Genomic DNA, 72,089 nt, shown 5'->3' on the forward strand with positions numbered 1-72,089 from the left:
CCCAGCCCCAGCCCCAGCCCCAGCCCCAGCCCCAGCCCCAGCCCCAGCCCCAGCCCCAGCCCCAGCCCCAGCCCCAGCCCCAGCCCCAGCCAGCCCAGCCCCAGCCCCAGCCCCAGCCCCAGCCCCAGCCCCAGCCCCAGCCCCAGCCCCAGCCCCAGCCCCAGCCCCAGCCCCAGCCCCAGCCCCAGCCCCAGCCCCAGCCCCAGCCCCAGCCCCAGCCCCAGCCCCAGCCCCAGCCCCAGCCCCAGCCCCAGCCCCAGCCCCAGCCCCAGCCCCAGCCCCAGCCCCAGCCCCAGCCCCAGCCCCAGCCCAGCCCCAGCCCCAGCCCCAGCCCCAGCCCCAGCCCCAGCCCCAGCCCCAGCCCCAGCCCCAGCCCCAGCCCCAGCCCCAGCCCCAGCCCCAGCCCCAGCCCCAGCCCCAGCCCCAGCCCCAGCCCCAGCCCCAGCCCCAGCCCCAGCCCCAGCCCCAGCCCCAGCCCCAGCCCCAGCCCCAGCCCCAGCCCCAGCCCCAGCCCCAGCCCCAGCCCCAGCCCCAGCCCCAGCCCCAGCCCCAGCCCCAGCCCCAGCCCCAGCCCCAGCCCCAGCCCCAGCCCCAGCCCCAGCCCCAGCCCCAGCCCCAGCCCCAGCCCCAGCCCCAGCCCCAGCCCCAGCCCCAGCCCCAGCCCCAGCCCCAGCCCCAGCCCCAGCCCCAGCCCCAGCCCCAGCCCCAGCCCCAGCCCCAGCCCCAGCCCCAGCCCCAGCCCCAGCCCCAGCCCCAGCCCCAGCCCCAGCCCCAGCCCCAGCCCCAGCCCCAGCCCCAGCCCCAGCCCCAGCCCCAGCCCCAGCCCCAGCCCCAGCCCAGCCCCAGCCCCAGCCCCAGCCCCAGCCCAGCCCCAGCCCCAGCCCCAGCCCCAGCCCCAGCCCCAGCCCCAGCCCCAGCCCCAGCCCCAGCCCCAGCCCCAGCCCCAGCCCCAGCCCCAGCCCCAGCCCCAGCCCCAGCCCCAGCCCCAGCCCCAGCCCCAGCCCCAGCCCCAGCCCCAGCCCCAGCCCCAGCCCCAGCCCCAGCCCCAGCCCCAGCCCCAGCCCCAGCCCCAGCCCCAGCCCCAGCCCCAGCCCCAGCCCCAGCCCCAGCCCCAGCCCCAGCCCCAGCCCCAGCCCCAGCCCCAGCCCCAGCCCCAGCCCCAGCCCCAGCCCCAGCCCCAGCCCCAGCCCCAGCCCCAGCCCCAGCCCCAGCCCCAGCCCCAGCCCCAGCCCCAGCCCCAGCCCCAGCCCCAGCCCCAGCCCCAGCCCCAGCCCCAGCCCCAGCCCCAGCCCCAGCCCCAGCCCCAGCCCCAGCCCCAGCCCCAGCCCCAGCCCCAGCCCCAGCCCCAGCCCCAGCCCCAGCCCCAGCCCCAGCCCCAGCCCCAGCCCCAGCCCCAGCCCCAGCCCCAGCCCCAGCCCCAGCCCCAGCCCCAGCCCCAGCCCCAGCCCCAGCCCCAGCCCCAGCCCCAGCCCCAGCCCCAGCCCCAGCCCCAGCCCCAGCCCCAGCCCCAGCCCCAGCCCCAGCCCCAGCCCCAGCCCCAGCCCCAGCCCCAGCCCCAGCCCCAGCCCCAGCCCCAGCCCCAGCCCCAGCCCCAGCCCCAGCCCCAGCCCCAGCCCCAGCCCCAGCCCCAGCCCCAGCCCCAGCCCCAGCCCCAGCCCCAGCCCCAGCCCCAGCCCCAGCCCCAGCCCCAGCCCCAGCCCCAGCCCCAGCCCCAGCCCCAGCCCCAGCCCCAGCCCCAGCCCCAGCCCCAGCCCCAGCCCCAGCCCCAGCCCCAGCCCCAGCCCCAGCCCCAGCCCCAGCCCCAGCCCCAGCCCCAGCCCCAGCCCCAGCCCCAGCCCCAGCCCCAGCCCCAGCCCCAGCCCCAGCCCCAGCCCCAGCCCCAGCCCCAGCCCCAGCCCCAGCCCCAGCCCCAGCCCCAGCCCCAGCCCCAGCCCCAGCCCCAGCCCCAGCCCCAGCCCCAGCCCCAGCCCCAGCCCCAGCCCCAGCCCCAGCCCCAGCCCCAGCCCCAGCCCCAGCCCCAGCCCCAGCCCCAGCCCCAGCCCCAGCCCCAGCCCCAGCCCCAGCCCCAGCCCCAGCCCCAGCCCCAGCCCCAGCCCCAGCCCCAGCCCCAGCCCCAGCCCCAGCCCAGCCCCAGCCCCAGCCCCAGCCCCAGCCCCAGCCCCAGCCCCAGCCCCAGCCCCAGCCCCAGCCCCAGCCCCAGCCCCAGCCCCAGCCCCAGCCCCAGCCCCAGCCCCAGCCCCAGCCCCAGCCCCAGCCCCAGCCCCAGCCCCAGCCCCAGCCCCAGCCCCAGCCCCAGCCCCAGCCCCAGCCCCAGCCCCAGCCCCAGCCCCAGCCCCAGCCCCAGCCCCAGCCCCAGCCCCAGCCCCAGCCCCAGCCCCAGCCCCAGCCCCAGCCCCAGCCCCAGCCCCAGCCCCAGCCCCAGCCCCAGCCCCAGCCCCAGCCCCAGCCCCAGCCCCAGCCCCAGCCCCAGCCCCAGCCCCAGCCCCAGCCCCAGCCCCAGCCCCAGCCCCAGCCCCAGCCCCAGCCCCAGCCCCAGCCCCAGCCCCAGCCCCAGCCCCAGCCCCAGCCCCAGCCCCAGCCCCAGCCCCAGCCCCAGCCCCAGCCCCAGCCCCAGCCCCAGCCCCAGCCCCAGCCCCAGCCCCAGCCCCAGCCCCAGCCCCAGCCCCAGCCCCAGCCCCAGCCCCAGCCCCAGCCCCAGCCCCAGCCCCAGCCCCAGCCCCAGCCCCAGCCCCAGCCCCAGCCCCAGCCCCAGCCCCAGCCCCAGCCCCAGCCCCAGCCCCAGCCCCAGCCCCAGCCCCAGCCCCAGCCCCAGCCCCAGCCCCAGCCCCAGCCCCAGCCCCAGCCCCAGCCCCAGCCCCAGCCCCAGCCCCAGCCCCAGCCCCAGCCCCAGCCCCAGCCCCAGCCCCAGCCCCAGCCCCAGCCCCAGCCCCAGCCCCAGCCCCAGCCCCAGCCCCAGCCCCAGCCCCAGCCCCAGCCCCAGCCCCAGCCCCAGCCCCAGCCCCAGCCCCAGCCCCAGCCCCAGCCCCAGCCCCAGCCCCAGCCCCAGCCCCAGCCCCAGCCCCAGCCCCAGCCCCAGCCCCAGCCCCAGCCCCAGCCCCAGCCCCAGCCCCAGCCCCAGCCCCAGCCCCAGCCCCAGCCCCAGCCCCAGCCCCAGCCCCAGCCCCAGCCCCAGCCCCAGCCCCAGCCCCAGCCCCAGCCCCAGCCCCAGCCCCAGCCCCAGCCCCAGCCCCAGCCCCAGCCCCAGCCCCAGCCCCAGCCCCAGCCCCAGCCCCAGCCCCAGCCCCAGCCCCAGCCCCAGCCCCAGCCCCAGCCCCAGCCCCAGCCCCAGCCCCAGCCCCAGCCCCAGCCCCAGCCCCAGCCCCAGCCCCAGCCCCAGCCCCAGCCCCAGCCCCAGCCCCAGCCCCAGCCCCAGCCCCAGCCCCAGCCCCAGCCCCAGCCCCAGCCCCAGCCCCAGCCCCAGCCCCAGCCCCAGCCCCAGCCCCAGCCCCCAGACAAACGTCACTTGACTCCGGGTTTAATTTGCTCACTCAACCTCCTGCTGAGATTGCTTTAGTTTCATTGGAAGACAAGCAATTAAAGGGAGCTGCGATTGTAAAGCAGGAATAATTATAATTATAAACCCCATGAAATTGCAATGTGATTCAATATTTACTAATCATGAGTGTGCTTCATGAGTTTTTCAGAAACTCTTCAATTGGCACTGTGTTAAAATGGGAGATCTCAATGATGGCCTTCTCCCAACCCTGGGAGAATCCACAGAAAGGAAAAGGTGACAAAACACTTCATATAATCCTGACAAAGGGTGTCTGATCTGAAATGGTGAATCAATTTCTTTTCCAGACATGGCCTGACCTGCTGAGCATTTCCAGCATTCGTGAACAAAATCCTCAAATCATTCAATTGTCAGCCAGCCGCTCTGTGTGAGACACTCTATAGGAGGAAAAACAGTGTCTGCCATTCCCACTTCAATGATCTAGTTTGATAATGGAGGCACAAAGTCCGATTCCATGGGGATGCCAAAAGCATGGTTGAACCCATTCTTCTTTATTTTATCTTCTGACCTTATATTATTGCCATTAAACCCCAGCAGAGGTTCCTCATTATCCCAGTCTTTCTCGGTTCCATTGATTAAAAACCAAAGACCTCTTTAATTTAAATTTAAAGTGTACACATACAGCATGGTATCAGGCCCTTCCAGCCTATGAGCCCGTGACCCCAATACAACAATGAACCTACAATCCCTGTACATTTTTACAGAGTGGGAGGAAACCGGAGAATCTTGAGGAAACTCACGCAGTACATGGGGAGAACATACAAACTCCTTATAGACAATCCTGGATTTGGAACCAGGTCACTGGCTCTGTAATAGCATGGCGCTAAACCACTATGCTAACCATTGCCATTTGGAAGAATGTAGTGTGGAATGTGGAGGGTCAAGTGACGTCTGTCTGGAACCCGGAGGGATGTGGATCATGGAGGGTCACGTGACTCCTTCATCTGGGACCTAGATTAAAGTCACATCACCTGTCAATCAAGCTTGGGCTCTGCCCAGCCATTTGTGCACAGCTGACCAGTGGGCCCTTTAATTATCTAGTGATTTCCTGGGCTGGACCCTCCAGTGTACTGTACTATCAAGTCCACCATGTGCAGTAGATCTTCCTCTTTGCTCTTCAATCCTGAGACAAACCCTACTCCATACCAGATCATGAACTGTGGACAACACTGGAGGAGTCGTTGCTAAGGTGTGCACTACACAGAGATCAGGGTTGTTAGATTGCATTGGAGCCATGCCCTTGTTAGACAAGGAAAGGGTCAGGTGGCCTATTATTATCTTTGGTTGTTGTAAGTCTCTGCACAGTTATTATCAGTAAGTGACTGGGTTGTACTCTGTTTTTACGAGTGTAAGCAGTTGCAAGTATCAGTAGTGCTAAAGTCCGATGTGACTGATTATATTGTGTTTTGCGATTATTATTTATTTACTTACTAGTGTGTATTACCCCTGTTGCTATCCCCTCACATGTGTTTTAATAACTGTGTTCAGCCTCGTTGCTCTTTCAACCCACCAAACTTTTCCCTTCCCACACAATGAAGACTATTTGTTACCATCATTGAAAGGATTTTTTTTTAATACCACGTGCTGCTTGCCTTACAATTTATAGCCAGTTTGTTCCCCACATGTCTTTAAATATACCCTACAATTTCTGAAGATTCTTGTTAAACTTATGCTATAATCCAAACAGCCCATTAAATTTAGGAGGGCTATGGTGGAATTGAGCTGCTCTTTCACAGTAGATAAGATATTTGGGCGATGGATCTATTGTTGGTAGTGGTAAAGGTCAATACTTCTACTTAGAAATATTTAATTCTGAAGATGGACTAAAAGTCACTGTCTGAAATAGTGCTACATGTAGGGTCTGTCATCAGACATTAAAGTATGTGGGTGCCTGCTTGAGCCAGCAGGACAAAAGCTAGGAAAGCAGAATTAGGCAAGATAGTTCTTCTTGGACCAGAAGAAGGCAAATAAGTCCCTCCTACACAATAGACATTAATTCCATTATGATCCCATGACATGGAGAACATCCCAAAGATCTAGAGATAATAGAGGATCAGGAGAAAATAGAGATAAATGGAAGGGAATAAACAATGTAGGCCACAAAAATGTAATACTGCAAAGAAAGAAAAAAAGAGGAAATAAATAAGAATAAATAAAACATTAAAGTTTAAAATTGAAAAATTAAATGTTCTCTGAAGCAGCACAAAACCCCTTGGAGATGGAAGCACCCTGGCCATACCCTGCCCACGCCAGTTGTTTGAATAAAACAGAGGAGGAGTCGGCCGACGCCATTTGCCCACTGGGGCAACTCTCCCAAAGTCTCTCCCTATCCCTGCCTAGTAAGTCTTTAACTTTATTAGTATTAAGTATATTAGTAAGACTCTTGGAGAAAGGGGTTAATTATGCCAGCAGCAGGGTTAACGTAGTGGTTAGCGCAATGCAGCGCCGGTGACTGGGGTTCGAACTTGATTTTCAACTTTAAGTTACAGAAATTACTTGATTGAAGTGAATCTCGCATAATTAAGGATCACAACCTTGATTTTTTTTTACAAAAATTATTTTACATTTTGCACTGTCTTTTAAACTGTTTATTCTTAATGCAGGTGTTTGTGTGCGAGCCTTACTGTACTAACATTGGTTGTGCATTATCTCTACTGTTAAGGACACTCCCCTTGGGTATAACTCTGTATGCATCTATTGTCTTTCATTATTGTGCCATGAGTTTCTGCTAATAAAAGCCATGATTATTGTTTGACCACATTGTCTTTGTCTACTTCATCAACTGGCACATTAATGTTTCAGTAAGGAATTGTAAAAGGGTGTTTCAGGCAACTGGAAAATTTGCATATCGCGCAATCCCCATAGGTGCTTTACTGTATTTAGAGAACTTACTTTCAAAGAGGTTTTTAGATGCAATGGAGGGTACACAAATAGTTACAGGATTGCTATGTCTGAGTGGTTACTTCATTCCTAAAGTTCTCTGCAGCTTTGTTGAGACAAGCAGCTGTGGTGGGCATTTGGGAGAGGAGAGGGCAACCTGGCAGTCTGGTCAGACGTCAGTCCAACGTGGCTAGAATATCTAAACACACGGAGGGGAGGGGGGGGGGGGAAAGAAAGAACTTATAACAATTATCTGAGCTTGAAGGAACAGACATTTAAAGACTCAATGCACTAGAGACAAGTCCTTCTGAATGAGCTGATAGGAAGCCAGTCAACACTTTTAACAGTCAGCAAGAAGGCCAAGTTGCACCCGAGCACTGGCCTTTAAAACAGCTGTTTCCAGTGAGCAACAAAAGGATTTTGATGAAAAGCTGGCGTGTGTTGATAACGATGCTGCTTTTTCTTTTAAGATAAAGATTGGTGCTAAGGAGAAAAGAGGGATTTTTGTCCTGTTATATAATGATAGTCTCTATCGTCAGGTCCTTTTCATTGTAAAGCTGAAGTGAAGGAGCAGAATAGCTTTTATTTCCTTCTAAAGGAAGTACAGAATTATCTATTTTACAGCAAAATCAAACTGGCTCATGCCTCTTTCTATAAATTACAGTGGCTTATAGCTTCCTTTCCTTATCAGGCTTGACCCCTTTTTCCAGCCAGTTGCAGCATCAAAGCACAGAAAGGCCTTGCATCACTCTCTGGGACAGAGATATCAAGATAGTTATGTATTCTACACACGCTGGGCAGCTTGAAGCCATGTTTCTTATCTACTAAAGCACTACTGCATTTTGGAATGTATCTCTCTGTTACACAGACAGACAGACAGACAGACAGACAGACAGACAGACAGACACACACACACACACACACACACACACACACACACACACACACACACACACACACACACACACACACACACACACACACACACACACACACACACACACACTCTCTCTCTCTCTCTCTCTTTCTCTAACCTGCTCAGGAGCTGAGTATGACAGAAACAAGCTAATTGACCTTACCTCTGGCACTGCCGATACAGATCTACATTGAATAAAGCTGGCAGAAAGCTGTGAGGGGATGCTTCACAAGAATATGTTTTCTTCCAACTGAAACTATGTTAAATATCTCATTTACCAAAGTTCTTGAGGAGGTGTTCAATACCATATGGGCCTTTGACAGGGAAAGTATGGAGAAATATATTGCAGGAAGGCTCAAGCATCAGATTGCAGGGAAGGTGGTGATGATTCATTCGGCCAGATCCAGAGATGACCAGATTGCTATTTCAGAAGAGAATGGGTGATTGAGACTGCATTCTCTGGAGCTTAAAAAGGTAAAAAGATAGCTCATCAAAATATACATTTCTCAAGTGCTGACAGGCTGGATACAAGGAAGGATAGTTCCCCTGACTGGAGTCCAGGGCCAACTTCACAAATGAGGTTGAGGTGTTGATGTCAAAGAGGAGGACAATCTTCTTCAAGCAGAACTTTTGGAATTCTCCATCCAGAGAATGATGGGAGCTTAGCTGAGTTATTTCATAAAAGATTTGGAATTTACCCTTAAAAAGGATAAAAGTCATCACTGACTTTCAAAGCTCTAGAAAAAGAATGCAAATGAACCAGGACACTTAAAATGATCATGTACGTGGCAGTCAGAGTGGTCTCGTGGATTCGATGTCTGAGAATATATTTAATATCCCAGATCCAAGTAATTTCATCTTTTTTTGATCACTTTTGTCACGGTTTATTGCAACATTGGTTCAGAGTGCTTTTTTCTGGTCTTTTGCAAACTCTTCGAACCACAAGATGGCTGAATCCAACAAGAACTCAAACTCACTGTGTTACTGTGAGAATATTTGGATGATCCAACTGCAGTGAACTGGGATTCACTGTTGTGCTGGCCCCACCTCCGGGCTCCACCCCCATCTGCTCACATATAGCCCTGGTTTCCTGCCTAAACCCAGAAGCCTCCTGAAGAGTACTGTGAGACCCTATCCTTAATTACAAGCAAATAGAAGTGTTTGTTCTCCTACCAGTCGTGAGAGATTTTATTCACGCTACAATTTTATTAGCTTATTCCCTAAACAATGGAAGCACTACTAAAGCCTGGCCTGCTCCTGATAGACCCTCCATCCCCCGACACAGCTGAGGAGCTCATATACTGGCTCGACTGCTTCCAGGCCTACGTGAATGTGGCCAGAGAAGTCCTCCACACCGATGAACTCAGGAGGTCTGCACTCATTTTGAGGGGAGGAACAAAAGTGTACACAGTCATCAGGGACTTCTCTACATATGACGCTGCCATCAAGGCGTTGAAGGCTAGGTACCTGAAGTTGTAGAACGAGAATGTAGCAAGGCACTGACTCGCTCTACGTCACCAATGGCCAGGAGAGACCATCGATGACTACCTGCTGGATCTGTGGACGCTTGCCAAAAAGTGCAGGTATGAAGTAGCTACGGGCCATGTTCGTGAGGAAGAACAGATCCGGGACATTAGTTGCGGGGTTCCGCTCAAGGTACATGAGGCAGCGACTACTCGAGTCAGGTAAGGAAGACCTGGCTAACCACGTTGAACTGGGCAAATCATTGGAATTGGCCAAGCTTGAGATAAACTACCTCGAAGCCAGTGAGCTCGCTCACCCAGGTGGCCCCTTCCAAGTACTGGCTGCTCCCATCATCCCAGCCCTAATGGCTGCTGCTTCCTGTGCTAGCGAGTGCTTTATCTGCGGCAAGAGCCAGCATCCTTGATCTTGTTTCCCGGTTAAAGACTCTGTTCTGGCTGTGGCAAGAAAGGGCATTGGGCGAGGGTTTGTTGTGCGAAGAGAAGTCCATGGCCTGCACCACTCCCGGATCCGATTCCAGCCCCAAGCCATCTGCCCTGAAGTCACCCGAACCCACTTGCTATTCAACACTCTGACGGAGGATAGCGATGAAAAAAAAGTGCGAAAAGGCTCGGCTGCATCTTTCCGCGACCCAAATTCAAACTAGGCACCATCATCGTCGGAGGAAGAAGGAGGGCGGCCATCTTGCTGTGCCACGAGGTCGATGCCATCTTACCGATGCAGGGCAACTCAGGACGGTGGGGGCCTTTCGAGCAAGGAGCACGGAGTCTCCGGGGACCCAGCCTCGATGATCCTAGATAAGGACAGATCTCATTAGATCAGGACAAATCTCATCAGCTCAGCAACTCCATAATGATTGTGAAGGTAAATGGACATTCCACTAAATGCCTAATTGACGCAGACTCTACTGAAAACTTCATAGACTCCGGGACTGTGCAAAAATACAACCTGAAGATTTTATCCTAATTACCATGTTTCTTGGATCTCATTCGCATACTATGTGTGTTTAACAACATTGTATCGTATATCTGTCATTTGAAAGGGTGGGGGGGGGGGACCTTCTGTAAATTTCGCTTGTATATACTTGATGAATTGTGTGCTCTGGTGTTGTTGGGTCTGGACTTCCTGTGTCACCTTAAAAGCGTGACCTTGGAGTATTCTGGTCCCCTCCCCCTGTAATGGTACAGAATGGAGGGCCCCTAAAACGAGAACCCACATGCAGCCTCTCCACACTGAATATCAACCCCCCCACCCCCCCCCCACCCCCGCAACCCTTCCTGAAACTGTCCTCGGACTGCAACCCATTGCTACCAAGAGCAGGAGGTGCAGTACAGCAGACCGAGATTTAATAAAGTCCGAGCCACAACGTCTACTCAACGAAGGTATAATCGAACCTAACACCAGCCCATGGAGAGCGCAAGTGGAAGTGGTAAAATGGGAAAACAAGTTCTTGCTAGTAATTGACTATAGCCAAACCATTAATCTGAACAATCTCCTGGAATTTCCAACATGGTGAATTATATTGCACAGAATCAGGTCTATTCGACCATCAACCTGAAAGCTGCTTATCGCGAGCTGCCAACCTGTTCCAAGGACTGTCCATATATGACATTTGAGGCTAACATTGTCTCTTATCAATTCCGGACAGTCCCATTTGGTATCACTAATGGGGTTTCTATCTTCCAGAGGCAGATGGACAGAATAGTGGATGAGTATGGGTTGAAGGCTATCTTACCTCGATAACAACACCATCTGTGGCCATACCTTGGAAGACCATGACGCCAACCTCCAGAGTTTTCTCCACACGGTGAAAGCCCTGAACCCCACTTGTAACTCCGACAAGTGCATGTTCAGGACTAAATGTCTGGCTATCCTTGGCTACGTGGTGGAGAATGGCATAATTGTTCCCAATCCTGATTGGATGCGCCCCCTGTTAGAGCTCCCCATCTCCAGGACCACAAAGGCTTTGAGGAGATGCCTGGGGTTTTTCCTCATATTACGCCCTGTGGATCCCTAAATACACTGATAAGGTTCGCCCTCTCTTAAAAGCCACTAATTTCCCCCTCTTGGCTGAAGCCCATGGCTTTTAACTACCTCCAGAATCACATTGCGAAAGCAACCATGCATGGGGTGGACAAGAATGTGCCTTTCCAAGTGTAAAGCAATGCTTCAAACATAGCCCTGGCTGCTACCTTTAACTAGGCGGGCGGGCTGGTTGAATGTTTTCTCGGACATTACAAGGCCACGAACTCCAGAACCCATCGGTGGAAAAGGAGGCTCAAGCCATTGTAGAAGCGTAAGGCACTGGAGACACAACCTGGATGGTAGGAAATCCACACTCCTCACTGACCAGTGCTTGGTCACATTCATGTTTAATAATGTCAAAAAGTTGAAAATCAAAAATGACCAGATTTCTAGGTGGAAGATCAAGCTCTCCACCTATAATTATGACATCGCCTATCGGCCAGGAGCCATTAATGACCCTCCAGATGCCTTATCCTGAGGAAGCTGTGCCCTGTACACATTGGCCAACTGCGGTCTCTGCATAATGAGCTCTGCCAGCCAGGGGTCACCCAAATGGCTTATTTTGTCAAGGCGTGCAATCTGCCCTGCTCCATGGAGGACATCAGGGAGGTTGGCGTTATGGTCTTCCAAGGTATGGCCAGGTCTTGCCAGGGGTGCAAGCTACATTTCTACCACTCCACAAAGACTCACCTGATCCAGGCCCTTCGAACAGCTCAGTGTTGATTTTAAGGGACCTCTCCCCTCCATGATCAGGAACACCTTCTCCTCTTTGTCATTGATGAGCACTCCCACTTCCCATTCACTATTTCATGTCCAGACATGTCCACTTTCTCAGTCATAAAGGCCCTTGACTCCATTTGCACTCTGTGTATCCCAGCTATATTCATAGCAACCGAGGCTCATCATTTATGAGAGACGAGCTTCGTCAATTCCTGCTGGCAAGGGGCATCGCCAGTGGAATAGGCAGGTTGAAAAGGAGAACGCCACTGTCTGGAATGCTGTCAAACTGGCCCTGAAGTCAAAAGGCCTTCCAGACTCTCGCTGGCAGGAAGTCCTCCCCATGGCACTCCATTCCATCCGGATGCTACTATGTACCACGACCAACGCCACTCCATATGTGCTCCTATTCACTTTTGAAAGAATGTTGGCATCAATAACTACACTCCCATCACTCCTGGTCCACTCCTGAAGCACATGAGAATACCAATCCCCTGGTGGAAAGGGTGAAACTGCTCCACACCAATCCTATGTATGCCTATGTGGAGCACCTGGATGGCAGGGAGGGCACTGTCTCTATCAGGAACCTGGCACCTGGCGGATTAGAGGTTCTGTTGCCTCAGGTGCCCTGCAAACCACGGAGCTCATTCTTGCTCCCCTCAGTGTTGGTCTTGGGGGTTCCGGTTTAGGAGGAAAGTGCATCCCCCTCCACTATTGAGCCAGAGACCCAGTCCACCTCTCCTCCCTCAGAATTCGACCAGGAGACCCAAGGAGTCCAAGGCCCCTGGTGCTCAGGCGCTCCACCAGGATCTCCAGACCCCAGACCACTTAAATCTGCAAATTTAAATTATTTAAATTATTTAAATAACTATATATCTTTTAACCATTTGTTTCTGAACCCTTGTTCTCTATCTTCATTCACAGACCCTAAATTCTACAGGAAGGGGTGAATGCCGTGAAATGGGATTCACTGGTAGTGTGTTGTGCTGATGGCTGGCCCCACCTCCACCTGCTCACATATAACCCTGGTTTCCCACCTAAACCCTGAACCCTTCTGAAGACTACTGTGAAACCATACCCTTAGTTCTAAGCTAATAAAAGCATTTGTTCTCCCTCCAGCCATGAGAGCATTTATTCACGCTACCCCAACCCAATACAAATTTAATATAAACAAACAATAGATCCTATGTACAGCTATGAAGCGTGCAAATTTACCTAAAGCAATGCAATGAATGTTTACTACACATACTTTTAAAGACTTAAAGCTACCTTCCAGAGGTTTACAGATTAATAGACCTTGAATCTCCGTGCCAACCTTCAGGAAGTTGCACATTTGTTAGCAGCACCTGCTTGTGTCCCTGAGCACTGAGTCTCAGTGAGCTCCTCATCTTTCATAATTTGACCAATTTCTAATTATATATTTGGATGCTGTTTAATTTTTATAATTTGCAAAATAAGTCGGGCTTCCTGGAGCTTGAAAAGTCTGCTATCCCAGGTCTCCTATGATGGATTCATTCTTCAGAACAACATAGATTCCAATGTTTAACATAAGGCTCTTTGACTGGTTGGCATTACATTCATTTAACCTCTCTTATATTACCTATTCATTCATTTACTTTTGCTTTCAATTTAAGACCAGCCTAGATCACCTAACCTTTTCCATCTCTTAAAGTAGTGTGCTTGCTGGTGTCACATTGAGAAAGGTTTGCAGTCAACAGACATTTTTTGTGTCAGTCGCAGATGTTGTAAACGGTTGTTGAGCAGTTTTAAATCATATTTCTGTGGTATTTCACTGATAAATCTCTTCGAAGTTGTATATTTGTCATTTAGCACTTCCCTCCTTTCCTTGCCAAAGTGCTTTCAAGCCACCTCGACATTTTGTCAACTCTCCTGCAAGTCTGAGATTTCCTGAGCTCACTTAGGTGGGGCATTATGTCATGCTTTGTCCAAGTAATTGCCATTTGCTGTCATGCGTACTTCCATCTTTATGGTTACCTCAATGTTTTCCAAAAGGATCCATGACCTGTCACTTTCACACTGTGATCACCATTCCCTCTGGCACTTTAAACGCTCATTTATAATCTTCACTGGAAGCCCCTCAAGCATTTTCCCTTCGGGGATGTGAAACTAACTGATCGAGAGGCTCAATGGATTTAAATTATCACCTACTAACATGTACATGTGGGTTGCTTGATCTCCTTTACTTGGTAAACTTTGAAAAACTGAGCTAAATAATTCTGTTGCTTGCATCTGCCACATCCTAATTATCAGTAGAGAGTCATCCAATTTGTTCTGAAATGAATCCTGCTTTGTTCGGCCAATTTTGTTTATAGATGCAAAGACAACAGTCTTACAGAGCATTATAGCATCCATACCTCAAGAGGAAATTCAATAAACACCAAAAGAAACAAGGGAGGAATTTTAATCGACAGTTCGATTGAACCAAACTGGTGATGTGACTTCTACTTCGTCTAAGTTTAAGGCCTCCTAAGCATTATTATGGTTTGCTTATCTCTATCTTTTTCTCTGATTGCAAGGGGCACCAGGAAATTTGTGCTGATGGTGAACCTTTGTCTGCCTTACGGTAGATGAAGATGCATCTTGTGGAATATTACATTTTCTGTTTTATTACATGGCAATAAAAGAACCTTGAATCTTGGCAATGCATTACTTGCCAATCATCAGTAGGATTTACTTCCTGTCCAACACTTTGATTCCTTATGAAATACATTTGCTTTAGTTAAATTATTCTTAAAAAGCTTCTTCTTAACCCCTGTGCTCCAGGTCTTACAATTTTTCCTCTTTTAAGCGGATTATCCTTCTTTTACTCATCTCATATTGAAAAAAACTTAAATCCTATCTATTTTTCCAAATGTTTCTATTTTTAAGCAGTGGTCTAGATTAATAACCATCCAGACTCAAATTTCCAAAGTACTTTGCTTATTGGTGTCCAGCTCTATAACAAACTCCTGCTGTTCACAACTTCTTCCACACCCCTAATCATACTCACAAATCAGATGGCGTTCACGCTTTAACTTCCATTCACTTATGTCACTTCATGCTCTGACAGAGCAAAACATGTGAACACGAAAGCAGCATGGGGCCTCACCAATAAATCATGTGGATTACGATTCTTTCCATCTATCCCAACTCTGTCAGGGGGCTGTAAGACAAAATCTTTATACAGTTTAACAACTCTTGTTAGATGAGGAAAATACCTTCATCTAAGTAATATAAGAAGTAAGGAATTAGGCCTCAAACTGGATGAAGCGCAAAAAAGATTTATTATGATAGCCTTAGCTATAGCAAAAAAATGTATAATGTCAACTTGGAAATCAGAAGAGAGCCTGAGAGTACAGCAATGGTACATGGAAATGAATAAATGTATTCCATTGGAAATAATAACATAATTTAAAAAAATAAAGTCACATTATTTGAACAAATTTGGGAACCGTACATGGAACATAACAGAGAGGGCTTGCCATGGACCTCCTAAAATGATAAGAAGACAAAACGAATTGATCCAGAGTTTAAAAGTAGATGACACATTTTTCTTGTTTATTTTTCATTGTGTGATGACATTGTTTCATGGTTTTATTGTATTGTATATGTTGAATGTTTATTGGTTTTGAAGGGGGGGTGGGAAGGGAAGGTCGGGGGAAAAAAAGGGGAGAAAATGTCACTGTGTATATTTAAGAGGGAAATGTTTGTATGTATTTTGGTTGATAAGGTTCACAGTATGAAAAATAAAAAATATTTAAAAAAACACGAACATTCTGCTACGGTGGCCACAAGACTGGCACAACCAGGCTCAGGAACAGCTGTTACCCGTCTACCATCAGACTCCTCAACGACAAACTCAGAGACTCATTTAAGGACTCTTACAGGTGCACTTTATTGAGTTTCTTTGGTCTTCTCTGTATTACACAGTCAGTTTGTTTACATTTGTTACCTGTTTACATTTATTTTATTTGTTTATATGTTGACACCATGTACAGTTTATTTTTTTGCTCTATAATTTAATGGTAATTCTGCTGCACCCACAGGAGAAACGAATCTCAGGGTTATATGTACTTTGACAATAAATCTGAAATCTGCAATCTGCAGACACTGAGGAATTGGAGTTTGTTTTTTAAATGTAGGGACTTTCAAAGAATTCTTTTTCAAATTTAATCAAAGGAATATAAAGGGCTGCAAGGCCCAAGCAAGGGGATTAAGGGTGATACAACCTCCAACACATTACAGAAATATAACTGTCCATTCAAAAACGGGCAACGCACACCATATCATCTTGTATCTTTAACATTTGCTGCAGAGGTAGCATTTTTATCTTCACTTTGTTATCAAAATAAATCTCCATCAAATCTATTGCCTCTGGCCAATGCCAATTTGTCCTGACTGTGCAACAACCACAGGTATTCCTTCAGATGATTAGCACCAGAAAATGTTTTGCCCTTAATGTTGATATTGAGCACAGGGCCTTTGGCCACCTAGTTCAACAATAAAATGCCACTGTCTCTGCACATTAAAGTGAGAATGTGCTCATTGGCATAAGGCAGCACAGTTTGTGTGGCTAATGCAATGCTATTACAGCACCTGTGATCCTGGTTCGAATCTAGCTCCGGCTTAAAGGAGTTTGTACATTTCTCTCATGTCTGCATGGGTTTCCTCCCACATTCCAAAGATGTACATTTTGGCAGCATAGACTTGTGGGCCAGTAGAGCCTGTTATCACAATATCTCTTGACTTAATTAAAGGGTAAGTAAAGAAAATCAATATTTTATTATCCATCCGCCGTATTGTTACTGCTTTTCTTCTGTCTTGGGCAAACAATTGTGTGCGTGTGCGAGATGTGCCAATCTACAAGTAGATGTGTACATTTGAGTATATTTGCATATTTCAATATACAAGTTGGCGTATGTATAATCATGCACTTTTATGTCAATGAAACATGAAAGTCTGCAGACACTGTGATTGTAGTAAAAACACAAGAATGCTGAAGGAACTCAGCAGGTCTCACAATATCCAGAGGAAATGAAGATATAAAACTAACTTTTCAGAGGAGGATTTGGCTCTGAATGCACAGTTAGAGGAAAGAAGACAGAGTCTCAGAGCTAGAGGGAAGGAGAAACAGGGAGAGGGGAGGGGAAGAGCCAGGGGTGGTGGGGGGGGGGGGGGGGAGTGGTGCCTACTGAAACTGGAGAAGCAGATGCTAATATTATCTGGTTGGAAGGTGCCCAGATGTAATGTGAGGCATTGTTCCTCCAATTTGTGGTGGTCTCAGTCTGTCAGTGGACCTACAGGTCAGCATAGGAATGCGGTGGGAAATTGAAATGGGTAGCCACTGGAAAATCCCTGCTAGTGCAGCAGACAGAGTGAAGATACCTGAGTGAAGTGATCTCCCAGTCTGCGTCCAGTCTCTCCAATAACGAGGAGAAAGCAATGATAGCACCAGATGCAGTTGTTGACCCCTGCAGATTCACCAGCAAAGTGTTTCACATGGAAGGAAGATTTTGGGCCCTGAATGCTGGCGAGGAAAGAGGTGAGGGTTTGATTGAAGCATTTCTTGTAGTCATTGGGGTGGGTGCCAAGGGGGCAATTGGTGTGAAAGGACAACTGGACGAGGGAGTCACAGAGCAAGCAGTCCCTGCAGAAAGTGGAGAGGGGAAGATGTGTCTGGCGGTGGGATCATGAAGTAGTTGGTGGAAGTGGCTGAAGATAATATGTTGGATGTAAAGGCTAGTAGAGGGACATCAGTGTAAGTGTCTGTCTGCTTGGGGAGAATGGGAACTGAAGGGAATGAACAGATTTGTGGTGGATAACAATAAAGAATATGAGAAGTTGATTGCATTTTCCAGCAAAGCAGCTAGAGTGCGAGAGTATGAGATATCTGTGAAAAGGAATAAGGGAGCAGATGGAGGAAACAACAATTATAGCACTAGGTAAACAAACAAGAGTTCAAAGGATCCAGTTAAAAAAAACAAGAGAAGGAAATCATTAAGTTGGGACTTTCAGGTCAGAGAAACACCTAGATTTACTGGAGTCAATAAAGCCTGAAATTGAAGGAGGCTCACATGAACGGATCCCCCCTCTTATGTCTCTCACTGCCTCCGCCAGCCTGTCCTGCATCATTAAATCATGGCAAACATTGTTTTCACAGCAATAAAAATTAACTGCAGAGAGTGATCAGCTAATTGGCACCTACTCTGCCAAGTACTTAACAATAATGAGTCAACACAATTGGAAGTGCAAGTGTTTTCCTGATTGCTGGTTGGTCAGATCTTAAACCTGGCTCTCTTCAAGCTCAGTGACCTCTGCTAGGAGGTGAGCAAAGGTAATCCTTGGTGAGGGAAGAATGACTGTCATCCAAGATGTTTTCTGTATTGAATATCCTACCTGCTCTATCCTTTGTCTGAATCAGTAGGAGAAGAGGCTGGCTAATGACTGCATGTTAACAGTTCAGAAGTTTGAGTCAATTGATGCAGTGCTGTCTTATGAATATGATACCTGGCCTTCGATCATCAGGACCATCATCCTTTGTGAAAAACAATCAATTGGCTGGGAGGAACTCAAGGATTCAAGCAGTATCTTCACAGACGCTGACTGAACTGAGGAGTTCCTCTAGCAGCTCGTCTTTTTGTCCCAGATACCAGCACGTGCAGATTCTTTTGTGTCACTCTCGGCCTTTTAATAGTGCATCCCCCCCACATTAGAGCCCGCTCAATGAAAAGAAAGGGGTGAATTTACCTTTTTGTGGAGAAGGCCTATGACGCAGCATCTGGAGCCGTCTTCTGGGAGCTGATGGAGGTGGGGTGAGTAGCGCCGCCCATCGCTGTGATGTCATCCATACGCGCCGGCAAGTGAAAAGTTAATGTAGACATTCCCTCCCACTCAAAAGAGCAAAAAAAATTTTAGCCATCACTAATACAAACAGAGTAATTTGAGCAATAAATATCTGAACACACTGTGGTTTAAAATTCGCGCTCCTGGGTCACGGGCTGATGACATAATCAGCCTACCCCTTTGCAGCTGCTTACAGCGGCATTGCCTTTACGGAGATGGAGAGAGCCACGCCACCTCTGAGTGTATCTCCCTAGGCGGATTGGAGTTCGCTTGCTGAATCTGCCCTCGGAGCTTTCTTGAATGTAAATGAAGCGATGTAAAGATGGAGAATATCCGATTTTACATTTGCTTTTACACTATGAGAAGATCTCATCTTTCTTTGAGGCCAGTAGGAATTCATCCATTGAAAGAAAGACTTTTATTTTACACCCCATTGTCTTCTAATTATTCACATCTCTTCAGCATCAAGAGTGACTTGAAAAATAAGGGCATCTCTTCTGAGATTGTGGTCAAGAATATTGCATTAAAGTACCTGGTGTCTCTTTTCTACTTTATTTCACACTGATCTTTGACTCAAGTGAAATTTGCTTCTGGTTTGAGAACAGATCTGGATGAAAACTCTCAATGAAAAGAAGCTCCTGATTGACCTGAAGGCAACCCGTTTACAACTCCTGGTTGTTTTCTGCGCTCTGAGGCTTGCCCCAAAGTGAGGGGGGAAAAGAAAGAAAAAGTGGAATTAATCGAACAATTTGGTTGTGCATTGAGTGCATAATCAAGAGCTGTATATGAAACTTGCGGAGGCAGTAGGCTGTTAAATTAAGGAGATTGAGCAACATATGTCTGTGTGGTTAATTGGCTTAATTGCTTTTACTTGGACTATTAACACACTTGATCCAACCCAGCGATCATGATACTGCCTTTAGTGTTGCCTCCTCTAATCACAGCAGCAAACGGCAGCTTCTATTACAGTGACATTTGCAATTGCAAAATTAACTTATAAATATTAATTGTAATCAGATAGCAAATAAAGCCATAGGGTTATTAAAAATGAATAACTTGGGTGGTTGAAATTTTGCATGGGTGTAATGGAAAGTTTTCTTTTTCAGACTTTTTTTTAATGTAAACTGAAGGCTCTGTGTTATTTTTGGACCAGGTACAAATTAGATGCAGTGAGAAATGTTATCTGGAGTAACTAATTACTAGCTCTCCAAAAGTAAAAGATTTTATTTTTGACTTTGCAAATCAGAGACAACCTGTAGAAAAGCAACAGCAGAAAAAAGGACTGGTAAACTTAAATCAATCTCTCTTGGAGGATTGGAAATAATTTAGTGCAGAATAGATGTACATGAAGCTTGCAGAGCAGTTAAAATTTACATCAACCTGTTAATGGGCTTATGACAGCCACAGTGCTGTTTGCATCTTGATTTTGGTCCTGGCTTCCTCTGCCACTCTTCCTAATTCATCCCTATTCAATACTGAATTTTTCCAAGTTCCAGGAAGAGAAAAGATGAGACTCCAATGAAGAATGCAGGATGCCAGCTTTTAATCCACCCGGATTGTTTTTGAATTTCATGCATACCAATGTCTACAACTGTAGACATTTATCCATTTTAAAAATCTTGTACACGAGGCATGAGAAGGAGATGTCTGACCGTGGACCTGCTCCTTCAAGAAGCAACATGCCCATTTTGTCCTGCATCCTTGGACCACAATTACAAGGGAGGACGAAAAATCTTAAAATGGGTGTGTTTGCATCTTGCAAACGAGACCTAAAGTAAAGTGACCACCTCCCCCCCCCCCCCACCCACAACTACTTTCATGTCATCAGAAGATGAGGAGAAAGACCAGCCTCTTCTTCCACCACTGTGAATAATTCTGAGACCTTTGTCTGGAAATGGGTGAGAATACAGAAATGAACTGAAAAATTGAGGAATAGATCATGCATCATATTTCCCATCATAGCCAAGTTTAAGATCAGGAATGTCCCTGTATTCCTGGCAATAACATCATTAAAAGGCAAAGACTCCTAGGGACTGTAATTGTTAAAGGGGAAATCAATTGAACACTCCAGTCTTGTAATGCTGATACATACAACCCCTCCCCCTTCATTTGCAACACTCATAGATATATCCATCAATCTACCTAAAAACAAACACAAATTTTCAATGGCATCCTTTGAAGTTTTCAGCTAATACAGCCTCCTCAGGACCGAGCAGGAATTAACTGCCGTAACCCCAAAGGTTGGTGCCACTCCTTCAGTCTGCTCATCATACCTACCTAGGACTGATCATGGGGAAACTGGTCCACACTCTGGAGCAACTGGAAATTTCCCCCACCTTGGTTCTAACAGCAAAGGAACTGAGAGGAAAAAAAAATGCCTCCAAAGAGAACAATCGGAGGAATAGGGGTGAGTTTGAGAACAGTAGAATGAAGGTGGAAGTCCATAAGCAATGGGAGCAGGAATAGATCATTTAATATTGTCATGGCTGATCTGGCCTTGTACTCAGCTCCACCTGCCTGCCTTTTCTCCATAACCTTATTCCTGCCTCTGTGCAGAAATAAGGTTATGGAGAATAAGGTTAGACTCTATCTAACTTTGTCTTTAACATATTTACTGAAGTAGCCTTACTGATTCCTCAGGCAGTGAATTCCACACATACACTACTTTCTGGGAAAAGCAATTCCTCCCCATCTCTGTATAAATATACACACTTGAATTTTGTCCACTCGGTCTAGACTTACCTACCAGTTGGAACAACTTTCTTGCCTATATGCTATCTATAACTTTCAAAATTTTATGTTTCTAGAAAATCCCTCTCTCGTTCTTCCAAATTCCAATGAGTGCAATCCCAGGTGACTCAATCTCTCCTCATAGGCTAACCCTTCATCTCTGGAATCAGCCTGGTGAACCTCCAAAGCCAGTTCATTTCTCAAGTAAGACCAGAACTGCACTCCATGGAGTCCAAAGCTGCATAGGATTATTCTCTGGACTTGCTTGATGCTCCTGAATGGGGACATGAGACCTCTTTTTAATATTTAATCAGAAAATCTGCATGCCAGATATTGGAGCACCATCTCAGTACTGTCGCATTTGGCAGTGGCATTTGAACCCACGATTTACTTGGTAACTCTGAGGAGGGAGCAATGCCAATTGTGGTAGGATGAAATTCAGCCATTGTTGAGCCTACAATAAGAGTGAGAGAATCTAATGAAAGGATATGAAGTTAGATTTATAATCTCTGCTCAGTTTGCAGTGACAATAAGACAGCATAAAACAGGTCCAGAAATAAGACAGTGAGACTATTGGGATACGAGTCATATCATGTGAGTTGAACTACAATGCTAGCAGCCTGGGTTTGAATCTGCCGCTGTCTGTCTGCAAGGTGTTTGTATGTTCTTCCCATGTCCATATGGGTTTCTGTCGGGTGCTCCAGTTTCCTCCCACATTCCAAAGATGTGTGGTAGCTAGAAGGTTAATTGGCCACATGGGTGTGTTTGGATGGTGAGGGATAATCAGTCAGAAGGAAATGTACGATGCTGTAACTCTACATTAAAAATTATCCAAGGAACTATTTCCTGATGCGAATAACAGTGAATGCCACTGGAAGCATGGCTGTTGCTTCCCTTCCCTGGCCTCTGTTAATTCAGCCCAATGAGCAGAATAGAGTCTCAACTCTCTCTCTGTTGTTTGTTCCAGAGTCCAGAATCCGTAACCTGACAAAAAGCATATGACTTCACAAAATATTTATTTTCCTAATGCCCCCCTTGTTGGATTCTCCTGGCTGAACAGTTTTTATGACTAATTTATGTATGCAAAATGTTCGATGTCAAATTCAAATAAGTAAAACGGACATTATTTGTACTTAAATGACCCAGACCACTGATTACTTTGTGGAGATGACACTCTAGACTTTAGTATTGATGCAATTCAATCCCTAGGGCTTTCTCCTCTTCAATAAAATTTGAAGGATGTGGTAAGCATCAGGATTGGAAATGAGAACTGGGCACAATGTTTCAGTAAGGCCCTTTGTGTTATCTCAACAGTGATCAGAGCTTGCTTTTAAAACATTAAATATTGAAAGTTCAAGCTCTTTAATGGGGAACACGTAATTTAGGAGGGCAGTGAAGTGTAGGGATTCTAGGGTTGGCGCAGTAAGTTATGTGGTGGCATACTGAAGGTTCAAAGGAAAATGGGAAAACAGACCTTGGTGAAAATTTTGGTGAGCTTTGCAGATTTACATTTCTTAGTCCCTCACTGTTTCCATCTTGAATTTGGTGTCATCATTCAATTTTGACTATTATTGAAATTCTACATTTGCTTCTGTAGCAAAAACATCCCAAGACACTGTTCAGGACAAAGTGCTATGGTTCATGTCCCTTTACTGTCATGCACACAATACGCAACATTTGTTTACTTTTGTTTGCTCAAAAAGGAACACAAAGCCATGATGTTAGTCTGGCATCCCTACCAAGAAGAGGAAGAGAAGTCGAAGAGAATCCCTTCATGGACATCGTGTATCTGTGGGTACCACCACAACCTCCAATGCTCCTGCATTTTTGTCACCTTCACAGCTGCATGGCCTCCGGTCAGCTCTGCCGGTGAACCCAAACTGCGTTCCGCAAGCTGATGGTAAACAATGCAAGTAAATTACTGCATTTGAGTTACCCACTAAAGTTTGCAAAGCTGTTAGCTCTGAAGGCCTGACAGCCATTGGCACCTTCACGAATCCCAATCCCCATTTTGGCTCCCATTTCCAACAGCCCGCAGCCTGGTGTGAGTTCTTCGGCCACTGAGCTCCTTGCTGTTCTTCATCTGTAGTCTCAAGCCCTGAAAAGCCTGTCCTCTTAAGGTGTATGGGCAGGAGAGCATATAATTTGACAAAACCTCCTACTTTGTTTTTAAAGGAATTTTAAAGGAAAATAACAAACAGAGGTTGAGGGAAGTTGCAGACTCATGGCCTCAGCAGCTGAAAGTCATCCAGCAGTGGAGTGATTAAATTCAGACGTGTTCCAGGCTCGGATTGGAGAGGGCAGATTACCAGGGAGAGATTTAGGACTGGAAGGGAACACAGAATAGAAAGGGATGAGATCACAAAGGGCAATGAAAATGTGAATAAGAATCTTGAAACTGTGAGAGTCTGTCCTGAAAATGAGAATGATCTACGGTTACTATGACATCCCCATAAAATCCACGTTGGTTATCATGCAACTGCTTATCGTGTAGTGATGGATGCACACACTGAAAAATTTGATTCCACATGAGGATTATAATAAGATAAATACTTGTGCAGCTGTGAGAAAAGGAACACTTATATGTTGGAATTGTGGAGTATAGGACATTGTGCTGTGTTCTGGGAGCTGATAGTAAACAATTCAAGTAAATTATTGCAACACGGGTGAAAAGGTAATTGAACTTAATACTAAACATTCTTTGAAGCAGCTCTTGTTACCACATCTCAAGCAATGTTTTCCAGTAAATGAAAGTAAAGCAGACAATGAAATTTTGAAATAATTGAAAAATGCTGGAAATATCTAATGGGTCAGGCAGTATCTGTGGAAAGAGCAACAGCTAGCATTTCAGGTTTGCAACCCTTCTACAGGACAGGGAAAGAGAAAAGGTGAATTTTCAGTGATGGGAAAGGTAGAGGAGGGATGGGAGGAGGGAAATATCTCTGATAGGTTGAGACCACATGAGTTAACGTGCCAGTGAGAAACTGATCATGTAAAACACAGTATTCGTGTGATAAACTGTGTTCACAGGCTTCTGAATATTTGTTCTTTTGGGAATGGGTTTATATACTTATGTGCCAATACTCCTTGTGTCATACAGCAGTCCTTCCACACTTCAGTGGAGAAGTGAGAATACTCGCAGTTCTCATAGACTTCACTCAGATCTCCTACTAAGAAACATTATAAGCTACAAGTTGGGTGCATCAGGTGCCTTATATTCTGAGCTTCTCCCAGTCTCCCAATTCAATATCAGTTCCTGGCTACAGTTGCTAAGTTTCCAACCAATTCAAGGGGTGAATCTTTGCCTAGAAATTGCAAAGGGATGATCCATTGCGTATCTCACAGCGGGAATAGGGTACCATCCTATTCTGCTCAGAGGGAGGGTGGGGTTTGGAGGATGGTGGGGTTCAATAGCCTGAATATGCCTGGGATTATCTGATCTCAGAAGCTAAGCAGGCACAGGCCTGGTCAGTACTTGGAGGAAGAATTCCTAGGAATACTGTAGGTTTCTGTGAAGGGTGCTGGACAAAGTGCCTTATGGTAGACAAAAGTTAAAGAATTTACATGCATGTTACATTCTAAATATAGTATTACATGACAATAATAGAACCTTCACCTTTAAGCATTCAGTACATGTACACTTTACTGTCCAGTTGATTTTATGGAAAATTATGGCCACATCACTCAGGAAATTCCAGGTTGGCCCAATCCCAACCACTTGCAACTTTAACCTGAGCTCTGACTTCATCTTTCCTCTTTTCTCCACAGTACTGGACACAGTATTGCATCCCTTCCTCTATCTCCCATCCAGCACGTCCTTTGTTGCAATTTGATTCCAGATTTGACTTTGTTCACTCACCACCAGATACCTTGAGGAAGTGGGTCAAGTAAGGGAGTAAACTGAGGAGGTTTTATTAATCAATTAAAACAAACGATGGCTGCATTCCTTTGTTAGCATTCCTTTGTTAACATTCCTTTGTTATTGTCATGTAATACTATATTTAGAATGTAACATGCATGTAAATTCTTTAACTTTTGTCTACTGTAAGGCACTTTGTCCAGCGCCCTTCACAGAAACCTACAGTATCTGGTATTCCTAGGAATTCTCCCTCCAAGTACTGACCGGGCCTGTGCCTGCTTAGTTTCTGAGTGGAAATTCTTCATTTCAGGTCAGGCTATATTGAATCAGTTATGTAGTTCCTGTGGTCAAAAATTGTGCTGACCCAACATGCAAACCTAATATTACTGTTTAAAGACACAGTAGCCTTCTTCACTTTAAAATGTGTATTAATAAAACCAAGAGTGAATTGAACAGATTAGCATTTGGTCTTCTTTAATAAATTTGACTGCGTAACAGAATCCTCAGACCCGCTCTCGTTGCAAGCCCAACAATAGACCATGGACAACAGAAATATCAGCTGACAGATGTAAACTATGAAGCAGGTTCCAGTTTCCACTTTCCTGAGGCAGGTGTTGGGAGGACATTTCAGTCTGCAAAGCTGATGGTAACAAAAGGCATGCCCCCCAGGGCAGTACCCCTTGCGCAGTAATACTTGACGAAGGAATGCTTATCCAAGTAGAGGCCTTCAAGGGAAACCTGAGCTAGAATAGTTGGGGAATGCTGCCGATAGTGGGGTTGAATCTTTGACTTAGTCCAAATAACTTACCTGGCAGGTGTTTAATTTTAATTGTGTTTTTGGAGAATAGTCCATCTCAGAACAAAGAGCCTTTTCTCTCATTAAGTAGTGTGTGAGAGGCTTGGTCCCTTTATTAAGTATTGTACCCGCATATCACAATTAATTCACAGCTTTGATATGTTGCTCAAGATTTAATCCTCAAACCTCAACTGAGTACAGCTTCTGGTGCACTGGATGCTGATTTCAATGCGCAGATGATTAGGAACAAAGAAAGCTTCTGTATTGATTTTAAAATATTGTCCAGCATCGTTAAGCGATTGACAAAGATCGATGGAAATGAAACGAGGCTTTGGACAGGATACAGGAAAGGTTCACCAGGAATTTTGCCTGGATTGAGACGATTAGGTACAGGGAGAGGTTGAAAAAACCTAGATTATTTTCTCTGGACCATCGGATGCTGAAGGGTAAATATAAAATCCAAGAAGTGTAGATAGAATCTTTTCCCAGGCTGGTGATGACTAATGCAAGAAGGCATAGAGTGACAGTGAGAGAAGGAGTTTAAAGAAGCTGTGTGAGACAGCATTCTTACAGAGGGTGGTAGGTGTCTGCAATGAGCTACTGGGAAGGTGGTGAAAGCAGATATGATACTAACTTTTAAGAGGCATTTAGCACGGGCAGCAGGCAGGGAATGGAGGATGCAGACGATGTGTAAACACAGGAGATTAATTTCAATTTGTTTCATGGTCAGTGCAGACATTGTGGGCTGAAGGGTTTGTTCCTGTCTTGTACTGTTCTATGTTCTAAAATATTTTGCAAACTGTTTCTTGCGAGGAGCCATATTACTTTGAGTAGAGAGGTTTGAGCCCACATATGAACAAGCTCTCAGGAAGTCCATATCTTCAATTATATTTGAAATTCAAAAATTTGCCTGAGCTGGAAATCTGGACCAAAACCAGAACATACCAGGGCTCAGCATGTCAGGTGGTGTGTGAGAAGAAAAATAGTGAAAGCTTCATATTGGCAACCTTTCATCAGAACTGGGAAAGAAAGAAACAAGGTAGTTCAGGTTGCAGAGCAGATGTGAGCAAGTGGTCTTAGAAATTACATCATACAGGATCCATGCTCAGGTTAGAAAAGAGTTCATAGATCAGCCCATGTGATTTAAGTTCAATGTAAAAGGAAATTTACAAGGATGTTGCCAGGACTCAAATAAGTGAATTACAGGGAAAGGTTAAACAGGTTAGGACTTTATTCCCTAGAGTGCAGAAGAATGAGGAGAGATTTGATAAAAGCATGCAAAAATTATGATGGGTATAGATAGAGTAAATACAAGCAAGCATTTTTCCAGTGAGGTTACATGACAAAAACTAGATTAAAGGTGAAAAGGGAAAAGTTTAAAGAGAACATTAGAGGGAACTTCAAATAGGGTGGCAGTGTGGAACAAGCTGCCAGCTGAATTGGGAGGGCTACAGAGGGATATGATCCTGGTGTAGGTTAGTGGGATTAAGCACCAAATAGTTTGACTCAGACTACAAGGTCCAATAGGTCTGTTTCAGTGCTGTAGTGTTCTCTGGCTCTGCCCTTCAAAACCAAAGGACTTCTTGATTGTTGGTCAGACCATCTATGAAAGAATAGGACAAAATCCATTGTGCTATCAGCCAATGCAGGTGCTTGGAAAAGATTTCAAGGAAGGTCCGATCTAAAATGAGGCTAGATCAGTGGTTCTCAACCTTTTTCTTTCCACTCACATACCATTTAAAGTATTCCCTATGCCATAGGGGCTCTGTGACTAATAAGGGATTGCTTAAGGTGGGATGTGGGTGGAAAGAAAAAGGTTGAAAACCACTGTTTTAATCGTCCCTCATTGACTCGTTATGTGCACGGTTTCAGAACTCCAGTGGAAATGGGCCATTGACAGTTTTTCTCAAGCAAAATATTTTAGTAACTATCACGTCTAGAGCAGTGATTCTCAACCTTCCCTTCCCACTCATATACCACTTTAAGCAATTCCTTACTAATCACAGAGCACCGATGGCATAGGAATTAGTTCAAGCGGAATGTGAGTGGAAAGAAAAAGGTTGAGAACTACTGGGCTAAATCCTTCTGATGCCCATCCAAGGTCTATTATCTGACCAAAGCCACCAAATCATCATATTATAATATTTATTTCACTTCTGATTTGTGTTTAATTTTCCTGCAAAACAGCTGGAGCCATGATTCAAATTTCAAATCTCTCCTTGAGAAAGGTAAAATGTTCAGTGACCAGCCATTTTTTCATAACTAGGTAATAGAGTAAGAACAAGAAATATGAATGGGAGTGGGCTAATCAGATCCGCAAACCTGGTGCTACATTCACCAAGATCTTCCATTCAAATACAATTTCCCCACACCATTTTCATACCACTATTTCTTTTTTAAAAAAAATCCATTGATCCATTCTTTATATACTCTGTGACTGAACCTCAACCACTCTCCTGGCTAGAGACTAACAAAGATTCCACCCCTGATTGAAGAAATACCTCCTCCTTGTTACCGTAAATGGCTTTTTTGAGATAATGCTCCCTGAGTCCTTATCCTACCCTGTCATAACTTCATGATTTAGTGAGGTCACTTCTCATTCTTCTAAACTCGAGAAGAATCTGAGTCTTCTCAATTTCTCCTATGGCAGACCAGCCTTCCCAGGGACCTGGAGATGCTGGGAAAACTCAGCACAGAGTCTTTAATCTGAAACATTAACTCAGCTTCTCTTTCCACAGATGCTGCCTGACTTGTTGAGTATTTCCAGCATTTTCTTCTTATTGTTTTCCAGAGTTTCAGCATCAACAACCATTTTGATTTTCATCCCAGGAAATTAAACAGGTGAGTCATCGATGCACAGCAAGTTTATCCTTTTATAGGAAAGGAAAGCAAAACTGCACTCAATACTCCAGGTATGGTCTTACTGAAGTTTATACCCCCTCCCCACCCCCCACCCCCCAAGATTTGTACTCAAATCTTCATGATTTTATCTCACCATTTCAGCTTTCACCTACCAGCGTTGATAGATAACTTGGAGACACGAGGAGATTGCAGATTCTGGAATCTAAAGCCAAACACAATGTGCTGGAAGAGCTCTGCAGGTCAAGCGGCATCAGTGGGAGAAAGCAAATTGTTGATATTTTGAGATGAATCACTTTTTCGAGAGAGATAGGTAACTTTATATTTTTCACATTATACTAGCTCTGTTCATTCAACCAGGCTCATCCATTCTCATTTTTAGCTCTTTGCATCTGTATTTAAAATTACGTTGTTTCTTAGTTGCATGTCATCAGCAGACTTAAAGTTAACCTTCACATACAAATAATTGGTATGGATTTTCAAATTCAAGTTTAAGTTTATTGTCACATGAATTTGCAAGCAGACCAGTTAGACATCTCATACATACTACAATAAGACATGGTACAAAAAGTGCAGGGATACAGAGGGAGATCAGTTGGTACAGAGCCAAGGTTTATGATGTTAAATAGAAAAGTCTGCACACTCTCTGATTGTAGTGCAATAGACAAGTGTGCTGGAGAAACTCAACAGGTCACACAGCATCTATAGCAAAATTTCAGGCCTGAGCCCTTTATTGAGGTACGAGCAAAATCCAGTCAAGTGTCTGAATAAAAAGATGGATGAGGGGGTGGGAGGGATGGGACGAGAGGATAGGGAGGAAGGAGCAGAGATAGGAGTACAGGCTAACCGGTAAGAGACGTTAGATGGATAAGGATGGGAGGGTTGAAGAGAAAAAAGCTGAGGTGATGGGGAGGAGCCAAATCTGAATGGTGAGGGTATGGGGAAAGGAAGAGGGATAGAGAAAGAAAGAGACTCGAGGTTTAACAGATGCCGGAGAAGTCGATGTTAATGCCATCTGGCTGGTGACTGCCCAGATGGAATATTAGGTGTTGTTCCTCCAATTGTCAGCAGCAGGTAACCTCTGTATGGTAGTGTATGGGGCTATGGTTAGACATGGTGGTGTGGGGAAGTTTTATTATATTAAGATTTAGTCAGGAGTCTGATAACAGCAGAAATTAAACAAGTCTTTGAATCTTGAATCTGTGAGCACATGAGCTCATACTTGAATGGATCAGAGAGAAGAGTTCACCCCCCCACCCCCCCACCCACTCCCCAGTTTACTCTTCTCAATTAATTTTGAACTTTTAAAATCCACTAACCTTTTCTGGTATCCCATATCAACATTCTCTGGAGAAAGTTTACTATCTGACTTTCTTTCTGATCACAATGTCCCGATTTTCAGTTTGCATCCCTTGTCATTTGAAGCTTTTTTTCAGAAAGAATACTTCTTTTGGATTGGTATTGTTAACCAGTGCCTTTTTCAGTGCTTGTCAGAATGCTTCAGAGGATTCTTGCACTGGCACATTATTGATAGTTGATCGAATATTGTGTGGCCAATCCTATCAAGTGAACTGTGCGTTTGACCACATGAACCAAAACTGTGAGCTTAGTGGAAGGGAGTTAGGAAGAAGTGCTAAAGTAATTAGAATCAGACAAATGTGGAAACAGTGAATCTGCAGCCATACAAATATTCTGTTCTGCTTATTGATTATTTTTATGAATTACTAGCTTTATACTAATCACTGTGCATTAAATCTCAAACGTTTTGGTGAAATATATTCACAGGGCCGTGACTTACATCAGTCAGTGTATGTTAGGCGTTTTTGTGGTGTAAGCAATTATATTTTACAGGAAGAGGCTAATAGAATTTAATTGTGAGACCAATCACCCAAAGACAATATAGACAATGGAAAAAGAAGCATTATAGAGGTAGTGGTTGCTAAGAGTGGAAGCGAGAACATCATAATAGTGAATGATGAATCTGAAGGGGAGACTATAGAGGTGAGGGGAGAGAGTGGATGAAAGGTGAGGGAGTGTAAGGTCAAGGGTGAGGGGAGAGAGTGGGCACAGGGTAATGAGTGTAGTACAAGTGCGAGGTGAGAGTGTGGGAACAGGGTAAAGGGAGAGTGTGGGTAATAGGATGAGGGGAGAGTGTGGGCATTGGAGGTGAGGGGAAAAGGTGGGCATGAGGGTTGAGGGGAAATTGTTGGCACGCGGTGAAGGGACTGGGCATGGAATGCGGGTGGACTATGAGTGCTGGGGGTCAGGGAAGAGGTGTGAGACCCAGGATTGAGGGAGAGTGCTGGGGATGAAAGGAGAAGGTGCAGACTATGGGTGAGGGGAGAGTGTGAATGTGGGGATCAGGAAGGGGAGAATGAGGATTGTGAATAAAGGGAGAGTTTGAGGTTGCTGACAATTCAGCTTTTTCAGGTCTCTCTGGCAAGGTCTGAGCTAAATCCCATCATTGACCCTTGATAATATTTGGAACCATAGAACATTACAGCACAGAAAACAGGCCCTTCTAGTCTGTGCCAAACTATTCTGCCTCATTCCACTGACCTGCACCTAGACCATGTCCATCCATACCTCTCCCATTCATGTACTATCCAGATTTTATTATGTTTAAATTGAGCCTGCATTCACCACTTAAGCTAGCAGCTTGTTCAATATGCCCACTGCTTTGTGTGTGAAGAAATTGCCCCCTAATGTTCTCTCTTAAACTTCTCTCCTTTCACCCTTAACCCATATACTCTGCTTTCAATCTCACCTAAACAGTGGAAAAAGCCGACATGCATTTACTCTATCTATACCCCTCCTAATTGTGTACGTCTTTATCAAATCTCTCCACATTCTTCTATGCTCCAGGGAATAAAGTCTTAACCTGTTTAACCTTTCCCTGTAACTCAGTTCTGCAGTCCGAGCAATATCCTCATAAATCTTCTCTGCACTCTCAATTTAGTTAATACTTTCCTGGAGTTAGGTGACCAAAACAGCACACAATACTCCAAATTTGGCCTTACTAAAGTCTTATAACTTTACCATAATATCCCAACCCCTATGATAAATAGGGGAGCAGTTTCCAGTGCTCGACAACCCATTGCTCTAGCATCGCACCCACTGCTCTGTCTGAAGCGTCTGTTGTGAGGGCCGGGCGGGGGAGGGGGGGGGAATGAGATCCAGGTATGCTAATACCATGGCCTTTGCCAGTGCAGACTTGATGGTGTGGAAAGCCTCTGAGGCCTCTGGCATCCATTTGGTTTGACAAAGCCAAACAGGGGCTGCATGAAGGTGGCCACTCCCAGGAAGAAGCAATGGTAGAAGTTGACCATCCCCAGGAACTCTTGCAGTCCTTTGGTTGTGTTGAGCTTCGGGAAGTTCTGGATGACCTCCACCTTATCGCGTAGTGGCATGGCACCCTCTGGGGTGATGGTGTGCTGCAAGAATACTATTGTTTGCAGGCTGAACTGGCACTTGGCCGGATTCACCGTGAGCCCAAACTGCTGCAATCTGTCAAAGAGGAGGGTGAGGTGCATCGTTTGGGTGCTGGCATCGGGGCTGGAGATGAAGATGTCATCTAGGTAAATGAAGATGAAGTCGAGGTCCCTGCCGACCATGTCCATAAGTCGCTGGAATGTCTGGCCACGTTTTTGAGTCCAAAAGGCATTCTTACGAATTGAAAGAGGCCGAAAGTTGTGATGATGGCTGCCTTTTGGACATCACTGGGGTGTAGCGGGATTTGGTGGTACCCCTTCACGAAATCTACCTTGGAGAATACCCTGTAGCCTTGTGGTGAAATCTTGGACATGTGGGATAATGTACCTGTTCAGGACCATTGCCTCGTTTAGATATCAGTAGTCACTGCATGATGTCACCTGCCAGAGCTCTTCTACACCATGTGGAGCAAAGAGGCCCATGGGCTGTTGGAATGGTGGACGATCCCCAACTCCTCCATAGCAGCGAACTTGGCCTTGGTTTATTGGAGCTTGTCTGGCAAGAGGCCCAGGGCTCGTGCATGCACCAGGGGGGCCAGTGGTCTCTATGTGATGCTCCTCTCCATGTGTCGAGTTGGAGTCATGGAAGTTCAGTGCCAACAGAGTTGGGTATTTGGCCAGTAGGGAGGAGTACTCATCTTGGACCAGGGCATGGATTCCCAGTGACAGGAAAGAGCACCTCCGCAGGGTGAGAGGGAAAGACTGACTGGAAAGTTGTGGCATTTACTAACCGGCATTGTTATGTCTACCAGCAATTTGTGAGCCTGTAGGAAATCCACTCTGAGTAGTGTCTGTCCCTCGGCCACGATGCTTCACTCCCACTGAGAAACAGCGTTTGCCAAGTGGATGGTGACCAGGCAGGTGCTATAGCTGGGAATGGAGGACCCATTGGCCGTTTGCAGGGGAAAGCCTTTGGTGTCGTTTCTCGCCTCAAAGTACGTGGGCGAGATGAGGCTGATCTCTGCACCCGCGTCAATGAGGAAATCCCTCTTTGGTCCTCTGGTCTCTGAGGTAGAATAGGCCTTTCTGTGTGCTGACTGCCAAGGCCACTATCAGTGGATGACCTAACCGCTTCCCACCGTTGTGTTGGCTTTGGCGGTGGGGTATGAGCGCACAGGCCAGATTCGGTAAAGAAGGCAGATTGATTTCCTTGAACTTCAATAGTAAACCAGATTTATAACAATCTGGTGGCTTCCTGGCCATCATTGCAGACACTAGACTGTTATTCCAGATTTATTTAATCATTCAAAATTAAATTAAACACACATATGCCTGCTGTTTATGGCATATTTTCTTTAACCTTATTTTAAGACTAATTCCCAGTTTCTCATTACTTGTCAAGAAAGACTCAAATTCTGTCAAGACTGGAAAATGTAGATAATTTTAGCCACAGCTATGAAGGTAAAGAGCAAATTAATTCCTTTAACTGCTCTTTCCTTTTTTAAAAATTTTTTAGAGATATAGCACGGAAACAGGCCCTCTGGCCCTTAAAGCCAGTGCCACCCAAATACACCAATTAACCTACCAGGGTGGGAGTAAACCAGAACAACCAATTGAAATCCACGTGGTCATGGGGCGAACATACAAGCTCCTTTTATCGGCAGTGGTGGATTTGAATACGGGTTGCTGACACCGTAACAGCGTTATGCTAATCGCCGTGCTATGTGTTGTATTGGCAGTAACAATGGGGAAATAAAAAGTTGCATTATTTGAAAAATACCTGTCCATTTTTCTCTCACAAACTTCCCAGTGTCAGTTTATCAGAGGATGGACAAGTGGGGAAGAGTAAAAGGAAAATATTGCAGTTCCTTTTTAACTCTACCTTTCAACCCATTCAGGTATATTAGCTAGAGAAATGGTGTAACCTATTGAACAGAAACTGCAGGTGGAGGGGGGGGGGAGGCGAACCAATATGACAGTTATCAACAATAATAGAGGAATGTTAGATAAGGGAGAGATGGAATGCAGGAGCTATAATGAGTCATTCTTCCTTGGCTACTGTAGCCATTGCTTAAACGCATCACTTCTTCTCTTTTACAGAGATTTATTTTTTGGATAAGCAGGAAATACTGAAGCATTCTGTCACTAGTCCTTAGGATATTAGGAGTTGGGGGGGTGGGGGGGGGGGGGAAAACTCTCTTGCGTGATTCTTCAGGTGATATAAAACACTATTTTTAATTTTTTTTATTTTTCACACTATGAACCATACTAACCAAAATACACACAAATATTTCCCTCTTGAATATACAGTGTCATTTTCTCCCCTTTTTGAGGTGGAAATATCTGGGGTTGATAAGGAAAAATTGCTTTCAAAAGAAAAAAGTGGAATCAGGAGCAGAGCAACTCAGTTGTTTGAGCTTGTTCTACTGAGTCAATAAGTTCTCAGTAGATCTCCTACCTTAATTAATGCATTGTTTCCTTCTCTCTCAGGATGAAAATCCATTACACCCTGCCTCAAATACACTCTTGGGTTGAGAATTGCAAAGGTTTACAGCACATTGAGTGCAGAAATTTCTTCTCTTTACAGACCTAAATGTCTGACCTCTTACTCAGTGAAGCTAGTTTTAAGATCTCCAGGTGAGAACCATATCCCCACAGCATACATGTTGTCAAAGCTCCTTAGAATTTCATTTGCTTCAGTGAGTTACATTTGTAAATTTAAATTTTATTTACAGTACCATAGAAGCCAATTCCAAATTTCTAAATCCTTGCTGCCCAATTACAGTAGAAATCCCCACTATCCAGCACCTATGGGGATTGCGGATGTTGGAAATCGAATTTTATGGTTGACTGAGACATATTCTTACAATGCCTTACTAATACACCTGAATTAACAATACATTGTTTAATACAAAATACATGGCAAAATGAAATTTGAAAAAAATCAGTATTGTGGTCTTTAATTATATAAAGTTCACTTTAATCAAGTAATTTCTTTACAAAATTTAAATTTTCATTTGCACCTTGTTCATTTGGCATTGCAACAGCATTGCACTAGCCGTCACCCTAACCAAGCTGCCATCATAACTAACCCCCTCGCCCCCATGTATACAGATAAAGCCTTTCTAATATAGTTAATAAACTAATAAAGATTACTAGGCAGGGATAGGGAGACACTTTGGGAGTGTTGCCCCAGCAGCGAACGGATTCTTCATCCTGGTGTGTCAGTCAGACCCTCAGAGCAATTCGACTCGCCTCAATGCTAGTGCCCCAGTCAGGCCCTCAGCAGATCTCACGCACACTGACAACCTGACTCACCTCCACTCCAGTGTCTCAGTCAGACTCACAGCGCAACCCAACTCACCTCCATGCAAGTGTCTCTTTACAGACAGCATCAGATTCAAACCCAGGTTGCAGGAGCTGCAAGTCCATCATACTAACTGCTACACTAACTGTGAAGCCCACATCTGTGCTTGGTCTAATTTCTGGGAACATGAGCTTTGTCAGCTCCATCTCGCTTCAGAGCAAACCCACATTCAGAATCTGTTGTGTCTACCTTTATTGAATTCCTTTTAAGACACATACTAGTTTTCTCAAGCAAAGAGACAAAATTGATCTACCATATATGTGCATGTAATAGTTGAAATAGTGTAAAAGAAAACCCACACCTCCCCAATACTTTGGCCTGGTCTCCTGCCCCCCAGGGATCCCAATACACCAGTTGCCCGCACATCTGTGCTCTGGACACCCCAACTTTGGACTCTTGCCTTGGCATTGGCCACCTACCCAACAAAGGTCCTGATGGCCTGGCTGCCCACCCATTTCAGCTCACGATGCCCTGAATGCAGACTTACCAACCAATTGTGGTATCCCACCCATGCATCTGAGCATGTGATCCCCCGACCATGAATTCTTGCCTAGGCCCTGCTGCCCACCCATCCAAGCTCCCAATGCCCCAGCCACACTCCAATCAGAATTTCAGATGCCCCAGCCACCTGTTCATCCAGAGCTCCTGATGCCCTGGCCACACACCCATCTGATTACCCGATGCCCAACCTCCCACCCATTAGATCTCGTGATGTCCCGGCTGCCTGACCATCTGAGCTTCCAACCCCTCAGCCACCCACCCATCCATGCTCCTGATGCCCTAGCTGTCTGCTCATCTGTGCTCATGATGCCCTGAATGCAGACTTAGCACCCAGTCCTGGCCTCCAGTCTGCCTACCTGAGTCACGGTGCCTCGGCCATCTGTTCATCCGAGCTTTCAATGCCCAGTTGCCTGCCTTCCAAGCTCCCAACACCCCGGCCACACATTCACGAGGAGTTCCTAATGCCCCTACCGCCCACCCATCTGACCTCCAGCTGACCACCATCTGAGATTCAGATGCAGCGGCCATCAAAACATCCAAGCTCCCGAAGCCCTGGCCAACTGCCCATCCAATCTCCCAACACCCCAGCTGTCTGCCCATCTGATGTCTGACCACCTGCCCATCCAATCTCCTGACACCCTGGCCACCCACCCATGCAATGCTTGCCCATCTGAGGACCTGATACTCTGGCCACCCACTCATCCAATCTCCTGACCCCTTGGCCACCCACCCATGCAATCTCCCGACACCTCAGGCACCTGCCCATCTGAGGTCCTGATGCCCTGGCTGCCTGCCCATCCAATCTCCTGGCACCCCAGGCACTTTCCCATCTGAGGTCAGGCCACCTACCCATCCAATCTCCCGACACACTGGCCACCTGCTCATCCACCTGGTCACAGCCTCCCACCCACCCGAGCTCACAATGCCCCAATCGTGAACCCTTTATAAATCCCCCAGCTGCCCACCCATCCAAGCTCCCGACACCCTAATTGTGGACCCTTGCCAAGGCCCCAGCTGCCCACCCATCCAAACTCCCGACACCCTAATTGTGGACCCTTGCCAAGGGCCCAGCTGCCCACCCATCCTAGCTCCTGAGTATTATGTGCAGTTTTGGTCACCTAACTACAGGAAAGATATCCAAAAGATCAAAAGAGAGCAGAGAAGATTTATTAAGATGTTGCCTTGACTTCAGGAACTGTTTTTCAGGGAAAAACAGATTTGGACAGGTTATTCTCTGGAGTGCAGAAGAATGAGGGGAGATTTGATAAACGTATTTAAAATTATGAGGGGGATAGACAGAGTAAATGTAGGCTAGCTTTATCCACTGAGGGGAGGTGAGATACAACCCACAGGATATGGGTTAAGAGTGAAAGGAGAAATGTTTAGTGGGAACACGAGGCAAAACTTCTTTACAGAGAGTGGTGGGAGTGTAGATTGAGCTTCCAGCTGAAGTGGTGAATGCAGGCTCAATTTTAACATTTAAGAGGAATTTGGACAGATATATGGATGGGAGAAGTATGCAGAGCAATGGGACTAGGTTTAAAAAAATGGTTCAGTACAAACTAGAAGGGCCAAGGAGGCCTCCCGCTCATCTAAGTTTCCGATGCCAAGGCCACCTGCCCATCCGAGCTCCAGACATCCCAGCTTCCTGACCATCTGATACCACAGCTGCCTGTTCATCCGAAGCTCCAGAAGCCCCAACTGCCCACCCATCCGAGCTTCTGACAAACTGACTGCACATCTATCCAAGCTTCAGTTGCAGCGGCCACTTACCCATCTGAGATCCCAAAGCCCCGGCCTCCTGTCCATCTGATCTCAGCCTCCCACCCATCTGATCTCTTAACACCCCAGTGCCCCCATCCCAATCTGAGCTTTTGATGCCCTGGTTGCCCACCCATCCATGCTCCCAATTCCCTAATTGTAGACTCTTTCCTAGACCCCGCCCAGCCGCCCACCCATCCGAGCTCCCGGTGCCCCGAACATGGTCTTACCACGCAATTCTGGCCAACAACCTACCCATCGGAGCTCCTGGTGCCTTGAATGTGAATTTATCACCTGGACCTGGCCAGCCCATACAACTCCTGAAGCCCCAAACATCACAGGTACTTTCCACCATTAAAAGTAGTATGCATGTAATAGTTGACCCCTAAATTTTACCCTAGCAATTGGTCCAAAAATTTGACTATTATGCATGCATTTACAGTAGATTACTCAAGGAATGATTTCACTATGACCCTGTGTAATTACTGAAAGACCTCTCAATTCCTCCATTTGATTCCCTTTGTAATAGAGACAAATGTATCATTTGCTTTCCCAATTAATTGTTGTATTTTCATGCTAACATCTGGGTCCCTAGGAATTTAACATTTACCAGTGATTCACTGTTTAAAAATTCTGAATATTTCCTTCCTCGAACACCTTTTTTTCTTGTTCTTGAAGGCGGTCATATTCAGTTCTCTACAAAACTGTTTACCCATTACTGTGTAGCCAAATAGTGCTCCATCCCATTCAACAAATGTGCAGGTGACACCACTCTTGTCGGCTTGTTCTCGAACAATGACGAGATGGAATATAGTAAGGAGATAAAGAGTCTAGTGACTTGATGCCAGGATAACAACCTCTCCTTCAATATCAGCAAGGAGTTGGACATAGACTTCCAGAAGAGGTGCAAATCTCACTTTGCTCTCTGCATCAATGGCTTTGAGGAAGAATAGAAGCAGCTTTAAGTTTGGAAGTGTAAACATGTCCAATGACCTGCCTGCTCCTGCCAAGAAGAAGATTCAACATGACCACCAGCCCCCTCCTCAAAATTCAAGGGTAGTTTCTGCCCTGCTGCTATCAGTTTCCTGATTGAACCATATGTTGGTAAAATGATATTGCCTTTCTCTGTTCTATCTTCGTACATATGACAATAATCTTAAATTTATACTTGAAATCTTATTGGGGTCCTGTTGTAAAGGCAGAAGTGAATTGCTGGTGCTCCGTTCAAGTGATCTTTCTTCACTTGTGAGTTTAATCTGTGAGTATCTCCTCATCCTCTCAACATCCTGCAGAGCAGAAGTCACAAGACCAATCAGGGGAGCCTTGCCTTCAGTGTTTTAGTTTTGCTAAAATCCATAATATCATTGCTACATTGAACTTGAAGGCAACTTCTCTTGACCACCAAGATGAAAAGGTTGTTTACAAGCTATTTGTAAACAGTTAAAAAGGAGAGCAGGGTATAAAATTAACCATGAGGAAATTCACATGTGGCTCTCGTGCACAAAGGATCAGGGATCTACCAGATAATCTGCAAGTGCAGTTTTATTGGTCAATATAGTGTTCTTTGTTGGGAATAAAAAAAAGACCTTGCTGTCTTTATTGATACCAAGGTTGGGAAATGTCATTGATGCCAGTTTATCTTCATGGTATTGTTCCCACTTACGGAAGACACTTCCTTTTTTGGAATATTTTGTTTAAATTCTATACATGAATGAATATTTAAATACAGGATTAACCCCAGAATAATTTTTTTGTGAATGGTGGGAGGAAATCAGAGACCCTGGCTGGAACCCACATAGATATAGGGAGAATGTGTAAAGTCCTTACAGTTAGCGCTGTGTTCCAACACTGGTTCTGGTCGCTGGCACTGTAATAGCGTGCTGCTAGCCACTACGTTAATGGTGCTGCCCTTCCAGCCCCCCCCCCACCGATATGTTGGAGCAGAGATGAGCCCGAAATGTAAATCTGGGTATTGAATGTGGGCTTTACTGGACCAAGTAAGGTGGCACAGTTAGCATAGTGGTTAATGCAATGCTGTTACAGCGCCAGCGATCAGGACTGGGTTTCGAATCCTGTGCTGTCTGTAAGGAGTTTATACATTATCCCAGTGTCTGCATTGGTTTCTTCCCGGGGCTTCCGTTTCCACTGTCTGTTCAAATATGTACCAGGATTGTAGGTCAATTGGATGTAATTTGGTGGCACAGGCTCAAGGACCGAAATGGCCTGTTACGATGCTATCTAAATGTAAGTTTAAAAGTAGCTCAGTGCCATTCCAGATCATTACATATGGGTGGACTTGCAATGAGTCTGGACCCAGGCTGAACACAGGAAGGATCTTTATTAAAGGACATATAAGGGGATTGCAACAGGGATAACAAATTAGCACTCACAATCACAAAACACAGTCTAATCAGTCACATTGGACTTAACATTTCCAATACTAGCAATTCTGTGCAGACTTACAAGCACAGTACAACCCAGTCACTTAGGACTTAACTCGACCAATACTATCAATTGTATACAGACTTATAACAGCCAAGGATTACAAAACGCTATGAACCATTCCTTGACTAACATGGGCATGGCTCTAATTCTATCTAACAGCCATGATCCTTATGCAATGCACACCTTACTAATGACTCCTCCAGCACTGTCCACAGTTCATAACCTGGAGTAGAGCAGGGTTTATCTTAGAAGCAAAGTGGTGGAGTTTATAGTACAGTGAACTGGAGGATCCGAGCAAGGAAATCACAAGGTGATTAAAGAGGTCAATAGTCCGGTGCACACTAAAGGATGGGCAGAGTCTAACCTTGACTGGCAGGTGTTGCGACTTGCAACTGGGTTACAGATGGAGAGGTCATGTGACCTTCCACAATGCCACCAGGTTCCAGGCAGAGGTCACATGACCCTCCACAATACACACTACATGCTAAACAAACCTGTGTGGTTGTTGTCTGGGCACTCCTCTGGAAATAAAACACAGTCCTAAAGATTGTCCTTTGGCAAGTCTGATATATTTCCCGGTCCATTAAAATAGAAAATGAAGAAAACACTCAGCTTATCAAGCAGCATTTGATGAAATAGGAGCAGAGTTAATGTCTTAGGTAAAAGACCCTTGGTCAATATTTTTATTTCTAATTTCTAGTTTGTTGATTACCAAAACTGAACGGTTGGGCCTTTGCACTTGGAGGTTTTATCACTTTTAATTTTTAATTGTGCAATTAAATATTCAAGTACTTTGAATATCTAATTAGTTATCACATGTAACATCAGCAGTTTTCCATTTTACAGGAGGTTTCCTCTTGATGTTATATAGCCTGCTCAATAACTGACATGAAGCACTGATCTTGCTCAGAAATGAACAGCGGAATTCATGGGTGCAGGGCTAATTTTTTAGGTTCTGGAGCTCACCAAAAATAACAACAAGGAGGTCTCATGAGATGTGACCTTGGTGGCCGCCGTGTTGTATTTGGCGTTGTAGAATTGAGAGCGAATGGTAGGACAAGGGACGAGGACAACTGGTTGTGGAAGAAACAGGTGGATATCTTGCATGTCCAGAAGAGCTCAGTGGGCCAGGGGGGACCGTCACCACTTCATCCACCACGCCGGTCATCTCTGATAGCACTGTACTACAGTGGAACTGATATTTTTCCCCTTTGAAGTCTAAAATAAATACTTTTTGTTGATGACGTACCTATTTTGGAGTCCTAAAGATCAGCACCTCTGCTGAGGAAACTCTCAGTGTGCTGATATCATAGTCCTGCATTCACATTGATGGGTGCGGGTGTGGAATAGTCAAGTATTGAGGTCCAATTTTTAGAGTAAAGTTTAGCAGGTCAACTATTACATGCATACTCCTTCTGACCCCATAATTTGGGGCATTGGGAGATTGGTACATGTGGAATGTGGTGGAACACATGGCCTCCCTGTCTGTCCGGAACATTGCGGATTGCTGATGGTCACGTGACCTCCCTGCCTGAAACTTATTCTGAAATCGCCAATAAAGGTTGAACTCTGACCTCACCTTACCATTGGCTCATTTAAATGACTCAGTGTCATCATTTGTCAAATGCCCAGCTCAGAACAATACAAAGATCAATGCATGCCACATTCCTTCCTCTCTGCCTCGTGGTCCAAGTCCCAGACATCACTCCATGCCAGGCCACCACTGGAGACACACCACACTACACTCAAGTTGAGCCACAGTACTGCGATAGATCAGTGCTTGCAGAGAGTCCATCCATGCTGGCACAGGGAATTGGGAGTGTTTGAAAGTCCACGTCTGTGAATTGTGTACATGTGAGGGAAGTGTCGAAGATAGGCAGCCACTGGAATTAGAGTCCAACTGGCATTGGAGTTTCATGTTAATGTCTATATAGTTGTTCAGTAGAGTAAATAAATTTCATTGGATGTCTTCCCCATTTATCTCCTATAGGTTCGATAAAGTTAACTTTGATGTAATACTTGTGTTACACCTCTCATGAACCCACCTGTTATATAGAGACAAAAGAAGACCCAGACCTAGCTCTTCTATCATTTACGAGCAACACCTTTAAGGGCTGACATGAAGTCTCCAGCAGAACTTCAATATAAAACAACTCTGCCAAGCAAAATTCACCCTCCAGAAGACCAGGAGGAACCAGAAGACTGGATGACACACAAGGATGCCAGCATTTATAACAAACATTGCCAGAACCCTTCAGAGGGCAGCATGTGCATATTCAAGGGCCGATGTTGAAAGCATGGATCCCAACAAAGGTCATCAGAGTAGCTGAAACACCAAGATCATACATTTTCAAGAAACACTGGCGATCAGCTGAGGAGGAACAGAATTCACATCTGGTCGACACAAGATGCGATGAAGCAGAAAGCTTTAATGCCAGCAAAGCCTGCAACACCAATATCAAGTGAGTTATCAAGTGAAGAGACCACAATCACTAATACCGAAACATTAACACAGCAGTTGTCAGGGGAAGCACAAGCTACATCATCTACACATGTACCAGCAACACAGAGCCCAAGGATTGCAGCCAAATCCACAAGATGGCGAAGCAACATACTGCCACCAGTGAGATATCGATAAGAAGCATTTAAAAATAGTTGTGTAAATAAACAAATATACAAGTTCAGTTACTTAAGTTGCACTGTAAAAGTGATAAAAAACACTTTTTCTTTATGTTGAGAAGGAGGGATGTTATATAATCAGGATAATGTGAACTATTTTGTAACCATGTAGGAATACACCCTTCTTACTGTAGTAACTTTGTAACTATAGTGCACTGCTGTGGGGTGTATGTATATGAGAATATGTGTGAACAATTTCCTGAGATGGTGGAAGGCATCAGTAAGTAAAGTCTCTTCTTTTATTTGAATCTTACATTTCTAAGTTATTTAAGAAGCCTCCCAAGTAATTGAGAGACATATCAGCTAACCTGATTCTTTCCGAACAACAATTGGCACTGTGAGCAGGGTTCAAAGAGTTTCAGCTGGACACACGTGGAGTACTAACTATGTTAGAAATTGTTCTAATGAGTGTGTGGGTGTCTTGTTGGGTGCATGCATAATTGAGTACCTGCTCACCAACAGGAGCAGCAGGAGGAGACCTATAGCTGGTAAAAGAACCCTGGGTGGACTGATGACTGCCAGGGGTTCAGCTGCCTGGCGGTGTGGCCGGCATGCCATTTTCTCCCAGAGAAAAGATAGGGCACCACATGACATCCCTCTGAGAAATCAGGATTTCAAGACCAAGGAGAATTATGGTGGGGTTCTTTGTCTTATGGTGTCTCTCTTGAGACACCAATACAAAATTGCAGGAAAATTAGGCTAACAGGGTGCACAGAAAGATAGAAACATCAAATCCAGGCAACATCATTGTTCTGCACTACAGTGGGCAGTGCAGATTGCCCAAGTGTGAGTGACCAACCTAGAGGGCAAGTTATAAATGCAGCTTCCAAGAAGATTGCCCAAGTGTGAGTGACCAACCTAGAGGGCAAGTTATAAATGCAGCTTCCAAGAAGATTGCCCAAGTGTGAGTGACCAACCTAGAGGGCAAGATATAAAGGCAGCTTCCAAGAAGATTACCCAAGTGTGAGTGACCAACCGAGAGAGCAAGATATAGAGGCAGCTTCCAAGAAGATTGCCCAAGTGTGAGTGACCAACCTAGAGGGCAAGATATAGAGGCAGCTTCCAAGCTGGTTGGAATGCAGCAACTGCAAGCAGTGGGGGCGGATTATTGACATGTGGTTGGGGATGGGGTGGGCAGTCATGACCACGAGGAAACAAATTCCTATAACACACATCCTCCCTCCATGTGTCTGAGCCTTTGCAAGTTTGACGAATAGCCACACAGTCCCAGGTCTGCCACAAGGGCACCCTGCCGACCCTTCAAAGTGGGGGGACTTTGGGTGGGCACCTATATGGTCACTGTAAGCTAATGGAGACCCAGGAATTCTTCACAAAGGAGCTAACCAGGCTAGGGGACTGAGACCACCAGCACCTGAGTGAATATCTAGCCATGTTGCTGCCATGGCTGTAGGATGAGGGACCCCCAATGTCCACCTCTCTCATTGGGAAGTGAGTGCCCTGGGCAGCCTGTCTGAACAACAGATGATTGGCTATGCCTTGCGGGTGGTGCCAGGGGTCGATGATGGCACCACCCTATGGGAGTGGGTGATGATTGCAGTCTGGTCCAGGCTCCCTTCCCTCCTAGTATGGGGCCTATAAGGTCAGCTGCAGTGGCACACCATGGCATGGGAACACAGGTTGTTAGGGAATGGGCATTGATCATGGGCATCTGTGGGGGCACCTATGAGCACCACTTCCCAGTGACCACAAAGATGACTGGTGACTTGTTGGGCTACTTAATCACCACTATATGCTCTGTCCTTGGAAAAGTGGCTTGTCCTCATGGGGCAGGCAACTAGGAAATTGTCCAGGAAGCTATTACTCTCAGAGGGATCAGAATGCACAGAGCAGTGCTGAGGCAAGGTTCTGTGACGTCATCTTACCGATAATTCACAAAGACGTTGCCAGGGTTGGGGGGGGGGGGGTGGTGTGCGGGAACTCCCATGAGAATGAAACATCCTGTGCACTGTCCACTCTGACCTGGATCAACCTCTTCTCTGGTCCTCTCTCACTCGAGGTTCCCCCTGACTAATCTATCTTTTGAGCTCTCCCATACATCCCCCTTCCCCTCCACAACAGAAGACTACCCTTCAAGTTGTCAGGGTCTACCAAATCCTCATCAAAATGGACTGCTGTGATCCCATCATTGACTTTCATAGTCTTCCAGCCACCAATTTTAGCTGCAGGAGCTGTTGTCATGAATTATGCAGAAAACGTTGCAGAGAGCTACTGTCATGGACACATAATCCACCTTAACAATGCCCACACCCTTTGTCATGCACCTTTCAATTGCAGTCTTTGTAATGGATTTTTTAAAAAACAAACCTTGAACTGGGGTATTTACGCTTCATCAATGTCTCTCAGCATACTCAGGAAAAGTTCCAGCTTTTAATTCCAATGTTGCAGATCATTCACTAGCAGGAAATATTGTATACATTTTGTAACCAATCGGCAATTACAGCATCCCCACCAGCCCTCCCATTAACAGAAACTAATTCCACATGGGTGGGTGCATCAGGAGCTATTATTTAAAATTGCTAATTTGGCCAAATTTCAGTCCTGACTCCTCCTGGCTAGCATTAAAAAGAACCAACACAAGCCCCTTTCAAGTAATCCCAGAATCAAACGCCAATTGGCCTTTAAAGTGCCAAGTGTGAAAGCAAAATCAGCTCATTGCCGGCGTCAGATGACATCATCTGATGCCGGGGGTTGACTGCCTCGACCCCTAGTACAATCCTTGGCATCTGCAGATGCCAACATTGCAATCAAGCAAGTGGGAAATGGGCAATTGCACCAGTAGAAGGTAGAACAGTCCGAACCCCAGGGATGATTCCTTGCAAGTGTGAATGCGTTCAGTGTCCCAGTTAGGAGTGGTTAAGTGTGAAAAGCCAAAGCCCCCCCATTCCTATTCTGGGACACTGAATGGCCAATTTAGCGGGATGCAAGTGTGAAAGGGGTTACAGGCACATGTTGCCCTCATTTAAAGGGAACACAAGAAGGAGCAGCATTCTGATGTCAGATGACAACCCAGAAAAATGGGGCACTCCCACAAGAATATGGGTACACCCAGGATATATGCCTGTCCCCTCACCATGGGATAGCATGGCAATGGGCATCTGGGCTCTGTGATGAGGGAGTCTCAAAATCTGAAGCCAAGGTGTCAAGAGGGGTTTGGCACCTTATGGATAACCTTGCATTGCCTACTTACAGACGTTGGTGGTACAGGTGCAAACAAATGCCAACTAAGCTGGAGAAACCACGCATGTGAGTCAGTGAACAAACAATTTTCTTTCTTGTCCATCCACTCACACTGGGGAGCAGTTCCCAGAGCCCCTGCTCAATCAGGAACACAACAACCCTGTTTGGTCGGGGTTTGGGGGGGGGGGGGGGTAAGGAAAGCTGGTGAGGTGTTGTCATTGAGTTTGATAACGTGCCTTGTCCATCTTATGGAAGGCTCTTGTGTATATATCGATCCTTTTGATTTGCATTGCTTTAAACACTTTTTAAAAACAATTATAGCATGTTATTCAGATTTTACAGTTTTAAACCCGTTATTCATCATGTTTGTAGTGATTGGTCTGATGTGACTTCCATGTTGTACATGGATTGTGAAGGAACAGGTGGCCTCCCTGGGTCTGGAACATTGTGGATTGTGGGTGGTCATGTGACGACCCTGTCTGAAACTTATTCAGAAGTCACAAGTTTGGACTCTCGCCATCCATTTGTGCTGTTGGCTCATTGAAATGACTCAGTGTCATCACTGGCCAGGTGCCCAGCTCCGAACAACATAAAGCTTGATGCATAGCACATTTTCTCCTCTTTGCCTCTTGGTCCAAGTCCCGGACATCGCTCCACCTAGGTTGCTACTGTGGACGTTGCTGGTGGAGTCATTTACAAGTCATGCTCTACACTTAAGTTGAGTCGTAGTACTACGATAGATCAGTGTTTGCAGAGAGTTGCACCCTCATTAGTACAGGGAATCGGAAGTGTGTTTGAAGTCCCTGTCTGTGAAGTATGTACATGTGTAGGAGTATGTAGAAGGAAAGTAGCCACTGGTATCCGAGTTCAACTTCAGCCCAATGTGAATGTCTATATAGTTGTTTAGTCATAGAGTAATTAACTATTTTTTGACATCTTCCCCTGTTTGTCTCCCCTGTATTCAATAAAGTTACCTTTGATTGTAATACTTGCCCAGACTCATCTCTCTGTGAACCCACTGAACCTGATACTTTACAAACACAACAGAGCTCAGATGGGAGGGAGGCTGGCTGGGACTGACTGGGTGGTAAGTCTGCGTTCAAGGTGTCAGGAACTTGGATGTGTAGGTGGCCAGGGCAGAGGCGAGAGTCTGCAGTCGAGGCATCGGGAGCTTGGATGGGAGGGTGGCTGGGCCATTGGGAGCTAGGATGAGGGGGGGGGTTGGGCTTAGGCAAGAAACCCCAGTCGGGGTGTCTGGAGCTCCAGTGGGTTGGTGGCCTGGGCCAAGGTGAGAGCCTGCGGTCAAGGTGTCAGGAGCTCAAGAGGGTGGATGGCTGTGGCCTGTGCGGAGAGACAGTGATCGGGGCATTGATAGTTCAGATGGCCGGGGCCACAAATAAGGGTGTCGACATTTAAATCCAAAATATGGAAGATACTAGATATTGGGGCCAAAATTGGGGGTGGGGGGGGGGGGGATCAACTTTTACATGGTATCGACTATTGTACACGTAAATACAGTAATAAAATCCACCTGGCACATTTCAGCACCTACTGATAAATATTTTACTGGGATACTCAGACTTCTCCCTAATAAACTCTACAATTACAAGGTTTAGTAATAAACGCTACACAGATATACTTAGCTTATTTACAAACAAACTCTTCAGTGATAAACTTGAATACTCACCAGCAAACTGCATGCTCTGTGCTAATTAATTTACCTTGCTTAATCTAGATTTTGTGTGAAATATGTGACAGGAAGTGCATTCTGATAATATTGCTAGTCAGAGAAGCACAGTTTCAATAAGACTAACCTGAATCCAACAAAAGTACAATAGAGATAAATTACAATCAGTAAATAAAAAACAAAAGAGATCCTGGGGAAATAAGTGAGGACAAGTTACTGAACCTTAAACACTCTCTTAATACAGAGACAAGCAATTTTTTTTTACTGGCCTCAAAGTGAAGGAACTGAATGTCACATTTTAAAACATCCCACTGTGTAAATGGATCATGGATTTCCACACCTCCAGACAACAGTCAGTGAAGATCGGTAAAAGAACTTCTCCTCTACAATCTCCATCAGTACCGGTGCACCACAGGGATGCATACTCAGCCCGCCTGCTCTACTCACTTTATATCTACGACTAGAATTTGGTGACGCTACCACAGTAGTGGGTTGTATAAAGGATGGGGATAAGTAGATTGAAAGGTTGGCTGAATGGTGCACCGACAACAACCTTGCACTCAATGTCACCAGAACTAAGGAGCTGATTGTTGGCTTCAGGAAAGGAAAACCAGAGGTGTACAAACCAGTGATTATTTGGGGATCAGAGGTTCTAGATGTTTTCTTTTCATGGAACATTTGGTAAGACATTCAAATTTTAATTTTAATTGGGACTCAGTCACATCTCTTAAATTCAAGGATAGACTACATTCCAAAGGAGCATGGCTTGGAAAATGGATCCTCAAGAACTGTGCCCCATGGCTAAGAATTTTATTCATAATATATTCCAGTTAGAAACAGTGCAAAATTAAATGCAGCCTAACACTGAATAGTGCGCTTAGATGACAAGATCAAAAATTGGCTGTTTCCCCATTGGCACAATGTACAGAGGCAGCCCCAGCCATGCCACTGAGAACATCTTCTTAACTGGTTGTTTGGGATCTTGCTTCTATGTGAGTGATGGGATTGGCAGGTGTGCAGTTTGAGAGATAGTGCACTCCTTCTGCCCTTCTCTTGATGCAAGGACTTATGGTTCTCTGTATCACTGAATAATCTTTCCCCACTTTGAACAGTCATGAGGCAGAGATTCACCAGAGACAGGGGATGTTGCATTTTTTTTTCCCTGAGGTTTTAAAAACATCCCAGAATATTTTCCACTGACTACCTGGGAATTTCTTCTCAATGGCAGAGGTTAGAATGGATCTCACTGATTCATCCTACATGAGGGTGTACCTGACCTGATTTTCCACACAAGTTGATAGGGTGGTTAAGAAGGTGAATGCTGTACTGGCCTTCATTGGTCAGGGAAGTGAGTTCAAGATCAAAGTCCAATAGGGCTTTGCGGTGATGAACTTCAATTGTCCAAGGACCTGCAACCACTATTGCAGATCACTCACACAACAGACATCCAGCCGGAGGTACAAGACGAAAGAAACACCTCGTTCCCGCAAACCTGCTCTGCTGATGGACGGGGAGAGGCAGGGATCTAAAACAAGTGGAGAATCCACCTGATCTCAGATTTCTGAGCCTTAACATTTTCATGATCTGGGAGTGTTAATAGGAAACTCGTTTCTTTGAAAATTCAGGAAGAAACCCATGGCAAATAAACATTCTTAATCCCAATGGAATCTGCTGTTCTATTAGGACTAATTACCCATGTTTAGGTCTCTAGAAAAGTGCTTGGTTTTGTAAACTGGGTGGAATTTGTAGAGTAGCCTGGGAATTCCAACATATCCAACTTCCTGTGGAGGTAAACAAGATGCAGATGCTGGAGTTTAGTGTGGTGTACAAAAGACCTGGAGAAACTCAGCAGGCCATGTAGCATTGATAGGAAATTTTTTTTAAAGATAGCATTTCAGACCTGAGCCCTTTTTAAGGCACGTTCCTCAACTTCCTGCAACAGGGATGAGAAGGTGGTGCGTCAAAGAACTGTCCATGTAAAAATGCATGGAGTTCCTATATCTGTTGACTGGCAACTTAGCATTCTTGATCTGGGCTATAATTCCCCCCCTCCCCCCCATGCACTCAAGGAGCAGAATTTGACAATTGGTCAGTGCAATATTGACGCTCCATCACTAGATGTCACGAACATTCTCAGTGAGGGCCAATAGCACAGGATGCTGAGGACATCTAGGGATGAAGGTGCAACACAGCAAGTTCTTGACTTCATTGTTAATGGATCCTTGGGATAGGAGAATTTGATTGGACTTGGTGACTGCCAGTCCCAAATGTTTTTTCAGCAATACAATATTTTGCTGTTGTTTAAGCAGGTTATAAAGTTTTTTTTTTAAAGACATACAGCATGGTAACAGGCCCTTTCGGCCCACGAGCAATTATGTCCAACTGATTTACACCCCCAGTACATTTTTGAATGGTGGGAGGAAATCAGAGCACCTGGAGGAAACCCACACAGAAAAGGGGAGAATACGCAAAGTCCTTAGTCACAGTGCCGGATTTGAACCCAGGCCGCTGATGCTGTAACCGCTATGCTATCCGTACCACCCTTGAAATGGATTTTGCTAAAGTACTTGATTGGCAACTGGCTATTGGCTAATGACTGTTTCCCTATAGCTTGTAACTGCTAAAGTTTAATAAAGCTCTGGGATATTTAAGACACCCATTAAACACTCAATGCTTCCTGTTCTCTTTTTATATAGACAGTAGCAGTGCCTGTAAATTTGTAATTGAATTAAACCTGGAGAGAACAATCCACTCAGATGCCAAAGTTGAGCAATAAAATATGTTACTGTGCCTCTGAGATCAGTTAAAGCTGAGCAGATGAACTGACAGTTCCAGTCTACACACTACAGCAGTCAGAACAGAATGAGGAGCATGTGGTACAGACACATGGCTCCATAACGTCTTACTGTAGGGTCAAAGCACATTAAACATTACTTTTTGACAAGTCCTTCCTTAGAACATTTTGGACTGAAAACAAAAAGGACAGAAATTCACATTTAGCTGCAGTCCCGGATCAGATTCTTCATGCTTCTGAATTACTGTTGTTTGAGGAGCAACAATGATCTCACTGCTACTTACAGCGAGCGCCCATTTAAATAGGCTCAGATCTAATCAGGGAATGGATGGCAGGCCAGCAGTGGAATACCAAGGTCTAATCAGAAGATTGAATTCCCGTTCCATCAGGAATGACATCTGCATACAGAGGAAAGGTGTCATTTGATTTCAACTGCAATAGGTTTGGTTCCAAACAATATCAATATTGTAGCCAAATAAAATGACTGGGTAATTCTTCGATCAAACTCGTGACCAATACTGATCTAAGTAAATGGGTTTGCTTTTATTCATTTATTTTCCATGCAATTATCTTTCACTATCTGCAGAAGTTCCCTTCCATTCATTGATAAGAGATTCAATTTTGTCTTCATCTGCTCTTTAAACAGACTATCTGCTGTAAAACATAACACAAATGAAAAGTGGGATTTTATTGGCTGATGCAATGTTTATATACATGCAATATTAATACCTAATCAATTTATTCTAACCCAAGGTTAAGAGAAGGAATCATTCATATCTCTGTTGGGTTTGCTCTTTCTACATTTCACCCAAAGCATGTGGAAATTGTTGGAAATGAGACAACAGTTCTTCAAGGCAAGATCTTATAAACATCAATAAATTATGACCAGATTATCATTCTTTTAGCAAGGTTGATATGATACAAGAGTTTATTGTCATATTCCAAAGTACAATGCATCAAAATTCTTATTGACTGCAGCCACAGTGAGCCACTGAGAGGGACATATTTTTCAGGATCATTCTCTTGCTTCGCTTCAAAATATGTGAAAAATAAAAAATTTAAAAAAAAATATTGCTACTCAATCTTTTATAGGCACTACAGAGATGACAGAGGGACTCAAGTTGAATGGGCTCAGCTGAGAAGTAGCACTTCTCTGAATGTTGCTACTCCTCCTCTTTCAATGAAGTGTTTGCATAGGTATGTGCTCAGTGGTGTGATCTCTGGACCAAAAACAAACATGGACTTCCAAACTTAATAACTCTGAATGATAATGTTCATTTGCAGTGCAGCAAATATAACATGATATTATCAACAACACGCTGCAGCGATTCTATGAGACAAGAGTTAAACCTGCAGCTGGTTCCAAGGTGGTGAGCTCCTCTGTGTTTTTTTATAACAAAGCAGCTTCGCTGAAAATGAGATTTTAGTCAGCAAGCTCTATTATAAAGCAGTCGTCTCCTGAATGAAATTACTGCCTTAATACAGTCATTTCAGTTTATAGAATTTCTTGTGAATTACACACTTGTGTTATTTGTTGAGTCCTACTGTGATGTGATGCTGGTTTTTGGCAGCGAATTGGAATGAATCCCTTTCCATTAAGCAGAAATCCCGTAGAAAATATAACCAATGCTGGATGTAATGCCAATACAAATGTGATGAAAGGTTGTTGACCTGAAACTCCATTTTGCTTTCTATAGGTGCACCCTGTCCCTGCTGAAAAAAATTCTTATTGTATTTCAGAATTTAAGGTGATAGAGTTTATAGAGGATACGAGCATGCATATCATGTTCCTAGATTCAAAATTGATGGTTACAAATCATTTACCGCTTTCTGTTATTCTGAAATCCATTTTTTTTAAAAAAGCTGTTGGAAAGTCATTGTTCAGCCCAAATCTTTTCAAATGGTGAACATCAAATCATGGATGGGTGGGCCAAGGTTTTCAAAGACCTCCCTGCTTTGCCTCACATCCGTCCAGAGTTCAATAAAATATATCCTTTTCAACATTGTGGGCAATTCTCTTTTGCAAGTTATTGTTAAATCTGCTTCCATTACCTTGCCAGGTCTTAAACATGTTCCTATGTTGGAAATATTCACCACGACTCTCTCACACCATGTCTACTGGCAATTGACAACTGGAATACTTTCTTCCATTCTCTCCAAACGGTTGAGAATTTGCTCTGTTCAAAATAGGGTAGAAAACTGTTTCACACGCCACCAGATTTGTGACCACTCACAAGTACATTTCTTGGGGCTTGAGGAGCATTGAACCTGGGGTGCGTTAGTGCAATACATTTTAGAAAATTTACACCAGAGATGTGTCTATAGCCCACAGAGATGTGACTTGCATCTCATCCCTCTTGGATGTAATTGGAACATGTTTCATTTAGAATGTTAGGTTTCCTGGCTTACTCCAACTGTCCCCAGTGCATTTCTAAACTCTAGGCCACTGCTCCCTAAGTATTTAGATGAAATGTCATCATACTGATACTCTGTTTCTCTCTTAATGGTTTCTAACTGATCTGCTGAGCAAGTCCAACATTTTTTGTTTTTCCAAAAATTGCCAATTTACAATATCCGCTCTTTCTTTTGCCTTTAATGCAAAAGAAACTCATTAGGTTCCTTTGTGTTATGTTAATTTTTGATTTGTATCTTCTTTCTTTGGCTTGGCTTCGCGGACGAAGATTTATGGGGGTAAATGTCCACGTCAGCTGCAGGCTCGTTGGTGGCTGACAAGTCCGATGCGGGACAGGCAGACACGGTTGCAGGGGAAAATTGGTGGGTTGGGGTTGGGTGTTGGGTTTTACCTCCTTTGCCTTTTGTCAGTGAGGTGGGCTCTGCGGTCTTCTTCAAAGGAGGTTGCTGCCCGCCGAACTGTGAGGCGCCAAGATGCACGGTTTGAGGCGAGATCAGTCCACTGGCGGGGGTCAATGTGGCAGGCACCAAGAGATTTCTTTAGGCAGTCCTTGTACCTTTTCTTTGGTGCACCTCTGTCACGGTGGCCAGTGGAGAGCTCGCCATAGAACACGATCTTGGGAAGGCGATGGTCCTCCATTCTGGAGACGTGACCCACCCAGCGCAGCTGGATCTTCAGCAGCGTGGACTCGATGCTGTCGACCTCTGCCATCTCGAGCACTGATAATTGCATTGATAATTCTTTGTCATTTTGTGATTGCTGAACAACAATATTTTTTTTCAGGTATTCAGTATGTACATCAGATAAGGTGTATATCTGGAGATAAAATATAGCACCATCCATACAAAATTGGCATCTGTCCCTATCAGCCATATTTTTGTGTCCGTCACCTTGAGATATTTTATTGCTTTACAATAACTGAGCAAAACCTCATGTGACAATAGAAATAGAAATGCTCTTATATTCTGTACAAAGAATCTAACCAATTCAATGGAGGGGGAAAAAAAAAACGAGACAAATATTTTTAAGAATAGCCTTAAATTTCCAGTACTGATCATGTGTAAAGAGGAATGGGACATTTTCAGTTGGGAAGCTTTTTGGTCACCAATGAAGAAACAACTAAAAATTGAACAAAAATTGAATCAGCGTGATATATCTCCACTCAATTCTCCAATATTATTCTCCTACTTTACATCAACATTTTATAGTATGGTAAAAGCCAATTCTAACCTTTTAAACACATGCCATCCAATTACACTCAAATTAACCTACAGGTTTTGAAGGGAGGGTGGAAGGAGCACCCAGGGGAAAACTCTGCTGATACAATGAGAATGTACAAACTCCAGGGCCACAGACACAGTATTACAACATTTTAATATTACTTTTGCATAAAAGTAGATACTTCCACCTCGCTCCCTATACCTCATCGTTCCAGGTGAAACTTGGATCTTCTCCAATTTATAACAATATATTTTGTGCTCATATTGCAATTCTCTTCAAAAAGGAGACCAAATACAGAGTATCTCCATTCAGTCTGCAGGTAAGGCATTGAGGTTCCTGTTGGCACTATCCAACTCTCATATTGACCTAAATAACTATTGGCCAGTGGCTCTAACATCCAATGTTACGAAATACTCTGATGTTTTCATCATGACTCACCTTAACTCCAGCATACCAGCCACCCTCTCCAGTTTACATGCTGGTCAAGGAGGTTCACAGCAGATGCCAGACACATGGCCCTACACTCAACCATGGAACACCTGGATACAGGGACACCTACATTAGACAGCTGTTTATAAACTTCAGCTCCATTTGTATTCTTCTCTGTGATTGGATCCTTTATTTTCTATTTCACAGGTTGCATTCAGCGAAGATTGGTAATAGCTCCTCCTCCATGATCATCTTCATTCCCAGGGTATCACAAGGATGTGTACTCAGCCCCCTATTACATTCCCTATACACACAAGATTGTGTGGCCAAGCATAGCTTCAACCCCATCTATAAATGTACAGATGACACTACCATTGTACGTAGGATCTCTAACAATAACAAAGCAGAGTGCAGAGGAGAAGGAGAGGGAACTTGTGACTTGGTGCCAGGACAATAAAACCTGTTATCCATAATTCAAGCAACTGGCAAAGTTCTTGAGGAAAATAAATCATTAAAAAAATACAGAAATTGAACATTGGCATGCCTCCCATTAGTTCACCAATCATGCAACACAATCGCAAGCATCTGGAAAATTCACTTATCTGGCATCTACCAATCCCCATGGGTGCCAAATACCAGGGGCTTTACTGAACTAGTCTGCTTGCAAAACAACCTCAGTTCACTGCATTTTTAATGCATCTCACAATAAACTTGAACTTTACCTCTCTATGGTTGGTGCCCTGCAATATTCCATTGAACCTCAAAGTAATCTCTTTGAATTGAAGCTCATCGTCTGCTTAGGTATGTGACAGACTTCTGGAGTGAAGAGTGAATTCAACATTTTCAGACAATGAGACATTTCAATGTCATATTTCAACCTTCACAATTTTCTTCACTCTTCTGGTAACTTCAGATGTCTGTCGTGACCAACTTGCACCTTCTCCAGATGCCCCTTCACCATCACTTGTGACGGTTAGACTCTCAGTTTTGTTTAGCTCTAACTATGCCCAATTCTGTTGCAAGGTCATCGATCAGAAATGTTAGCTGTTTCACTCTCTACAGATTCTGTCTGACCAGCCAGACATTACCAGCATTTTGATGCAATTTCTAACATTGCTCTGGGTTCAGCCACTCCCTACTCCTGCATTTTATGATATTTTTTCCTCTTGCAGAAAAAGAGCATTCAAAATGTTCAATCACCAGTCTGCTCAGTTGTTTTTTTTCAATAACATTCCCATCTTGAAATGATAATCACAAAAGATTTCCTAAAAAAAAATTGTTATCAGGCTCCATGCAGTGTAATATGCTTGCGTGATACTTGAGGTTTGAGTGGTTGCCTGCTGCCCTCTCTTAGGGGCCGATCTGTTCATAGCTGTTGGCAATCATTCAGGCCGCCTGGTGAAATAAATTGATTGTTTATAGCTGCTGTGCTGTGGGTTTAATGAATCTGTTAGTAGATGCTCTCTGCTCAAACCATGCCGGCTTTCTGCGAACTGTGATTTCATTAAACACAGAGACTTCAACTCATCCGTTTAAGGAAAGATCATGCCTTCCCCACACGGATTTTTTTTTCTTTTTTAAAATAAAACATCTTTGTTGTGCCTTCTTAATAGACTAAACAGACAGCTGCTAGGCTAGAGCAGCACATTTCATCCTGGACAGGGTCCACACAATGTCAAAGATTCACTGTTTTTTTTATGAATCTGACTGTGAAAACTCCATTGGAAATAATGTTTTACAGCCAATGCCATAAGGAGGAAAATAGTGCTTTCTTAGATATCTGTTGAACAATATGGAATAATGGATCATTAATTCACAAAATAGTTAAATATTTCTGTTCTCCTTAATTTTCCACTCCTACTTTTCTGTAAATGCTTATTTGGTTGTGTCAAGTTCAAAACAGTGAGCAATATTAATCATATAGAAGTTTCTTTACAGTTGCGAAATGGCGTGGTATCTCAATTTCTAGGCCATAATGCTTAGAAGATGCTTGAGCATAGAGGACATAATGATTCAGATCTGCTCTCACCCAGTTCACAGTAATGAAAGTTTTCCCAATCAGTAATTACTGGGATGAGAGCCCTAATTGATATTCTTCCCATTAGTTTAAATGCCTTTTAATTTTAGCCTGATTTTGACTGTTATTTGAGTCTCCTTGTTCCATATCTTTCAAGTTTACATCACTTGAGTGTGGTACAGCCTGTACAACCGAGGTACCCAGAACAAAAGACTCAAGCCACTTCTTCCTCTGTGCGCATGGGATAGGATGAAAGCTGACTTTTTTGCCACAAGACAATGGAATTAACCAGAGTTCTCCTCCTGATCACCACCACCTGGTGACCTTTGTTAGAAGGGAATTTGTCTGGGTGACAGCTATCCCCAGGATTAAGTTTCCGTTAATTGGAAAGGCAGCCAACACCCACCGAGGGTGGCCATTTTCAAAGCCTGATCACCTGGGTGAGTAAACAGAGAGCATTCATTCATGCCTCAGTGGGGCAGGTTCCCATCTTTGCCACCTGGTCATGGAGTATTGTCTGTGCAAGGGACAGAGAGGAGCTGAGTTTGCTCCTTTCTTTGTAGGCAGACATTCAACCCACTCTTATCCTTATCATCTGCTTCCAGTGAGATCTTGCGCTGTATGGTGGGAGTGAAATACAAAAATTTGAAGATATTTTCTTTCAAAATCTAGTGGTATTTGGCAGGTATTTTCTCTTTAAGGAGTGCAGCTGACAGATGCGTGCAACTCAGGCCACTACCTACACTTTTAAGTCTCTGCAGCTGAATCTGAGAAGAATTAATGCTGCCTGTTGCAGCAACTATAAATATGGAACAAGTCCCATTTGCCTACACTTCCTAGAAATTGCATCTTTGTATTTTGTTTTTCACCCCTGCAATGCCATAGAGACCAGTGGCTGACAACTTGGTGGGTCAGGGGAAAGAAGTTCATTTTCCATGACAACAAAGAAAAATAATGATTAAAAAATATCTCACTGTGAATATTTGTTGATTATAATCCTTACTTTAAGGAATGCAAGCAGATATTTATTTTCATTCATACACGTAGGTGTAATGATTTTAAAATTGCAATATAAGGAACAAAGTAATTGATGGCTTACAGTCCAGCTCATTGCTTGGATGTAACAGTAGGTTTTAATTGAATGAGGTAGCTAGCTTTATCTACAGGCCAGGAAGCAATAACTTTGAAGCAATCACTCTCGACTTTAGGAGGGAGCCCCATGGTGAAGAAATCTTTAAATTGTAGCCATTACTATACCATGGGACTTTTTGCGGAGTCATTGCCTCGCTCAGAATCCATCCCTCATCCTTACAGTGACTTCCTGCCCATGCGTGCAAAAGCAGTGTGAGAGTTTTGAGGACTCAGTTTAAAAACAAAATCACTGATAGGGTTATATTTTATTTTTAGTAGGAAGTGGAGAAAATTATTACAAGAAGAGGGTAGATGGGTTACAGTTAGGAGAGGGAGAGGGAGCAGGCAGGCAGATCAGGGCACCCTGGTGGATGTCCCCCTGGAAAAAGCATAATGTTTTGGATACTATTGAGGGGGCTGACCGCCCGGGTACAAGCAATAGCAATCTAGCACAGAGTCTGGTGCTGTGGCCAAGAAGGGAAGAGGGAAAAAGAGGCGGGCTATAATGATAGGGGATTACATAGTGAGGAAGACAGATGAGAGGTTCTGTGGAGGAGATTGTGAATCCCAGATGATATGTTGTCTCTCTCATGCCAGAGTCCAGGATATCTTGTATGGAGTTCATGACGTTCTTTGGTGGGAGGGTGATCAGCTAGATGTTGTGGTCCATGTAGGGACCAATGACAAAGGTAGGAAGGGTGAGGAGGTCCTGCAAGGAGAGTTCAGGGAGTTAGGCACTAGGTTGAAGAAGAGGATTTCCAGAGTAGTGATCTCAGATTTGCTTCCTATACTACAGAGTTTAGAAATAGGAGAAGACAGCTCAACACATGGTTGGGGTCATGGTACAGTAGAGAAGACTTCAGGTTTCTAGACCACTGGCTCTGATCCAGGGAAGGTTGGATCTGTACCGACGGAACCTATTGCATCTGAACTGGAAGGGGATTAACAAGTAGGTTTGTTGATCTTGTACTGATAAATTTAAGATAGATTTGTAGGGGAGGGTACCAAAATAATGAGAAAGATGAAGATAAAGATCATGCGAGAACTGCATGTATAGACAGAAATCAAAGGTTTGTACATGATAGAAATGTTCTCAGGTGTATTTATTTTAATACAAGGAGTATTAAACAAAGGCTGATGAGCTTAGGGCATCGATTTGCATGTGGGATTATGGCATTATTGCTATTAGTGAGAATAGGGTACACGAGGGGCAGAACTAGCAGCTCAATGTTCTGTGGTTTTGTTGCTTCAGATATGATAGAGGGGGAGGGATGAAAGGGATTGCTGGTCAGGGAAAATATCTCAGCTGTGCAAAGTCAGGACAGCCACGAGGGTTTGTCCACAGAGGCCATATGAGTGGAGTTGAAGAACAGGAAAGGTGTGACCACCTGATAAGGTTGAATTATAGACCTCCCAATAGTCAGATTTGGAGGAGTAAATCCGTAGAGAGATAGATCAATGCAAGAAGCAGAAAGTTATAACAGAAGATTATAACTTTCCAAATATTGACTGGGACTGGATGGCTTGGAGTTTGTGAAATGTGTTCAGGAAAGTTTTCTAAATCAATATATAGAGGTACCAATGAGAGAGGAAGCAGTACTTGATTGCCTATTAGGAAAAACAGGTTAGGTGACAGAAGTTTGTGTAGGTCAGTGGTTCTCAACCTTTTTCTTTCCACGTACATACCAATAACTAATCCCTATGCCATTAGTGCTCTGTGATTAGATTGCTTAAGGTAGCATGAGAGTGGGAAGGTTGAGAATCACTGCTCTAGACTCAATTGTTACTGAAGTATTTTGCTTGAGAAGAATTGTCATTGGCCCATTTCAGTAGTGTCATGGAACAGAAGGAGATTAAGGAGGAGGAGGTGCTTGCAGCTCACAATGAATAAAGTTAGTTAAAATCTCCCAGGCTGGATATAATATTCCCTTGGACTTTGAGGGAGACTAGTGTAGAAATTACATGGGCCCTGGCAGATATATTCAAAATGACTTAGCCATAGGTGAGGTGCCAGAGGATTGGAAAGTACCTCATGTTGTCCTGTTTAACAAAGACTCCAAAAATAAACCAGGTAATTATAGGCCAGTGAGCCTGATGTCAGTAGTAGGTAAATTAATGGAAGGTGTTCTGAGAGATAGGACATATAGGTATTTTGGACAGCCCTCAGAATAGAATCAATCCCCTTCCTGTCTTGGAGAAAAATACTTTGATCCTTCACACATTAAATAAGATTATATTGAATATTTCTTCCTCACTCACTACGACTGACCAAAATTCTTCACAGGGTCAATTTTGTTATACTTTGTGCCAAAACATTGTCTGAGAGGGGAGGAAAATATGGAGGCAATGACTACGGCAGCAAGCAACATAGTGCAGCAATTATTTTAAATGAATTCATTGCAATTCAGTTCCAACTCTGACTGATTACAGTAATCCATCATTTTGCATCCCACTGCTGACTTTGAAATCAAATAATCACTTGTTAGTCTTTTACAAAATTAAAACATCGACTTCACCAATCATTATAGGGCAATTATTGGTCACATCTAATTGATCAGTCACCTCTGAGATCTGTTCTGCATTGTCAGCATGTCTGTAAGAGGATGAAAATTTCACAAGAATGGACTCAAAGATAGTAGTTTATATTTTCCTTACTATATATTTTACTTTACCTTCTTTATATCTTCTTAACATTGTCCTCACCTTCTTTCTGTGTGTATGTGAGAGAAAGAGAGAGTGTGGGAGAAAATTTTGTGTGTGTGTGTGTGTGTGTGTGTGTGTCCGCGTGCCAGTCTGTGTCCATCTGTGTCCGCGTGCCCGTCTGAGTGTGTGCGCGCGTCTGTGTGTGTGTGCGCGTCTGTGTGTGTGTGCGCGCGTCTGTGTGTGTGCGCGCGCGTCTGTGTGTATGTGCGTGTCTGTGTGTGTGTGCACGTATGTGTGCGTGTGTGTGCGCGTCAGTGTGTGTGTGTGTGTGTGTGTGTGTATGTTTGTGTGTGTGTGTGTGTGTGTGTGTGTGTATGTGTGTGTGTGTGTGTGTGCGCCTGTGTGTGTCCACCTGCATGTCTGTATATTTGAGTGTTGGGTATGGAGATACATGATTGGGGGAGCACGTTAAATTGTCTCTATTGTGTGATTCAGTATAACCTCAGACATTGCTAGTTGAATTGGTGATAGTTGTCTTTGAAAGAGTATTGTTATCCTTCCTAATAAAATCAGTGAACCAGGACCATTGTTTTAGCCATTTTCTAATTGTTTTGTGAGCAGTGATTTGATCTTTGGCTACAGAATTTCGACCTACACCTCAGTGGCACCAAAATTATCACATCTGTGTTTGAATTTTGAGCCATTGGGTCATTTTCTTCTCCAATGGGAAGTTTATAATCAGGCCAAACTAATGCTCAACATAGATATTGATCATTGATCGGCCCCACAGCGCAAATAATGGCAACCTTAATATGAAGGCCAGTTAAGAATCTCAGCTTTTTGCTGTAAAGATATCTTTTGTATTTGGCATAAGATCTAATTTGTTTTTAACATAATAAAAAAGCAATTTAAACTTAAATAAAAGGCAAGACAAAAATCGTAACCATCAGCTCTGTCAATAAATTAAACCCGATGCTATCAATAGACTTCGTAGACTCAATTAATTAAAAATGAATAATAGAAGTTACTGTAAGTGATTAGATTAAGTTCATATGCTTTTCATATTTTAATATTTAAGACAAATTATCATTGAAAATCAATAAATAATTATCTGCTGGAATTAACTAAATCATTAAAATTGATATCAATGTGCTTGGTGCATTAGATGAATGGACTTATGGATTGTAAGACTACCTTGCAAGTCAACAATAGTGTGGAATACTTATGTTGTGTGGGTATTCTGGTTGAGATATAAGCTGCAGAGCCAAATAGAGATGCTCAAACTACAGTAGAAGTCTGACAATCCAGACTGCTCAGGGATTGGGTCAGTCCGATTTTTAAATTTTATGGATTCTCGAGCAGTACTTTGAAAATTCATATTTAAAAAGAAATAATAAAGAAAATAGTTTATTCATTAGAAAATACAGCATGTTTCATTTGTCAAAACAAGCAGTTCTAAAGAAAAATAAAGTCAACAAATGCAGTCACTTGTTGCCACTGTACGTCTGTGGCACTTCCTCATGCACACACACAAAAGCTGACCAAGTTTAAAAAGTTTGAGAGTCTTTGAAAAGTCTGAAATAAAGTGGTCTGGATTTCTGGCATTTGGATTTTTGGACTTCTATTGTAGAAGGGCAGGAGAAGAATATCTGAATAAATTAAGTCATAAAGCATCACATTGAGAAAGTATAATTATTGATATGATTGACATTGAAAAATTAGTGAGATGACAAATGTAAAAAAGAGGAACTCAAGAAAATGATCCTATACATAGAAATAGTGAAAAGGAAATAAGAGATGAATACTAATATGGAGATAATATCAAGCAGGAAACTACTCAAATGATAGTTTGAAGTGTGCAGGGAGAGAAAGAAGTTGAGTAAGTTTTGTTATGGATTGGTGGTGGTAGAATATAGATTGTTGTCCAAGTGCATTCAGTACTTGGAAAGGAGAAATCCTCCTGTACGGTTTTGATTGAGCAATCAGGAGGGTGTGTTACATCCCCCACCTCACAGAAGCAATGATTCAAAGGCTATGTGGACAATGGATGGAGATTCACACACATTGAAAAAATTGAGTGGAAGCAGTATCAGAAACTGTTATTGTAAGGATGAGAATTATGATTAGATTTGGAGGTTAGTCTTCATTTGACAATGGGAGATGGGTTTCAGTGTTATCTAGAAATAACAATGACTAGACCAAGGAAAATAGCAAAATAGATTTTAAACAGATTAAGATGGAGGGTAGGAAGAGATTAATGCAATAGTCCAGATAAAGACCAACAAAAGATGGATAGGAATTAAAACTGGGCAAGTTTATACAATTTAGAAAATTAAACTATCTTCAATTAAACATGTGAAAGGAGAGAAGGAAATAGTTATTATAAAATGACCATTTTTAGTCAATGTACAAAATCCCAGCAAGGTCCAGGAGCACCCATAAAATTAATCTCAAAAGGCACCTGGACAGTAGTGGTCACAATACAATAATGCTTAAGATGGCATTGAGAGGAAACAGGTTTGGTAGGTAGATATATATATATATATTAAAAAAAAAAATATATATATATTAAAAAAAAATATATAAAAATATATATATAAATATATAAATATAAAAAATATTCATATATATTAAAAATATATGATATATATATAAATATATATGTGTGTGTGTGTGTGTGTGTGTGTGTGTGTGTGTGTGTGTGTGTGTGTGTGTGTGTGTTGAGGAACTTTGGGGGGCATCCGAGGCGCTCTAGTATTTGCCAAAGCCCTTTCCTATTCACGGTGTCGAAGGCTTTGATGAGGTCAGCAAAGGTGATGTAGAGTCCTTTGTTTTGTTCTCTGCACTTTTCTTGGAGCTGTCTGAAGGCAAAGACCATGTCAGTAGTTCCTCTGTTTGCGCGAAAGCCACACTGTAATTCTGGGAGAACATTTTCGGCGACACTAGGTATTATTCTATTTAGGAGAATCCTAGCGAAGATTTTGCTTGCAATGGAGAGCAGCGTGATTCCCCTGTAGTTTGAGCAGTCTGATTTCTCGCCTTTGTTTTTGTACCGGGTGATGATGATGGCATCACGAATGTTCTGAGGCAGATTTCCTTGATCCCAGCAGAGCTTGAAAAACTCATGCAGTTTGGCATGCAGAGTTTTGCCGCCAGCCTTCCAGACCTCTGGGGGGATTCCATCCATACCTGCTGCTTTGCCACTTTTCAGTTGTTCAATTGCCTTATATGTCTCTTCCCGGGTGAGGACCTCATCCAGCTCTAGCCTTAAGGGCTGTTGAGGGAGGTGGAGCAGGGCGGATTCTTGGACTGAGTGGTTGGCACTGAAAAGAGATTGGAAGTGTTCTGACCATCAGTTGAGGATGGAGATCTTGTCGCTGAGGAGGACTTTGCCGTCTGAGCTGCGCAGCAGGTTTGGACTTGGGGTGAGGGGCCGTACACAGCCTTTAGGGCCTCGTAAAAACCCTTGAAATCTCCGATGTCCGCGCTGAGCTGGGTTCGTTTGGCGAGGCTAGTCCACCACTCATTTTGGATCTCCCGGAGTTTGCACTGAAGATGGCTGCATACGTTATCCAACTGCACGAAAACCAACAAGGTTGGGTCAGATACAGCAATGAGCTCTCTGAACCCTTCTACATTAACAATGGTGCAAAGCAAGGCTGCGTTCTCACACAAACCCTCTTTTCAATCTTCTTCAGCATGATGCTGAAACAAGCCATGAAAGACCTCAACAATGAAGACGCTGTTTACATCCGGTACCGCACGGATGGCAGTCTCTTCAATCTGAGGTGCCTGCAAGCTCACACCAAGACACAAGAGCAACTTGTCCGTGAACTACTCTTTGCAGAATATGCCGCTTTAGTTGCCCATTCAGAGCCAGCTCTTCAGTGCTTGATGTCCTGTTTTGCGGAAACTGCCAAAATGTTTGGCCTGGAAGTCAGCCTGAAGAAAACTGAGGTCCTCCATCAGCCAACTCCCCAGCTCTTCAGTGCTTGACGTCCTGTTTTGCGGAAACTGCCAAAATGTTTGGCCTGGAAGTCAGCCTGAAGAAAACTGAGGTCCTCCATCAGCCAACTCCCCACCATGACTACCAGCCCCCCCCACATCTCCATCGGGCACACAAAACTCAAAACGGTCAACCAGTTTACCTATCTCGGCTGCACCATTTCATCGGATGCAAGGATCGACAACGAGATAGACAATAGACTCACCAAGGCAAATAGCGCTTTTGGAAGACTACACAAAAGAGTCTGGAAAAACAACCAACTGAAAAACCTCACAAAGATTAGCGTATACAGAGCCGTTGTCATACCCACACTCCTGTTTGGTTCCGAATCATGGGTCCTTTACCGGCATCACCTACGGCTCCTAGAACGCTTCCACCAGCGTTGTCTCCGCTCCATCCTCAACATTCATTGGAACGACTTCATCTCCAACATCGAAGTACTCAAGATGGCAGAGGCCGACATCATCGAATCCACGCTGCTGAAGATCAAACTGCGCTGGGTAGGCCACGTCTCCAGAATGGAGGACCATCGCCTTCACAAGATCATGTTATATGGCGAGCTCTCCACTGGCCACCGAGACAGAGGTGCACCAAAGAAGAAGTACAAGGACTGCCTAAAGAAAGCTCTTGGTGCCTGCCACATTGACCACCGCCAGTGGGCTGATTTCGCCTCAAACCGTGCATCTTGGCGCCTCACAGTTCGGCGGGCAGCAACCTCCTTTGAAGAAGACCGCACTGTCAAAAGACAAAGGAGGAAAAACTCAGCACCCAACCCCAACCAACCAATTTTCTCTTGCAACCGCTGCAACCGTGTCTGCCTGTCCCGCATCGGACTTGTCAGCCACAAACGAGCCTGCAGCTGATGTGGACTTTACCCCTCCATAAATCTTTGTCCACGAAGCCAAGCCAAATATATATATATATATATATATATATATATATATATACCTACTAAACCTACACATTTATACACTCAATGAACTGGTACATTCAATGATCAAGGAAAAAAAATTACTACGATGACTCAGTACAAAGAACATTAATTAAATGTTCCCAACCCTTTTTTTAAGACTTTATTTAAAATTTTATAACATGAATACAATAAAGAATTACATTTAAATAAAAATCGAAAAAAAGAATTTAAAAAGGTATGATTACAATATTACATCAGAAAACTACACAAAATAACCCCTCCCGTTAATTGTAACACAATATTCTTCTTTGGCTTGGCTTCGCGGACGAAGATTTATGGAGGGGGTAAAAAGTCCACGTCAGCTGCAGGCTCGTTTGTGGCTGACCAGTCCGATGCGGGACAGGCAGACACGATTGCAGCGGTTGCAAGGGAAAATTGGTTGGTTGGGGTTGGGTGTTGGGTTTTTCCTCCTTTGCCTTTTGTCAGTGAGGTGGGCTCTGCGGTCTTCTTCAAAGGAGGCTGCTGCCCGCCAAACTGTGAGGCGCCAAGATGCACGGTTTGAGGCGTTATCAGCCCACTGGCGGTGGTCAATGTGGCAGGCACCAAGAGATTTCTTTAGGCAGTCCTTGTACCTTTTCTTTGGTGCACCTCTGTCACGGTGGCCAGTGGAGAGCTCGCCATATAATACGATCTTGGGAAGGCGATGGTCCTCCATTCTGGAGACGTGACCCATCCAGCGCAGCTGGATCTTCAGCAGCGTGGACTCGATGCTGTCGACCTCTGCCATCTCGAGTACCTCGACGTTAGGGGTGTGAGCGCTCCAATGGATGTTGAGGATCGAGCGGAGACAACGCTGGTGGAAGCGTTCTAGGAGCCGTAAGTGGTGCCGGTAGAGGACCCATGATTCGGAGCCGAACAGGAGTGTGGGTATGACAACGGCTCTGTATACGCTTATCTTTGTGAGGTTTTTCAGTTGGTTGTTTTTCCAGACTCTTTTGTGTAGTCTTCCAAAGGCGCTATTTGCCTTGGCGAGTCTGTTGTCTATCTCATTGTCGATCCTTGCATCTGATGAAATGGTGCAGCCGAGATAGGTAAACTGGTTGACCGTTTTGAGTTTTGTGTGCCCGATGGAGATGTGGGGGGGGCTGGTAGTCATGGTGGGGAGCTGGCTGATGGAGGACCTCAGTTTTCTTCAGGCTGACTTCCAGGCCAAACATTTTGGCAGTTTCCGCAAAGCAGGACGTCAAGCGCTGAAGAGCTGGCTCTGAATGGGCAACTAAAGCGGCATCATCTGCAAAGAGTAGTACATGGACAAGTTTCTCTTGTGTCTTGGTGTGAGCTTGCAGGCGCCTCAGATTGAAGAGACTGCCATCCGTGCGGTACCGGATGTAAACAGCGTCTTCATTGTTGGGGTCTTTCATGGCTAATAGTCTAACTTAAAATTAGTCCAACCCTCCCCCCCAAAATAAAGAGTGAAGAGTTAATAAAATTGACAATATTATATATGAAAAAAAATACCAACTTACAAAAAAAAGAGATAAAACTTATCCTAAAACAATTCTAACAACAACAAAAAATATTGTCAATACTAAAATATCACACTTAAACATATATTTAAATCAAACTTAAATGCATATAATTAGCAAACAGAATCTACTTTAACTTATAAAAAGACATCTTATCCTGAATTGAAAAAGATATCCTTTCCATAGTCAAACAAAATTTCATTTCCAAATACCACTTATCTAAAGTTAGTTTATTTCTATCTTTCCAAGTGAGTGCTATACATTTCTTAGCCACAACTAAAGCTAAATAAATAAATGAAATCTGATAATCCTCTAAACCTAAATCGATTAATGATTGCATGTTCCCTAATAAAAATATATCGGGATCTAATACAAGATGGATATTATATAAACTGTTAAAAACAGATTGAATACCTTTCCAAAACTTTTGCAATCGATCACAAAGCCAAACAGTATGCAAAAAAGTATTGGCCGTCTGATCACATCGAAAACAAGAATCCAACTTACTAAAGCTAATTTTTTAAAATTTCTCCGGCGTTAAATATAGCTGATGAATAAAATTATAATTAATCATCGCTAGTCTAGCATTAATTAATTTCCGAATACTATTCTGACAAATTTCCATCCAAGCTTCTTCAGCTATTTTATGTCCTAAATCTTTTTCCCATTTCAACTTATCATTATCCCAGTCTTTTTTATTATCAATTTCTTGTAAAATGCAATACAAATCAGATATATATCCCTTTTTTGGTATTGAAAGTACATATTCTTCAAAACTAGATTCAGGCAATAAAATCATATGTCGACCACATAACTGTTTTACAAAAGATCTTAATTGATAATATACAAATATAGAATTTGCACTAATATCATATTTCCTTTGTAATTTGTCAAAGGAAGAAAAACAACCCTCAGAAAAACAATCAGATAAATTTTTTATTCCCTTCTTTTCCCATTGTTTCAAAGTGGCATTAGAGTCCGTAAAAGGAACAAGTTGATTATTATATAATGGCAATCTTCCAGAATATATATTTTTAAGTCCCAATTTTTTAAGTTTACTTGTCCATAAATTCAATAAATGTTTCAATATTGGCACATCATAAGTTCGTAATAAATTTTTATTCCATCGAAACAAAAACTCATGAGGAAATTTTTCTAAAATAACCGCCATTTCTATCTTTACCCAACTAGGTGGGTCGTCCATATTCATTAATGCACTAAGAAATTTGAATTGAGCTGCTTCATAATAATGCTGAAAAACCTCCAAATTGAAAATCCCACATCAATTTTCTCATTGCTACTCTCGGAAATTTTCCCTTCCATAAGAATTCTCTTATCGCTTTATATAAATCCTTAAAAAAACTGTACCCTCTTTGATCTATTCAGAGAATGGTAAGAAGGGGAAATGGCAGTCAGGAACTCACCATGTAAAATGATGGAGGAGAAAGGGAACCTTATTAAATATGAAATGTATCCTGCATGATCTGCCTTGATCCAGCATTTATGTTTAGAGATAAAATTAACCGATAGATCATAGAACATTACAGTCCATGATGTTGTGCCGACATAGATAAACCTACACAAAAAGCTACCTTCCCTACCTCATATCCTCTATTTTTCTTTCATTCATGTGCCTTACATGTGCTTAAATAGCAGCCTCTACCACCACCCGTAGCAATGCATTCCAGACACCCTCTGCTCTCCGTGTTAAAAAAAACTTACCCGTGACATTTTCCCCAAACCTTCATCCCTCACTTTGCACAGATATGCTCTGGTATTTGGTACTCATAAAAGGTGAACAAAGATATGAAGATCCGAATGACCTCTTACCATTCTTTATCATTGAACTATTCTCTGATAAGGATATGAAAAAGTAGAAAATGCTAAGTGAGGTAAAATAGCAGTTGAGGTGGGAAAATGTTAAAACTGTTTGATATTAGGAAGTACAACAACGAGTCATGATGGGTTCTATCCACAGATTCTGAAAGAGTCATCAATGCCCATGTGTAAATATTCAAGAGACAGTTATCAAAAAACACTGCAAGGGAGCAAATATAATTCCTGTTATCAATAACCAATCCAAGATGCTATTGTCTGCTTATCTTAACCATTCTGAATCTTTATTAGTCGATGAACTTACAGATAATCCAACACTGAGGGAGCATAATAAAGCAAGTCTGCAGGGATTTCAAAAGGAAGGCCCAAGTTTATCCAACTGTCATGAACACTAACAGAGAAAACCATCAAGGCAAATCTCTGCCCCACTCCAACATATCAGTCTGTGGCCTCCTGAACTCTTGCAATGAAGCTCACACAAGCTCATCCACTGGCTAATCACACCGCAGTTTTCTCAACTCAATATTGTATTCTCCAACTTCAAGTTACTGGATTTCTGTCATCAATCTGTGGTATTGATTCAACTTGTTTGTTGTTTTTCCCCTTTTATCTTTTTTTTCTCTTTCTCTGAGAGCCTACTGTCCTGAAAGAGATGTCTTCCCACTCAGCATTTTGCAGCTCCTAATTTTTTGTTTTTGTCATAACTGCTTCATTGTACAGAAAATGCCATCTTCAGTTTATCCCCACTCTCACCCCAGTTTTACTCTGTCCAAAACATGGCCAAATTGAGGTCATTTCCCTATCCCTACTTGCCGTGCGCAGATGCACTGAAATTCTTACCTGTTGCAGCCAAAAAGGTACATAAGATACACCAATTACAATAGCAAAAAAAACCTCCAATAGATGCAAGGCAGTAAAAGAGATCATAAACATCAAAGGATAAATAAATAAATGTTCACAGTAGCAGTTAGTGCAAGAAAAAAACGGTAATGTTCCAGTCATGCAGGCAGATATTTTGGACCCAAACCCACCCCCCTGCCCTCCCACCAGCACCACCACCAGTCTTTCAGCAGCAGAATGTGGCAGCTTTCTCTCCTACCCAGTTTTGACAAAGGATCTTCGACCTGAAACATTGACTCTACTTCTCTTCCTGCAGGTGTTCTCAGCCTACTAAGTATTTCCTGCATTTTCTGAATTGTATGTGATACACGTAGCCTTCCACCAGGCCCAGGCCTTCTGCATCATTCCATGTCAAAGATGTTTAATAAAGGTTAGGGTGCCTAGAGTCAAGGATGAGGCAGCAAGTACTGGATGGCCAGGGTACAACAGCAACAGTAGGAGTCAATTTCTCCAACTGAGTTCAAGTGGCAAATGGTTTCCACATGGATCTGAGCAATAACTTGATGCAGATGATTCAGACATAGGAATTAGAGGTATGGAATCAAAACCTGTAAGTGATATTAAATAAAATAATGAGTAGAATAATATGAGAGAACAGAAGTATAACACACTAAAGTATGTGTCAGCCAGTAGATAGATAAAAAGCAAATAAAATTCAAAATAATAAAAAAGTGAAGTAATTAATTTTCACGGGAGGTCATACCCTCCTCAGAAGTAAATGAACCACAGGAGTGAAGCCGCAAAGAGATTTGGGAATATAGACCCGCATTTTGATTTCTTTTCTTTCTTTTAAAAATATTTTTATATTAATGTTTATATTAAGCACAACTGAACAGTAGTTATATATTGTATTCAAAAGAAGAGAAAAAAATAAAAGTCCTCACGTAAGAATCAAGTGACAACTTGGAGATGAACAGCATAGCACCAAAGCTTCAGAACAACCCTAAATCTTTAGGTTATGATAACAGTCCCACAACTTTTGGAAGTTAATATTTGACTCTTTAATGGCCTATCTTAAACTGAAACAAGACATAATATCACTTAACCATAGTGTATGAATAGGTGGAGTATTGTCTTTCCATTTAATCAAAACCGCACATCTTACTCTTAAAGAAGTAAAAGATAAAATTCAGTTTTGAGTTGGAGTCTGTTAAATATCATCTAGAAATGATCCGAATAGAGCAATTAAAAGGCAAGGTTCTAATTTGAACTTGGGTATCACCAATTAATGTTTGAACAATATCTTTCCAAAATTTTTCTAAACTAAAGTGAGTCCAGAACATGTGAACCAAAGAAGCTTCACTAATTTTACATTTGTCACATAGAGGATTTATATCTGAATAAAAATGAGACAATTTAAATTTAGACATAGGTGCTCTGTGGACCACTTTAAATTGCAACCAACAGTGCCATTCACAAAAGGAGGTGTTATTAATCAGATTACAAACAAGGGTCCCACACCTCATCTGAGAATAAAAGACTCAAATCCCCTTCCCAATCGGTGAATATATTGCTTGATGTATAAACATGGCTGATAAGGTCATTAAGATTGTAAACAAGGGACCAGATTCATTTCTCATTGAATAAAAGCAAGCAGGTAATAATATATCCTTATAATTCCATTTAGATCACACTGCATATCGTATGCAATTCAGGGTTTCATCAAAGCACTGGAGAAATAACTACAGAGAAGATTCAAATGATGGCAGAGAGGGAGACATTTCATGTGGAATCATTACAAAGACTAGTTGGGCTCAACAACCTTTTGCTTTGCTGGAAATGCCATAACATTCTGTATAATTCATGCTGCAGATTATATACTGTATAATTGTGTGAGTCAGTCTTCCCTCAATGTACTTTCATGTTTGGAATGATATGAATACTGGTTATATTTAAAGCTCATTTTCAGAAGAAAAATACTTTGTGCTGTTAAAACAATTTTTTTTGTTTTAACAGCACAAAATTAACCTTTCTTTTCACTCCATATGAATTTTACCCTCTGTCTTACAATTATCTGTGTTCTTCTCAAATCCTTCTTTCTGTTTCTCTGTAGTCACTTTAGTTCATGCATGCTCACTGCACCCCTCTTTCTCTCTACAATCATCTCTTCACTAGTCATTTACAGAGGTCAATTGGAGTCTTCCCTGCTGTGAGTGGGAAGGTCCCCATTGTGATTTCCCACATTAAAATCATGAATGGCAAAATGGAAAAGTAATGCTCAGCCCTTACACTTAACAACTCAGAGTGTAATCCACAAGGACAGAGCAAAACAAAATGTCCATTGGAATTGGCAGCTCATTTAGTACAACATCCTATTCCCTGACTGAGAGTTAAGGTGTCACTATTCTGGCCGCTCCGTCACAGAAAGAAAAGCTAGCTGCTCTTCACTCTTACCATTAGAACAGCTGCGTGAAACATTCAGGGATCTGATCCCATTGACCGACTCCCTGTGGGGCTCTATTGACCATGCTCAGAGCTTGACGTGCAATTTGAATGTTTTCCAACTGTCAGAAGCATATCTGACTGGAAGG

At 44.2% G+C, this 72,089-nt stretch overlaps 2 long non-coding RNA genes across 2 annotated transcripts; one reads left to right on the forward strand and one right to left on the reverse strand.

Moving 5' to 3' along the window:
• Positions 1–5,136: 5,136 nt before the first annotated feature.
• Positions 5,137–19,371, reverse strand: LOC138759963 (uncharacterized). Its single transcript, XR_011355279.1, has 3 exons — positions 18,321–19,371; positions 14,584–14,736; positions 5,137–9,624 (listed from the first exon to the last, which is right to left on the reverse strand). It is a non-coding gene; the product is annotated as an uncharacterized lncRNA (long non-coding RNA).
• A 5,862-nt stretch (positions 19,372–25,233) lies between these two features.
• LOC138759964 (uncharacterized) lies at positions 25,234–44,722 on the forward strand. Its single transcript, XR_011355280.1, has 4 exons — positions 25,234–25,315; positions 28,593–28,713; positions 28,805–28,973; positions 42,222–44,722. It is a non-coding gene; the product is annotated as an uncharacterized lncRNA (long non-coding RNA).
• Positions 44,723–72,089: the final 27,367 nt, after the last annotated feature.

The sequence above is a fragment of the Narcine bancroftii genome, chromosome 4, assembly GCF_036971445.1.
Source record: "Narcine bancroftii isolate sNarBan1 chromosome 4, sNarBan1.hap1, whole genome shotgun sequence".
Lineage (NCBI taxonomy): Eukaryota > Metazoa > Chordata > Chondrichthyes > Torpediniformes > Narcinidae > Narcine > Narcine bancroftii.